At 43.2% G+C, this 72,089-nt stretch overlaps 1 protein-coding gene across 1 annotated transcript; it reads right to left on the bottom strand.

Annotated features, from left to right (window-relative positions):
• Positions 1-11,919: 11,919 nt before the first annotated feature.
• On the bottom strand, positions 11,920-49,935 carry LOC126334899 (uncharacterized). Its single transcript, XM_049997608.1, has 3 exons — positions 49,838-49,935; positions 28,755-28,874; positions 11,920-12,857 (listed from the first exon to the last, which is right to left on the bottom strand). Exons 1-3 carry the CDS (start codon positions 49,862-49,864, stop codon positions 12,726-12,728), a joined length of 279 nt encoding a protein of 92 aa, XP_049853565.1. The 5' UTR covers positions 49,865-49,935; the 3' UTR covers positions 11,920-12,725.
• Positions 49,936-72,089: the final 22,154 nt, after the last annotated feature.

Genomic DNA, 72,089 nt, shown 5'->3' with positions numbered 1-72,089 from the left:
TCTTGGTCGACAGATACATTTTCCTTTTTGTCTTACAGGAAATCTTTATTCCTTGTGTAATCTATGGTTTTATTATAGACTTCTGTTTAATTTGAGTAACTTTTAGAGGAAAATAGTTTTCAAACATGGTACTGACATTGTTCCTGAATGTGTTATATTTTTCATTCATGTCATGAGCACTATAAACGTCTTTCCAGTCCATATCTTTCAGCAGTTTTCTAAAACACTCAATTTTTGGTTGATTGACTACTCTCCTGTACTCAGATTTAGCAGTCTTGATAATCTGCTTAGAATTTACATCTAAAATAAGGAGCTTCATGTCATGATCTGATAGTCCATCTATAACACGTTTTATGATATGATTTTTTTCCTTTGATTTGTCTATAAAAATGTTATCAATAGCTGTCCTTGAGGATTTAATGATCCTAGTTGGAAAGTTTACAGTGTGAGTTAGTTTGAAAGACAACATTACTAACTGCAGTAAATGTTTACTGGAAGATTGCATTAGAAAATCTGTATTAAATTCACCAGCAATTAAAATTTCTTTGTTTCTTCCTGTTAAATAGCCCAAATAGCTTCCAGATGATTTATGAATAGATTATAATTTCCTGCAGGTGCTTGATAAATAGTTACTATTATATATGATCTGTGATGGAACTCTACTTCTGTTGCACATGCTTCTAGATGCTGCTCTAAACATAATTTATTAATGCCAATGTTCTTGAATTTATGACAGGTTTTAATAAATGTGGCAACTCCTCCTCCATCCATATCTACTCTGCAGAAGTAGGAAGCTAGCTTAAATCCTGAAATGTCTAACATATCTATACCAATGGTCACTTGATGTTGAGAGAGGCAGATTATGTAAATTTGGTTAGATGAATTCATTTCATGGATACAAATGAGTAGTTCATCAACTTTCTTTCTGAGTCCCGGAATGTTCTGGTGTAATAAAGTTAACTGATACTGGATACTTATGGGATTATAACTGCTTTGGTGAAGATGAACTGGCAGTTTCTGATTACTTTCTGTTAAAAATTGTTTAAATGGAGGCTGTATGCTAAAATCTGACTCCTGTTCATTTGTTTTCTCAAACTGAGTGTGTCTGCCAATCTCTCTTAAAATTCGTTTTCTCTCCCCCTTCCCTATCCTAAAAAAAGGCATGCCTCTGACACCTGTGACCACTGGTATTTTACCACTTCTGACACTGTCCCGCCCCTTAAGTTTTCTGCAATCACCCCGAACAGTTTTCCCTTCCCTTTCCTATTGAGGTGAAGGCCATGTGTAGTGTAGTCCCACCTATCGATAGCATCCACAGGAATCAAAACAATATGGGACCCTACATTTGTCCTAAGCAGCCACTCCAACTCCAAGTTCACCCTCCCTACGGAAGAGTTCAAATGAGGCCGATCATGGCGTCTCAACACAGACACAAATCCCACACTCGTATGCTTTGTTGCTGATGCTATCTTCACCAGGGCACTCTTTATGGAATATTCAGAGCCTCTGTCAGTGCTATTTCCTGCACCACCCACTATAACCACGGCATCCTCTTTTGCAAAATCCTTGCATAAAGATCCTACATCCTCTGTTACCTGACCCAGATCTGCACTAGGCTTGAAAAAGTTTGTGACCTGGTACTCTAGACCTAGATATTCCTTCAGTAGTTGGCCAACACCTCTACCATGGGAACTATCAAACAACAGAACTTTCCTTCTCTTTACAAATTTCCCTACCTTTTTAAGTCCTTGAAAGCTTGTTGTGCCCTTTCTACAGCTTCATCTACATGAGGGTCATCCGATTCTGACTGAGGCAACAAGTTAAATCTGTTTTCAAGATTTATGACAAATCTGTCTGATGCTCTCCTTTGCCTGTTCCCCCTATTACCTGTTGCCAATTCCCACCTGTCCATATCCTCCCTTGCCTTGTCTAGGTCAACTTGAAGAACTGCAATTTTCCCTTCCTATTCCAGTATTTTCCTATCTCTACTGCAGATCCTACAATACCACTGGTGAGCCATTTCCCGTGCCACTACATTTGCCCCAATGAAAGAAACTACAGCACCCATCACACCATACCCCAGAACTAATGATCCTACGGCATGTCACACATTTCTCACTCAAATTGACCCTAGGATTAAAGATGTCACAATGAAAACATTGAGAAAAAGAAAAAAGCTAGTGAACAAACAACAACAGAAGAAACTTGCAAGGAATAGTGGACTTGAATTTACTACAAAAGAAGGTACAGTGACCCAGGCGAGAAATTTAGTTGGTATTTCCTGTAAATCATCTAAAAAGTGGTTTGAACGGATTGGGGAGAAGCTTATGCAGTGTATAAACAAGTCATTCTGGAAAATGGGGACTTTGATAGAGAAAATGCTTATTTCTTTGGTTCCAAGCAGCTAGAACCCATAAAAATAAAATATACAGGCAATGAAATTAGCAGGCATAACAACACTGTACAATACAGAAGATGGCAAAAGCACTGATGTCTGTAATCTATTAAAAAAAAAAAAAAAAAAAGCATCAGTGGTTTGCAGCACAAAAGAGGTAGAGTAGAAAACACATCAATCCAAAATGTGAGCAGGGGCTATTATTCCACCAGAAGATAGAAGAGTCAAACACAAGAATAGACCACATGCCTATTCAGAGGAAGACATGCAATTGGTCAAAAAACATATAGAAGGTATTCCAAAATATAAAAGTCACTATAGCAGAAAAGACAATAGTGAAAAATTCTGTGTGTCTATGGAATATTCCATGCAAAGTTGCTACAACCATTATAAAGATAAATACCGGTACTGTGCTGATATCAAAGCAAAGTCTATATCTTTTAATAAGTATCATCGCATTTTCATTCAATATTTCATTCAAACTGTCAAAATCGTATACTTGCCCAACATGTGATTCAAATGAAATTCAACTGTTGGAAGCAAAAAACGACCTGGAAAAATTAAGAGAAATTAATATACAGAAGGAATAACATCTCAGAATATCCCAGGCATGCCAAGATAATATAAATGTGCAAACAGAGAAGGAAGTGTTTGATAAAGACTTTCATGTTATAACTTTCGACCTACAACAGGCATTTTCCACTCCTAAACTCTCTACAGGTCCAATGTTCTATAAGAGGAAACTGTGGACATATAACTTCAGCATTCATCCCTGTAATTCATCACCAGGTCATTTCTTTGTTTGGGACGAAATGGTAGCATCAAGGGGTTCAGAGGAACCAGGTAGCTGTTTACTGAAGTACTTTGAAGATCACAATATATAAGGGAATAAGTTGATTGCAATTTCAGACAACTGCTCTGGGCAGTATTAAAACTGGAACATTCTATTTGTTTGGATGCTGCTCATAGCAAAAGGAAGATTTTCCACCATTGAGCACTACTTCCCACTCCCTGGACATTCCATATTGCCAAGCGATCGAGATTTTGCTGTTGTGGAGCAGTATGTTCGCTGACATGTGCAGTTTGTATATGTCTCTCAAAACTGGGTGGACATGTTGAAGAAGTGTGGCCAAAAGTGACTATTTTGGGTCCATGTTAAGCGATCAGAAGATTTTGTATGCATCGGTGACATGAGATCTACATTTAGTCATTAGGATATCTCAGTAGAAGGGCACAAGGTGTTATCTGAGATGCTGTACGGCTCCTCCTCGATGCAGATGGAACATGAATCTTGTTTATATCAAATACATTTCATGGGGAAGACTGGCTGAAAGTCAGTTTACACAAAGGAGGTTGCCTCTCTCAAGTCTTCAAAAGAAGTATTCTGGGTCAGTTCCACTTGACTCAAAGAAGAAACAATATATCTGCACTGAACTGGATACCACCTATTTATAACAAATTCTACAAAGCCATAAAAACTATTTAGACATCTACAAATGAGGATGAATGTGTAGATTCATCTGCAGACAAAGTGTGAGAATTTTCAGCTGTCCTGTGTTGCAGGGAAACAATGGTATGCCACATAATATGTTTGCCACAGCTAGGAAACTATAGAGATTTGGACATTATTAACTCAAAGTTTGTATTTTTTCCATTGATCTGTGTGCTTACGGTGTTGTACAGTGACTACCAGTTGCATAAATAATAAAATATTAATAACTTATGAATGAATATAATAGGGGGAAACATTCCACGTGGGAAAAATATATCTAAAAGCAAAGATGATGTGACTGACCAAACGAAAGCGCTGGCAGGTTGATAGACACACAAACAAACACAAACATACACACAAAATTCAAGCTTTCGCAACCAACGATTGCTTCACCAGGAAAGAGGGAAGAAGAGGGAAAGATGAAAGGATGTGTGTTTTAAGGGAGAGGGTAAGGAGTCATTCCAATCCCGGGAGCGGAAAGACTTACCTTAGGGGGAAAAAAGGCCCCAAACCGCCTTCCCTACCCTCTGGCTCCTACCCTTGTAACCACCCCCTGTGTAAAACCTGTCCCACGCACCCTCTCACCACCACCTACTCCAGTCCTGTAACTCGGAAGGTGTACACAATCAAAGGCAGAGCCATGTGTGAAAGCACCCACGTCATTTATCAACTGACCTGCCTACACTGTGAATGTGGGAATGACCAGCAAAAAACTGTCCATTCACATGAATGGACACAGGCAGACAGTGTTTGTTGGTAATGAGGATCACCCTGTGGCTAAACATGCCTTGGTGCACGGCCAGCACATCTTGGCACAGTGTTACACAGTCCAGGTTATCTGGATACTTCCCACTAACACCAACCTATCCGAACTCCGGAGATAGGAACTTGCCCTTCAATATATCCTCTCTTCTCGTTATCCACCAGGCCTCAACCTACGGTAATTTCAAGTTGCTGCCGCTCATACCTCACCTGTCTTTCAACAACATCTTTGCCTCTGTACTTCCGTCTCGACTGACATCTCTGCCCAAACTCTTTGCCTTTACAAATGTCTGCTTGTGTCTGTGTATGTGCAGATGGATATGTGTGTGTGTGCGAGTGTATACCTGTCCTTTTTTCCCCCCTAAGGTAAGTCTTTCCGCTCCTGGGATTGGAATGACTCCTTACCCTCTCCCTTAAAACCCACATCCTTTCGTCTTTCCCTCTCCTTCCCTCTTTCCTGATGAAGCAACCATTGGTTGTGAAAGCTTGAATTTTGTGTGTATGTTTGTGTTTGTTTGTGTGTCTATCAACCTGCCATAACTTATGAATGAAATATTTTTTAAAGTTTTCCAATTGAATATCTCCACTCATGGCCAATGTGGGTTACCATTATATTTCCCCATGCCCTTCAAATAATATAGTACACAGTACCAGATTTCATAATTAATAATAGAAATTTTAAGTGTGGCAGTAATCCATAATTTCAAATGTTTCTAAAAAACAAGAAGTTAACTGTACATTCAAAACTAGTACTTCATAAATTCTAGCTTGAAATATAACATACTGTGCATAAAATCATATGAAAGTTTTCAGAAAAGCAACTGAGATACTATTGACCTGTCCGGAATTCGAAAATGATATTAATGGTATTGACAACTGCTGTTGATGAAAAGTAATTCTAGAGGAGGATGTCCCGTTACAAGGTGCTCCCATGTAATTGCATCCCAGGTTGAGTTTTACCACTGTAGGAAGCAACCACATTAGTCCTATTGAGCATGGGTAACTGAACCATATTGGTTAAGTTGTTGTCGTCATTTTGTGTCTGATGTGCATAAAGAGCTGTATGCTTATTAAATGGTGAGACATAATATCATCTGTTTAGCTCCAGATTGTGTGGGGGAACAGGCCCTCCAGTGTGAAAATCCATCTCTCTCTGAGGTTTTTAGCTATTGAACAGTCATCTGAGGTGTTGTGAGCTGCAGGTAACCAAATTGCGTCATGATGTGAGGTATCATCAATCCAGCCAACTCCTCTGCACAGAGCCTCAGATAGTTTGTAGGGCATAGACATGGTCATGGCAGTCCGCACACAATCACAGCATCAAGGTGACCGGCCTCACTCACAGCAGCAGCCACACTAACAAAGTAAACAGGTCAGTAAACAGCAATATAAGCATCCATGCTCCTGTCTTGTCCTTATTGTTTCATTAACCAGGTGTGCCCAGGCTGCCCAAAACACTGGGCTGCCCGCCATAACTGCAACAAAAAGGGTCACATTACTTATGTTTGTAATTCTGACCTTGGTGTGGACATGGACGTAAACGTTTTATCAGCTGTTTCTGTTGCATCAAAGAAGCTTCTCATTGATGTTATGATTTTTCATAAAGTTCTGCACATGCAAGTGGATACAGGAGCTGTGGTAACCTTGTTAAACTCACAACCTTATATGAACTTGAGCTCCCCTGTGCTTCTCCCTGTGTCATAAAAGTTAGTAAATTACAACAAAAGAGTATTCATATTCTCAACTAATTCTCTGCCCCACTAACCTATAAGTCAGTAGTTTAGTCATTTAAATTTTTTGCTGTAGAAACACATGAATGGGGAATCTTTTTGGATTAGCTGCTTTTATGTTGTTTGATTTTACCATTCCAGATGAAGCGAATTTAGTGCCTGAACAAGTTCCATATGCTCAGTTAGAGGCATTTTGTTCTGAGTTTTCCTCTTTGTTTTCTCCTGGATTGGGTTGTGCCAACAATTTTCAAGTGCACATTACCATTAAACCTTCTGCTTGGCCTCATCCTCATTATTTCTGGGCCCTTCCAGTTCCAAAACCACTCATGGAACAAATCAAAGATAAACTAGATCATCTCATGGAATCTGGTGTTGTTCAGCCTATTGCATCAAGTGAAGGGTCTACCCCATTAGTTACAGTAAAGAAACCATCAGGCTGGTTACACCTCTGCGGCGATTTTAAGGTTTCTGTGGATGCACAATCTATAGTGGACACATACCTGATACCATGCCCTGATGAACACTTTGCAAAGTTATCAGGTGATCAATCTCTCTCAAAAATTGACTTGTCAGATGCCTATTTACAACTTGCATTAGATACCGTCACAGCATATGTTAGTTGTAAATACGCCTTTTGGACTTTACCAATACTTGTGGTTGCCTTTTGGAGTCACCAGTACTCCTACTATTTTTCAACATTTTTTGGAACAGCTTACAGTGTCTGTGCTGGGTTATACAAACTACTTGGATGACATGGTAGTTTGTAGTGCCTCCACTGAGGAATATTTTCAAAATCTCCTTACAATTTTTTATGTCCTGCAAGCAGCTGTATTCAGAGTGTAATATAACAAAATGTAAGTGTTTTCAACCTTCTTTAATTTATATTGGGTTTGAAGTTTCTCGCGAGGGTCTCAAACCCCTGCATTAACATGTTTCTGCTATTGTGTTGCTTCCGCTTCAGGTTTTACCAGGCAAAATCATCTACTACCATAAATTTTTGCCTGGGTCAGCAACAATCACGTAGCCATTACATACACTGCTGTGCGAAAGGACTCAGTTTCAATGGTTGCCAGCATGTGAAACTGTGTTTTCCACCCTTAAGAGTATGTTGCAGCCTGCACCCTGCTTTGTGACGTACCAACCAGGCCTCCACTTGGCCGTTATGATGTACACTTCACAGTGTGGGTTAGGGCGGTACTAGCTCTTAGATATCTCAATGGCTGTGAGTGGCCTACTGTTTATGTCTCCAAAATGCTGACTCATGCTCAAGCTAGGTACTCTCAGATAGAAAAAGAAGCTTCGAGCATTGTATAAGCTGTGAAGAAATTCCATGTGTTTCTGTATGGTACCAAATTCCACCTGGTCACAGTTCGCAAATCATTGGTTTCCTTATTCAGTCCTTCTGCCTTGTTATCAGATAAAGTGTCACATTGCATTCAACAATGGGTCCTATTCTTTTCACATTACAACTACAGGATTCATTCTGGCCCTACAAATCAACATGCTTTGTCCCACCTGCCAGCCGGTCCAGACCCAGGATTTGATCAGGAGGAATTGCTCTGTTTCCACACTGATGTCATTGAGCAGCAGACAGTTGACCATTTTCCTGTAACTAACAGATGGATCACAAAGACTGTAGTTTTGGATCTCGTTTTGGGAAAGGTCATAACATTCGTACAACATGGCTGGCCAGATTCACCACCTTTTTTTTTAAATTTTGACATCAATTCTCAATTGAGCTGCTTGGGGGAACAAAATGGTAAGCACCAAAATCACAGTTTTATGATACGGCGCATCTAAAGTTTCAATTGATCTGCAAATCTGAATAATTTCTTTTGAACAGTTCCTTTATTTTGTAGTGATTCTAACATCTATCTTCTACTATACAAACATAAATGAAACTCAGAAGTGACTAAAACAAATGAAATATACAAAAATTATTACATTACCATACACCATTAACAACACAGAGTGATAGGACATTGCATATTAAATTTTACAGTAAGTCTTCAATACTTTACTGAAACTGCAAAATCATTCATCACTCTCATTACTAATGTCTTTTTCATTCAAAACTGTTGGCTTTAGTGACAGGATAAATCCATGGTGGACAGGAGGTATGTAATTTAGGAGCGACAGGACGTCAGCAACTTTCTTCTTTTCAATAAGCCTTGTTCCATTGTATTTAAGTCAAAGCATAGGAACTGGTCCTTGCCTTCCACTTTTCCTGAAGCTTATTTCATGCCAAATGTCATGACAAAATGTCTTGCTGATGAATAAAGATGATGGATATTCGGAGGTCACCTTCCACTTACATACTTTCCTTAGGTTGACATCTCGACCATGAACTGTCTTCTTTCTGAAGACAAACGCTTTTTTAGAGTATCGTATTTGATAGAAATCCTCTCTTTTCATATTATATACGAGCAATGGATTCTTCTTAGCCGACTTCTTGATGATCTCGCACCACTGATCTGGACTGTACACATCTTGTACTTGTCGGCGAATGTAAAAACAATTGTCGCGAAATCTCTATCGGATGGCAACAGCGTGTGCCCTACCACGGGGAAGTGGTGTTCAATCACACGAAATCTACCAATTTGCAAAACAGTACCATGTTCCAGTTCTTATTTTGGCCACAGCAGCACCTTTTCCGAGATGACCTCTATCTGTTCCTGAATGGTTTCTGCAGGAGCGATACACTGTTCGTTGTTTTGGGCAATATGATCTGATTCGCTATTAACCTGTATAACAATGAAAACTACTATTACCATTACCATTATTATTATTACATGTAACAATATGAATGAGAAATGTGCATTCATACACCACTTAGCCAAAAAAAAAAAAAAATAACCTCAAAATTAACATACTTCAGGAACATAATGGTATGTACATGCACTTACCATTATGTTCGTGAAACATACTAAAGACAGTATATTTACAAAATAACATACCTATGAGTCATCTGAATCATTAGGAATGTATTCTGGATCCCTCTCGAAGATATTAGTATCATTGGAAGTATATTTCTCGTCTTCTGCCATGTTCACTGTTGCCATAATCTCAGAGATGTTTTTACTTGCTGCCATTCTCTCTGTCACTTACCATTATGTTTCCGCAACAGACGGACATTGGCACTTACCATTAAGCTCGGCCCTGACATCTGTTGAGTGAATTTGGAACTACTAGTAAGTTTACTGCATTGTGCATCCCACAGTTGGTGTCATTAGCCATCTACCGCAAAATACACGGCGATGGCGCTTACCATTGTGTTCCCCCGAGCAGCTCAATTGTGGATGGTGTTTTACTTTTACACATGAATCACACAGCCCCTCATGTAGTGATCCCCTCAGTGCTTTCTTCAGAGCTTCCCCACTTATTACATGCAGATCATTGGGGTGTATCACACACAACAATGTTGTCCCATGAACATGTGTTTTGTCCCAGCTTGGACAGTGACATTACCCTCCTGGTTGTGTCTTGTTCACAATGTATGATGCCCCAAACAGCTCCCTGGGAACTGTTGTCTCTTTGGATGATGCAATCACTTGCATGAGAACATATATAGATATGGGTTTCACTGGCATCTTTCTCAACACTTATTGGCTGTTGGTCATTGACATGTATTCTCATTTTTTGTGTGTTGGTCATTGTGTTTCCACATCCACACTGCCACGGTTGCATCCTTGTCCAAAATTTTTTCACTTGAAGGCTTGCCCATGATATTAGCATCTGATAAAAGTCCATAATTTTTATTGCAAGAAATTTCAGCATTTTGTGACTCCATAGTATCCATCACTCCTTGCCCCCACTGTTCCATGCCTAGTGCAAATGTTCAGAAAAGTATGTTGGTACAGTTTCACATCATTTGGCAAGAAGAGCCTGGTGGAGCTATTCCACAGGTGTCAAGGTGCCAAGGACACAGGTGCCAAGGACACTGTTACACCTCCTGCATCCTCCACCTGGACATCAACCTGTGCAATCACCGCACCTTTTCCAGCTGAGTGTGCAATTTTGGAAGTCACCCTAAATGGATTCCAACGGTGATCACCAGATGCTGGGGACAGCATCTCTGTGATATCTGCACAGAGGACAACCTCTGCTCGAGGCACTATGATCAGCTTCACCTTCACATGGATGGCCAGATGCCCCCTGATGCCACAACATCACCTCCAAGTTCATCCACAGTGGCTGTCACATCACCTGCTGCTGCCGGTTCTCCACTCCCACATGGGTGAGGGCATCTGTTCTCTGTGGCTGAACCAGTAGTTCCTCTATTGCTTCTGACACCATCATCAGAGATTCTGTCACCTGTTCCTGAGCAACTGCTGATATCAGTATCATCAGAACCATGAGCACTGTCACCAGAGCAAATGCTGGAGGTCAACATGGAAACAATCCTGGTGTTGCTGTATAGTTTGACATTTGAAGGTGAGTGCAGACTGTATCCATGCCCGAAGCACTTCAGACCATATGCCACCTCAGCCAGAGCCCAGCGGACAAGGAGGACAGCATGGACATCTTAAGAATCTGTGATCTACCCAAGAGACGAGGAATGCAGTGATGCATGCACACACTTTCAAAAGGCCACACTTGTGGCAGTGCTATGAGAGAGAGAGAGTGAGCGAGAGAGAGAGAGAGAGAGAGAGAGAGAGAGAGAGAGAGAGAGAGAGAGAGATAATTTGGAGATAGTTGTCCCCAGGTGGAAAAAATATTTTAATAATAATTTTAATTGTAAAACTGCCTAAACTATCTAAATTATTAATTTGAAGAGTTTCCGTAAATATACTCATCAGTAGAGTCAAAGGAGTTGACTAACATTAAGTTCATAGATTCAATGATGCTTATGAAAATCAGAGATTTGGAGTTAAATAATGTCCAGCTCACAGTTTGATACTATCAAATGAGTAAGGTTTCTTAATAATTTTGTTTTCAAATGAAATTTAATGATGTATTTTTAAGGTAATTTGGTGGTAAAGATGTGTGAGACTTTCTGGTAAGACATGTGGCACTGCAGTTTCTAACATTTAAGAAGCATGATTCCTGAACATTTATCAAACTACAGTGTCAGCAAGGTACAGTGTATATATGTATGTCTTCAAAATTAAAAATATACTACTTTGTTTGGAAGATGTTCATATAGGACTCATATAATTGCAACAGATTTTGGAATTATTAACATCTGACCACCAAGGAGTGTATAGAAAAAGACAGATATTCTTAAAGAGAGGTTGCATGTCCAAAAACAATTACTAGACATGTGTTTCATTAATATCAGTTTAACATCAGTGCTTGTAATGTATGAAATACTATGTTTACAGTAACTGTGTCCCTATTTTTGTTTGTATAGCACTGTAATAAGTGAAAGTGTTGATTTTAAGAAGAACCCATTGGCATCTTTTAGGTTAGATGATCTGGATGTACTAAATTATCAGTAGTTCTCAATGTTTTGTAATTATCAATTCATCTAAAAATAGCAGCAGGGTGACTGTGAAAACATTGATATGACTTTTAATAAAAATACTAATTCAACAACATTAGGTAAATATTATTATTTATTTTTTAATTATCACAGTTGTTTTCATATAAATAATATAAAAATATAAATAAATAACATTATAACATGATACCTAATATAAATATTTTTGTATTATTTATGATTTTTAAAACATCATTTGCCAGTAAATAATCTTGATTGGCAATACATATTACATTTTGTAAACAGCATTTAATTAAACAAGTAAGTCATAATTCTTTTACATGCTTGTGCTTTTGTAGCATGTAACTCCTCTACAAAGGCTTCATAAATAATTGTCACTACATATTTTCATATAATTTGTGTACTATAGCATTCTTTCATGGAAAGTACATTTTTTAGTGACAGACAATGGCTTTCTTTTTAAAATAAATATTTTAATAGCTTATCACATATTTTGCGCATTCATGGAGCAATTTCATTGCAAAACTTGGAGCGTATAAATAGATACAGGGACAAAATAAATAAAGTGGGAGTATCAAATTCACAGCCTTTATGGTTTTAAGTACCTCAGAATTAAAAATAATGCATGAATAGCACTTTCCCTGAAGTCTTGTGTTCTGTTTCTTCTTCAACTGTATTAAAACTACAGTTTTTGTAATGTTAATCTGCCTTACAAAAGCCTCCAGTACCTAATATAATAGTTTGTATTACAGTCTTCAAAAAACCCATTGAAAACTGTAACTGATGGCAGCACTTAGTATTATAGATCTGATCGACCATTGTCTTTGCTGTCAATGTTTGTGAGTGCATTGTCCAAAAATAATTTAGTGGCACTGGTGGATCGGAAGGCTACTGAGGTACTCTTCACTGGATGCCAAAACTGAGATACCGAATGCACCACACCTGCACATCCTCCATGTCATTGCAGCACATTGGATACACCATGGGGGACTTGGTTGAGGCTGCACAGAGCTGGCATAACCGCTCCACATTGGGCTGAAACATGAAAAAATAATGATGTAGACAAGGTTTACATGCTGAGACTTACATTTACTGCTCCTTTCATCCGCTGTAGTTTCGTTTCGGTGTTATATTGAATTATGTCATTATTATAGTTGCTATGACTACAGGTAGCATATCAGTTCTATAGGTAAAGAACTGAAGTGTCGCAAAGTCTAGTCACTCAAATGCACTTCCAAATCACCCATGTAGAATTGCAAGTGTTTCACTGTAAATCTTTTTGCCTTTAGAGACATATACAAAATTTTCCTGAGGAATTCTGCTGTTTTTCCATAGCAGGCATTGCTATATGATAGTGTGAAATGTGAAAGTAACATTAAGTTTTAAGAGTAAACCATAAAGCAAGTAGTAATTTGTCACCAACAGAAAAACTGATCTCCTGAAATTCCTTAACTGGCTGTTTTATGTGCAAGTGTGTCATAAGATTGTCTGTCAGTAGACTTCATTTGTACCTCATTTTTTATCCACATTTATTACTAAGTTACTCTGTCAACAGATTATCTATCATAGTTTAAGATATCATTAATTTTTAAATGAAACAAAGAAAGGTAGTGTAAGCTTTCCCAGTTTTTGGAAGCATTAGATACCATTAGATGACAGTGTTTGTTATTAGTGATGATGAAATCCCTGTTGAACTTGCTTAAATGATCCCATTAGAATTGTAGGAATAAAGATGTTGTCCTCTTATCTTCAATTTGATAGTGATGTGTCATGACCTTGTAAATTAGACATTTCATATTATTATAAGAGCTTTTGCTTTTGTCTTAATTACAGTACATTTTGCTGTGCATCAATTATTTAATAAAGAAATCTCTTAGAATATGCTGGCATTAAGAAAGATTGGAGTTTCATGTTCCCTCAACTTCAAAGTTTTATAAGTTAAAATTTGGTTATGGGTTTGTTGAAGAAACCTTCCTCTAGTAACAATTGAGAGAGAGAGAGTGAGAGAGAGAGATAATGTTTTTCACAAAATCACACCATTAAAAACCACTTTGTGTGTTCATGAATGCAACACTCATTCCAGAACTCATCTCCTATCATAGGCTGTAGGTAAGCAGTCATAGTACTGAAAGTCTTTGTGAAACAATTCCACTAGAGCAACAAGAAACCCAAGCCTTTTCCAAAAGAGATGGGGCACATCTTATCTTACAAATGCATCTGTAGAAATTAAACATACCAAACATTTTTTACATTCATTGAGACACCATAGTGGCCACTATATTTGTCACTGCACTATACGTTTTTGGCCCTGTGACATATATACCACACACAACTGGTTGCTTATAGCATTTGCCAGTCTCAAGTGAGGCTTATCAGTAGCCTCTTGGCAGCAGAAATAAAGGTCAGATTCATTGTGCTGAACACTGGTATGAATTACTCTCAATGCTCAAATCTGTATGGGGATGGAGGATCTTAGAACATTACACCATATTTCCGTTTCACTTTGAAATGACATTCAGCTGTTCTACAAAAGCTTACAAGAACCATAACACCTTACACTTTTTGCACAGTGTAGTACAAACAACTGGAAATGAAAAGGAAAGGGGAGGTGAACCTGGCAGCCAGCTAGATCATGTATCTCAAGCAGAGCAGTGGTGCTACTGATCTTGACATTATCATAGATTGTACACTTCATCAACAACAGTGCCACTTACACCCAGTCAACGAGCCACTGCAGACAGATTTGAGACTCGAGTCTGGACATTGTTACACAGTTTGGGATCAGGAATCGTATGTCACTACCTTTCCAACCATTACCATTCTGGCAACTGAAAATGTGAGTCGACTCTGGATTCTAAAATCTTCCAGCAGTATTTTACTATCAGTTAGTGATGTTTTTCCTTGTGTTACCAACCAAAGTCAAAATATATCAAAAATCTGAACAGAAAGTATTTACATGTCGATATTTGAAAATTATGTGGCTGACAGTAAAATTATGAGTACATATCTCATATAAACTATTCTCTCTCCCTTAAGTATAATGAAGAACCTAAGAAGTGGTAGCTTTAATATGTGTGGTGATTAATAAATACCGTTACCAATAGTTTTGAATTTTAATTTTGTAAGAAATTGCGATGTGTTTCCTCCAAACCCCCTGAAACTAGTATGAGCTGCATGCCCCCCCCCCCCCCTGCCCCCCCTCCCCCTCTTCTAACTCTGACCCTGGGTATGATCTTGACAGGGATAAATATAAAAACATGTCTTTTTGCAATATTGTATGTACAACAATACAGAAAAACATACACACTGTCAAAACACCAATGGTAAACTGTCAAGAGGACAAGCACTAAGAAAACATGGTGTATTGATCACATGTATCAGCAATGTCTTTTGTTGATGATTTGATGTTGAGTGGGAACAACAAGGAGAAAATACTGGACCGAGTAGGTATTTGAGAAGAAATTGTGTAAGAGTATGTACTAAAATTTAAAGCAATGAAATATGAGCTGGTGGTCAGAACAAGATAAAAAGGATAGACATATAGTAAACATGACAGTGGGTGTAGAACAGTTGAAAATGGAGGAGAACTGGGTACATAATATAGGAATTGGAAGAATGACAGGAGACAAGTGAATGTGCAAGGCAAGGTAATAACTTTATAAGTGAGAGAGGAATAATGTGCTACAGAACAGTGTCCCCCAGAAAAGTAAGTAGGTGATATACCAAATGTATTATACACCAGTTTTGTTGTATACACTGAAACCTTGGTCATGAAGGAGAGAAAAAAAAAATGTGAGCAAGTGAAACAAAGTTTTTGATAAGTTGGATAGCTGGAACAAAAATGGGAAAGATGAGAAATGAATGTATTTAGGAGATAACACTTAAGGAATCCTTACATGAGAAGATTGTTAAAAGGAAGATTTAAAGGTATGGGCATGAGAAGAGAATGGGTGTGACAAGGATGCCTAGGGTGATGCAGAAGATGTAGACCAAAGGTTAGATACTAAGAGGAAGATCAAGGAACAAGTTGCTAATAGCAGTGGAAGAAAGCATTCAGAAGAGACTGGATAAACATATACAAAGAAGGAGACATGAGTGGTCAGAGGTTTGTTTGAATTACAGGAGAGAATAATGAAAATTTTGAAGAAGCAAAATTTTGAAGCAGATGTTTAAGATAGGAGCAAATTATCTCATGCTTACAAAATTTCAAGAACCAATGTTAAACAAAGAATCTAGAGATATTTGCAAGTCACAAAATATTACAAAGACTAACTACAGCACGCACCTCCACACATAGATGCTTAAGCAGTCATTCTTCATGTATTCCGTTCAAGACTGGAGCAGAAGAAAGTCTAACACATGGCACATATGCTCTACTAAGCATCTTGCAGTGGTTTGCAGCGTATGTATAGGCCTATACAGATGTACAGGGATGGTCACAAATATGGAAACACCAGAAACACAAAACATTACTATGCCTAATATGGTGTAGGTTTCAAAATAGCTTCCAGTCATTTCATAGTGGATAAATAAGAGTCCTGTAAGGTTTTTAAGCAAACCAGCAAAATAGTGCAAATTACTGATAATGATCTACATCTACACTTATACTCCGCAAGCCACCCAACAGTGTGTGGCGGAGGGCACTTTACGTGCCACTGTCATTACCTCTCTTTCCTGTTCCAGTCTCGTATGGTTTGCGGGAAGAACGACTGTCTGAAAGCCTCCGTGCGCGCTCTAATCTCTCTAATTTTACATTCGTGATCTCCTCGGGAGGTATAAGTAGGGGGAAGCAATATATTCGATACCTCATCCAGAAACGCACCCTTTCGAAACCTGGCGAGCAAGCTACACTGCAATGCAGAGTGCCTCTCTTGCAGAGTTTGCCACTTGAGTTTGTTAAACATCTCCGTAACGCTATCACGGTTACCAAATAACCCTGTGACGAAACACGCCGCTCTTCTTTGGATCTTCTCTATCTCCTCCATCAACCCGATCTGGTACGGATCCCATACTGATGAGCAGTACTCAAGTATAGGTTGAACGAGTGTTTTGTAAGCCACCTCCTTTGTTGATGGACTACTCCACTTCAAATCGTTCCGCACGCATACTCCCAGATATTTTACAGAAGTAACTGCTACCAGTGTTTGTTCCGCTATCATATAATCATACAATAAAGGATCCTTCTTTCTATGTATTTGCAATACATTACATTTGTCTATGTTAAGGGTCAGTTGCCACTCCCTGCACTATGTGCCTATCCGCTGCAGATCTTCCTGCATTTCACTACAATTTTCTAATGCTGAAACTTCTCTGTATACTACAGCATCATCCGCGAAAAGCCGCATAGAACTTCCGACACTATCTACTAGGTCATTTATATATATTGTGAAAAGCAATGGTCCCATAACACTCCCCTGTGGCGCACCAGAGGTTACTTTAACGTGTGTAGACGTCTCTCCATTGATAACAACATGCTGTGCTCTGTTGGCTAAAAACTCTTCAATCCAGCCACACAGCTGGTCTGATACTCCGTAGGATCTTACTTTGTTTATCAGGCGACAGTGCAGAACTGTAACAATCGCCTTCCGGAAGTCAAGAAAAAAACATCTACCTGGGAGCCTGTATCTAATATTTTCTGGGTCTCATGAACAAATAAAGCGAGTTGGGTCTCACATGATCGCTGTTTCCGGAATCCATGTTGATTCCTACAGAGTAGATTCTGGGTTTCCAAAAACGAAATGATACTCGAGCAAAAAATATGTTCTAAAATTCTACAACAGATCGACGTCAGAGATATAGGTCTATAGTTTTTCGCATCTGCTCGAAGACCCTTCTTGAAGACTGGGACTACCTGTGCTCTTTTCCAATCATTTGGAACCTTCCGTTCCTCGAGTTAGAAGTGGGGCAAGTTCTTTCGCGTACTCTGTGTAGAATCGAATTGGTATCCCGTCAGGTCCAGTGGACTTTCCTCTGTTGAGTGATTCCAGTTGCTTTTCTATTCCTTGGACACTTATTTCGATGTCAGCCATTTTTCCGTTTGTGCGAGGATTTAGAGAAGGAACTGCCATGCGGTCTTCCTCTGTGAAACAGCTTTGGAAAAAGGAGTTTAGTATTTCAGCTTTACGCGTGTCATCCTCTGTTTCAATGCCATCATCATCCCGGAGTGTCTGGATATGCTGTTTCGAGCCACTTACTGATTTAACGTAAGACCAGAACTTCCTAGGATTTTCTGTCAAGTCGGTACATAGAATTTCACTGAACGCTTCACGCATAGCCATCGTTACGCTAACTTTGACATCGTTTAGCTTCTGTTTGTCTGAGAGGTTTTGGCTGCATTTAAACTTGGAGTGAAGCTCTCTTTGCTTTCGCAGTAGTTTCCTAACTTTGTTGTTGTACCACGGTGGGTTTTTCCCGTCCCTCACAGTTTTACTGGGCACGTACCTGTCTAAAACGCATTTTACGATTGCCTTGAACTTTTTCCATAAACACTCAACATTGTCTGTGTCGGAACAGAAATTTTCGTTTTGATCTGTTAGGTAGTCTGAAATCTGCCTTCTATTACTCTTGCTAAACAGATAAACCTTCCTCCCTTTTTTTATATTCCTATAAACTTCCATATTCAGGGATGCTGCAACGGCCTTACGATCACTGATTCCCTGTTCTGCACATACAGAGTCGAAAAGTTCGGGTCTGTTTGTTATCAGTAGGTCCAAGATGTTATCTCCACGAGTCGGTTCTCTGTTTAATTGCTCGAGGTAATTTTCGGATAGAGCACTCAGTATAATGTCACTCGATGCTCTGTTCCTACCACCCGTCCGAAACATCTGAGTGTCCCAGTCTATATCTGGTAAATTGATATCTCCACCTAAGACTATAACATGCTGAGAAAATTTATGTGAAATGTATTCCAAATTTTCTCTCAGTTGTTCTGCCACTAATGCTGCTGAGTCGGGAGGTCGGTAAAAGGAGCCAATTATTAACCTAGTTCGGTTGTTGAGTGTAACCTCCACCCATAATAATTCACAGGAACTATCCACTTCTACTTCACTACAGGATAAACTACTACTAACAGCGACGAACACTCCACCACCGGTTGTATGCAATCTATCCTTTCTAAACACTGTCTGTACCTTTGTAAAAATTTCGGCAGAATTTATCTCTGGCTTCAGCCAGCTTTCTGTACCTATAACGATTTCAGCTTCGGTGCTTTCTATCAGCGCTTGAAGTTTCGGTACTTTACCAACGCAGCTTCGACAGTTTACAATTACAATACCGATTGCTGCTTGGTCCCCGCATGTCCTGACTTTGCCCCGCACCCGTTGAGGCTGTTGCCCTTTCTGTACTTGTCCGAGGCCATCTAACCTAAAAAAACCGCCCAGCCCACGCCACACAACCCCTGCTACCCGTGTAGCCGCTTGTTGCGTGTAGTGGACTCCTGACCTATCCAGCGGAACCCGAAACCCCACCACCCTATGGCGCAAGTCGAGGAATCTGCAGCCCACATGGTCGCAGAACCGTCGCAGCCTCTGATTCAGACCCTCCACTCGGCTCTGTACCAAAGGTCTGCAGTCAGTCCTGTCGACGATGCTGCAGATGGTGAGCTCTGCTTTCATCCCGCTAGCGAGACTGGCAGTCTTCACCAAATCAGATAGCCGCAGGAAGCCAGAGAGGATTTCCTCCGATCTATAGCTACACACATCATTGGTGCTGACATGAGCGACCACCTGCAGATCGGTGCACCCTGATGATACAGGTGAATAGCAATCATGTACCCTAGTCTCCAAAGTAGACCAGAAAGGCTCAATGATATTTAGATCAGCTGTTTGTGATGGTCAGGGGAGGTGTGACACTTCATCCTCCTACACACAAAACCAGTTCTGGATCTTGCGAGCTGTGTGAACAGTTGACCTATAGTCTTGGAACACAGTACCGCCATTTGGGAGCAAACATTGTACGATGAAGTGGGCATGATCTGTCAAAATAGCAACATAACCCTTGGTCATAATGCAACCTTGCAGAGTAAGCACGGGAACCGTGGAATACCATAATATGGCTGTCTAAATCATCACCCAACCACTGCCATGTTTCACTCTTGGGACGTAAATGCGACCAGAAGTTGTAAAACGTGTCAAACAAGGCTTATTTGAGCAAATGACATTCTTTCATTGCTCCATGATTTTTGCTTAGGCACCACGTTTTCCTGTTACAGGCATTTGCATCAATGGTTAGTGATTTTGCAATTCCAGATCGGTCTGCGATTCCAAGTCACTTAACTCCTACATAACGCGCTGACAACTGCAGAGAATACTGTTCTGACCAGATGCCATTCATGGTCAAATACGAGAGCGCATCCTGCAGGCTCAGGTAACATCTGTATTTATGTACGAGCACACATTTCTCGTGGTGTTTCCATATTTTTGTACAACTCCTGTAGATTAAAAGAGAAGAGAGCAGCGACTTGAGAATACGGGAGAAGATGGAGAGAGGCTTGTGTTCCACGCACACCATGCTAGGGGTAGAAAACTGTACAAGATAATCACATGGAAGTCCTGGCAAAAGTATGTCTTGAAAGAGATAAATGAAGACAGTGAGAAATTAGGAATTACGTTACTACACTCTGAAATGTGTAACCGTGATTTCTATACCAGCAAGAACTCCGGTTATTTACTGGAATTAAAAATATTACTTCCAGGTGCCCTGTGTCCAGTCTGAAGAAGATACTAGACAGAATAGTAAACCATGACAATGACGGGTTTACGTACATTGCGTGACAGGTGCTAAGGAACAAATGACACTTGCTAACGAACAGCTACCAACTGCTGTGGAACAACTGACCAGAAAATGTAGGGGGTGGCATGTGTTAACTTCAGCGAAGCCTGTGCATGAACACTCTATGCATTCGATAGTTCATGCAGTATAGTATGTAACTAAGGCTGTTGTGGAACCAATTAGAGCGACATCCTGAGTAGTATGGTAACATATCTGCAAGGTATCATTTGAGTGCTTACTATCATGGACGAGCAGTTACACGGCTCAAAGCTTGTCGAAGTGTCACTACTGTGGTCCAAAAGTGTCATCTTCCGATTAAAAAATGGGCCACTGATGGTAGAAATGCAACGCAAAAACATGCCGTTTTTATTAGATGGGCCACAGGATGATCGATATATAACCACCTGGTGAAAAGGGACAGACAAATACTCACTCCTAGGTAGATCACCAACAGACCTTGTAACTGCTACTGGCGCATGAGATCCTGCCAAAACCATTTCGCCACACTCGTTTGTGTGACGAGCATGTGGGTTGCGGTCAGGAATAGTGATCCGGAGTGATGTTCCCCGACAAATCCCGCTTCATTGTGGCAAGTGATTCTGACTACCAGTTACTGTGGAGAGAGATGGGAGCATGATACCACAGAGCGTTCACGAACGTCATCGGTATGGCCTAGGCATTATGGTGTGGGCAGACGTTATGCACAATGGCCAAACATCCCTGCATATCTTTGAGCGAGGTACCGTTGCAGCATAGAGGTATTGCAGAGAGGTGGATCATGTCCGTCATGTCCGTCTGTTTAGGGGTCCGGGTCCTGACTTTCTGTTAATGGACGGCAATTCCCTTCCACACAGGGCCGCTGAGGTGCCAGACACACTGGAAAGTGAAAATATGGAACGTGTGGAACGGCCTGTGTATTCCTCAGACCTGAACCCTATAGTGCATGCCTGGGATGCTGTTTGCAGACGTGTTTCTCAATTAACACCCCCTCCATGAACCGTGAAAGAATTGAACCGCCTTGAGAGAGGAGTGAGGCAATATCTCGCAAGGACTCCTCAACAGTTTAGCCAGCACAGAGAAGAGCTGCAAAGTGTGCATTAGTACCTGAGGAGGGAGTATACCTTACTGAGAGTCCAAACTCGACCTTTATGTTTGTAGACTGACCCTTGTCAAACATGAACATTTTTTATGTCTGTTGTCCTCCTTTCTAATGTGGTGGAATCTATGAGATTTTTCACTGTATTTTACCACTCCCTCTCTATTACATATGTACTGTGTTACATGCCGACCATCATTGGTGTGAGTAATCCTGTCCTATAATGTCTCTGTGCCTTAGCAACTGTGAATCAGTGTACACTGAGATAACAAAAGTCAAGGAATAACGCTAATATTGTGTCGGACCTCCTTTTGCCCGGCATACTGCAACAACTCGACGTAGCAAGGACTCAACAAGTCGTTGGAAATCCCCTACGAAAATAGTGAGCCGTGCTGCCTGCATAGCCTTGGATAATTGCGAAAGTGTTGCCAGTGCAGGATTTTATGCGTGAACTGACCTCTCTACTATTTCCCATAAGTGTTCGACAGGATTGATGTCAGCAATCTGTGTGGCCAAATCATTTGCTCGAATTGTCTAGAATGTTATCCAAACCACTCGCGAGCAATTGTGGCGCATTGACATAGTGCATTGTCATCCATAAAAATTCCATAGTTGTTTAGGAACATTAAGTCCATGAATGGCTGAAAATGTTCTCCAAGAAGCCGAATATAACCATTTCGAGACAATGATCGATTCACGTGGAACAGAGGACACAGTCCATTCAAAGTAAACACAGCCCATACCATATGGAAGCACCACCAGCTTGCACAGTGCCTTGTTGACAACTTGGGCCCGTTGCTTCGAGAGTGTGCATCACACTCTAACCCAACCATCAGTTCTTACCAACTGAAATCGGGACTCACTGACAAGGCCACACTTTTCCAGTGATCAAGGGTCCAACTGATTTGGTCACGAGCTCAGGAGAGATGCTGCAGGCGATGTGGTGATGTTAGCAAAGGCACTCGTGCCGGTCGTCTGCTGCCATAGCCCGTTAATGCCAGATTCTGCTACACTGTCCTAACGGATACATTCGTCGTACACACCACATTGATTTCTGCGGTTATTTCATACAGTGTTGCTTGTCTGTTAGCACTGTCACCGCTGTTCTCATCGTTAAGTGAAGGCCCACGGCCAGTGCCTGAAATTTGGCATTCTCAGCACTCTCTTGACACTGCATCTCGGAATACTGAATTACCTTAGGATTTCCGAAATAGAATGTCCCATGCGTGTAGCTCGAACTACCATTCTGCGTTCAAAGTCTGTTAATTCCCGTCGTACGACCATTATCACGTCGGAAACCTTTTTTACACGAATCACCTGATTACAAAGGACACCGGCAATGCACTGCCCCTCTATACTTTGTGTACGCGATACTACAACCATCTGTATACGTGCAGATCGCTATCCCATAGCTTTTGTCACCAGAGAGTATTAGTGCAAGAAAGTAACTGGTGACTTGCAGCACTGTACGAAAGCTGGGAAGGACTATGAAAGCTGGGTGCAGCACAGCCATCAGGTGGCTGTCAGACGAGCAGTTGGTTTGTGCCGCTGCGGGCTGCAGCGTCTGCCGGCCGGCGCGACCCATATTCGCTGAAACCGGATCCGTCGATCCGTCCCGGCGACTAGAGCACGTGATGGCAGTCTCGGTGGCGTCCGCAAATAGGCGTCCTCCGCCAGCGAGAGGGCAGATAGCGCGCGGACTTTGGCGGAGTCGCGAACCGCCCCCTCTGACGTCGCCGGCGCCGGCAGGCTCGCGCTGAGGTCGCCGTATCTCGGCCTGTTGACAAGTCTCCCTCTTGGAAATTCCTCCGCGCGAGAAAAAAGAACCGCATCTGCGGAGTGACCACTGTTCTAACCTCAGCCGTCGCAGTGCGACATTCGTAAAAACAGTAACTGAAGGGAATTTTAATGATGTATATATTCACCGAGACTGAGACTCTCGTGATGTTTTCTGTCCAAGCTTTTAAATTGTAGTACGTTATTCATACAGAGGGGTCCAAAAAATGTATCCACTGCTTAAAAGTCCATCACTGGCAAACTAATTGGCGGACCTGTCTCATCTGTGGGTAGTGTAATAGTTTGTAGTTCCAGCAATCGCCACACTAGCGTTGTATTGCGATGTTTTGTTTTGTCAGATGACAGTCGCCAGATAGTCATTGTTTCGTTCTTAGTTGCACCTAGTTACTCGAGTAAAAATGGCTGGCGCAAGGCTTACGTTCGATGAAAGGAAGTCAGTTTTGAAGTGGTTTTTTTATGTACGAAAACATTAATGAGGTTCAGCGGCAATGGCGAAATGAGTGCCAAACAGAGCCACCGACACGTTTGACGATTCGTCGCATTCCAGACAAATTTCTGGGCTCGATTGGGCCATTCTTCTTTGACGGCACAATACCGGTGAGGTGTACCTTCAGAAGCTTGAGACATCCATTTTACCTGCCGTCCGAGACTTGTATGGAGACGGAACAGCTTACTTTCAACAAGATGGTGCCCCAGCCCACTACCAAAATCGTGTTAGGGCGTATCTCGACGAAAATCTACCAAGAAGACGGATAGGATGTAGAGGTGCTCTGGAGTATCCACCATGTTCCCCCAGACCTAACTCCTCTGGACTGTTGCCTGTGTGGAACACTAAAGGACGTCGATTATCGACGAAAGCCACGCACATTGGATCAACTTCGAGAATCTACCGTACATTCATGTGCAAATATCCAACTGAACACGTTGCAGTTAGTATTCGTGCTGCAGTTCGGGGACATCGTTTGTGTGTGGACGTTAAATGGTGACCATTTTGAACACCTACAGTGATATCTTTAAGTTAGACTTCAAGCTACACTTTCACCAAAAATGAGACAATTCCGTCAATTATTTTGCAAGATATGGACTTTTAAACAGTGGATACATTTTTTTGGACCCCTCTCTATTTAGAATGTGTCTACTGTCACGACCTTTATTTTATTTTTACGCCGAGAAGGAGGAGGAGATTAGCGTGTAACGCCGGTCGACAACGAGGTTATTAGAGACGGAGCGAAAGCTGGGATTAGCGAAGGATGGAGAAGGAAAGCGGCCGTTCCCTTTCAAAGGGACTGTCCCGGCATTTGGCTGGAGCGATTTAGGGAAACTACGGAAGGGGAGGATGGCCGGACGCGAGTTTGAACCGTCGTTCTCCCGAATGCGAGTTGAGTGTGCTAACCATTGCGCTGCCTCGCTCGGTAAGACGCCGAGGCGTTGCGCTAGGTGCGCCACACCCGAGTGATCCATTTAGTCCGAGTCCGTTTGGACTGAGTCTGCTCGAGCCAAGTTAGGGGAACACGCACGAACGAGCTGCACCGCCATTTTGCAATCCTCTGTGACGGTGAAATGTGAAGCGTTTTCGATAAACGACGAAGGCTGTGAACTAAGAAGAATTCTTTAACTGCCGCTGCCCTTATACAGGGTTTCACAGGAGGAGTGGTCAATATTCGGAGATACGACAGAAACGATCATTCGAAGCAGAGAAGTTCAGCAAACGTGGGCTCTAAAATGAATGCCTTAAGGGCTACGACAATTTCTTAGTCTTCGATACTACGAAACCAAAGTCTCCTAATGCAACCTCTTTGCTTTCCATATTTTGGGAGGAGGTAATATGGAGCAAAACAAGAAAAAAATTGTCTAGAAAACATGGCCTCTAAAATGATCGGTAGAAGAGATGTGTTTCACAGAAGCGAAGAATAACAGGTGTTCATAGATCTTAAGGTATGTCCTTTAGGGCACATGTTTACTCGACATTTCTTCTTATTTTGGGCCGTACCACTAACTCACAGAATACGGAAAGCAAAGAGCTTGCAGTAGAAGAGATTTTTGTCGGTATCGTTGACTAAGAAGTTCTGTCAGCTCTTACGGTATGCATTTTTGGGCCCGTGTTTACTAGGCTTTTTTGCTTCGAACGATCATTCATGTCATATTTCTGAATATTTGCCATCCCTTCAAATATACCCTGTATAGAAGAAATAAAAGAGGAAAAGAAATGGCAGAAAAGATGACTTTAGACTAGAAGACAAAGTGACAAGGAGAGAGCCCAGGATCGTGGATGGGAATCGGGGAACGGACTGAGTGGTGAGTTAAGGTGTCAGATATCTCACCCTTAAAACTATTCACACTCGAGGTCCTTACTTCATCCTTTGAAACAGAATCGCTACTGGAAACAATAATAGCCGCCATGGCAATAGAGCTTGCAGTTTATAGAGTTGTGCTAACACGAAAACCATCGCAAACAACAATATTGTTTGCAGATGGTGCAGTGTTCTGTAAGAAGAAAGTAACGTCAGAAAACTGTAGCGAACTGCAGGAGGAGATGCAGAGGATTGGTGAATGGTACAGGGACAGGCAGTTGACCCTGAACGCCAATAAATGAACATACTGCGATTATGTAGGAGAAGAAAGCCACTAATGTATTTTACAGTACTGGTGACAAATCGATGGAAACATTAAGTGCTGTAAAATATGAAGGAGTATCTATCCGGAGTGACGTAAAGTGGAATGAACACATAAAACAATTAGATTGAGGTTCATAGGAAGAACAACAGCCTTGCCGCAGTGGATACACCGGTTCCCGTGAGATCACCGAAGTTAAGCGCTGTCGGGCGTGGTTGGCAAATCGATGGGTGACCATCCAGGTCGACATGCGCTGTTGCTATTTTTCGTGGTGCACTCAGTCTCGTAATGCCAATTGAGGAACTAGTCGAGTGAATAGTAGCGGCTTTGGTCAAGACTACCATCATAACGACCGGGAGAGCGGTGTGCTGACCACACGCCCCTCCTATCCGTGTTCTCCACTAAGGATGACACGGCGGTCGGATGGCCCCAGTAGGCCACTCGTGGCCTGAAGACGGAGTGCTTTTCTTCATAGGAAGAACCTTAAGAAAATGTAGTTCATCCACTGAAAACGTGTCTTATGAGGCGCTTGTTCGGTCGATTCTTGAGCGTTACTCATCAGTTTGGGATACTTACCAGGTTTGAATAATAGAAGACGTAGACAAAACCGAACCAAGAGCGGCATGTTCCGTCACAGGGTCCTTTATTTGGCGCGAGAGCGTTACTCAGATGCTCAACAAACTCTAGTGGGAAACGCTACAAGAGGGGTTATGTGCATCACGGAGAGGTTTACTTTTGAAATTCCGAAGGAGTACGTTCTGGGAAGAGTCGGACAATATATTACTTTCTTCCAAATACGTCTCGCGAAATGACCAGAACGAGAAAATTGTAGAAATTAGAGCTAATACGAATGCTTATAGACACCCATTCCTCCCACGCGCCATTCGCGAATGGAACAGGGAATGTTGGACTAGACATTGGTACCGGCAGTACTGTCCGCCATAGACAGTCGGGTGGCTTGCGGAGTACACAGGGTGATTTTTTCCACCACGTGCAAACTCAAGGGACTGATCGATGAGAGGATACGGAACAAAAAAGGTCTAACCAACTTATGTCCGGCAATGCATGGTTTCCATGCTAGAAACCATTTATTCAATCGCAAATTGTTACAGTATGAACTGAAAATGGTTTCCATCTGCCTCAACGCATGCGTGTACTCACCCTAGCAATTTCTGTCTTACACGTTCACATCGGCCAGGCTGCATCTGAACCGTGTCAAAGGCAGCACGAATACGCTGTTCCACTCACTCCACATCTGGAGTGGGCTGTGCATGGGCGGTACTTTTGAGGTGGCCCCATAACCAGAAATCGCACAGATGAGATGCGGTGAACGAGCACCCCATGCAACTGGACCCCTCGTGCGAGCCGTCGATGAGGGAAGACAGGGGTGAGATGCGACCGGACGTTAGCTGCGAGGTGGGCTGGAGCACCGTCACGTAGCCACCACATAACCCTTCGAATCATCAATGGCACTTCTTACAGCAGGGGAGGCGATGTCACCCGCAAGAAACGCCGATGGTTTTGGCCTGTTAGGCGACTTGGAAGAAAGATTGGTCCCAAAATACGATCGCCAATTGTCCTGGCCCCCATATTCCGGCTGCACCGAAGCTGATGATTTGCTGTCACCATGCCATGAGGTTTCTGCATGCTATTCCACAGATGACTGTTATGAAAGTTGAAGACACCGCCCCGCGTAAAAGTGGCCTCATCCGTGAATAGAAAGGATGTCACAAATCCCGGAATCGTGATTGTCTGGTGAAGAAACCAGTAACAAAACTGCCCCCGATGTGAAAAGACTGCCGCTAGTAAACCCTGCACACGCTGTAAGTGATAAGGATAGCAACAACTGTCATAGAGAATATTCCATTCGGTCGTCTGGCATACCCTGTACTGGAGGGCCAACTGCCTGGTAATGACACGCCGGTCGCTTCGGTAGTGTTGATCACATTTTCCTCCATATCTGGTGTCCCAACATTTCTGGTACGTCCTTCACGATTTCCTGCTTAGTGAAACGACCCTGTCTCAGAAAAACGGCGAAACACTGTTGCAAGCATTGAATGCTGTTGTTGTTGTCTACGGGGATAGGTCTCCTGATACAACCTTGCTGCCCGATGACCGTTGCGATTTGCCTTTCCGCAAGTAAATAGCATGTTCGTAAGCTCTTGATTCGAATACGGAACCAGTGTGCATAACGCTGTGTCACATCCACTAGAAAGTGAGTCAGCAAGAGTAGTGAATCGCACACAAAATTACCAATTACTATGGCAGGAGAGGGCGCTAGGGCGTGAAGTATGAGGAACAGTACCACCCTCTAGGAGGAAACCATAACTGTGGCAGCATGGTACAGCGTGTTGGAACGCAGTCTCTGTAGCAAAATATGATTGAATAAGCGGTCTCTAGCATGGAAACCATACGTTTCGGAACGTAGGTTCATTTTACATTTTTTACCGTGTCCTCCCACTGATCAATCCTTAGAGTTTGTACACGGTGGAAAAAATCACCCTGTGGATGTAGGTGTAGACAGAGTTTTATGGTAACCAAAATACCACACTACCCACAAGTAGAAGTTTTTCCCTACGAGCGCCGTCATTGTGCTTAATCAGACTGCAGTAGCGCTAGTGAAGGGCAGGAAGGCGAGCAGGGTGGGGGCTACTCACCTTTCCGTTGCAACCGTTGTCCGTGGGGCTGTAGGGCACGCTGGCGGGCCACAGCGCCCTCTTGGGCGCCGCCTCCACCGCCGCCACCAGCAGCAGCACCACGCACGCTACCAGCGCCGCCTGCAACATCACACGTTTCCACAAATTACACAAAACTGGTATAGGAGCTAACAGTATTGCTATAATAATAGCGTGAAATAAAACGAACAGCGCTGCAATCTCCATATGTGACATAGGCCGCACAGACGATAGTGCTAATTTCAGGCTTCAGTAGGTATTCAATGCTACAAGAGTAAGACAAGACTGACGTCGACGTGCCGTACTGACGCAAATGGCGAACTGCAATGGGCGACACTACACTACTGGCCATTAAAATTGCTACACCACGAAGATGACGTGCTACAGACGCGAAATTTAACCGACAGGAAGAAGATGTTGTGACACCCAAATGATTAGCTTTTCAGAGCATTCACACAAGGTTGGCGACGGTGGCGACACGTACAACGTGCTGACACGAGGGAAGTTTTCAACCGATTTCTCATACACAAACAGCAGTTGATCGGCGTTGCCAGGTGAAACGTTGTTGTGATGCCTCGTGTAAGGAGGAGAAATGCGTGCCATCACGTTTCCGACTTTGATAAACGTCGAATGGTAGCCTATCGCGATCGCGGTTTATCGTATCGCGACATTGCTGCTCGTGTTGGTCGAGATCCAATGACTGTTAGCAGAATATGGAATCGGTGGGTCCAGGAGGGTAATACGGAACGCCGTGCTGGATCCCAATGGCGTCGTATCACTAGCAGTCGAGATGACAGGCATCTTATCCACATGACTGTAACGGATCGTGCAGCCACGTCTCGATCCCTGAGTCAACAGATGGGGACGTTTGCAAGGAAGCAACCATCTGCACGAACAGTTCGACGACCTTTACAGCAGCATGGACTATTAGCTCGGAGACCATGGCTGCGGTTACCCTTGACGCTGCATCACAGACAGGAGCGCTTGCGATGGTGTACTTAACTACGAACCTGGGTGCACTTATGGCAAAACGTAATTTTTTCGGATGAATCCAAGTTTTGTTTACGGCATCATGATGGTCGTATCCGTGTTTGGCGACATCGCGGTGAACGCACATTGGAAGCAGGTATTCGTTATCGTCATACTGGCGTATCACCCGGCATGATGGTTTAGGGCGCCATTGGTTACACGTCTCGGTCACCTCTTGTTCGCATTGACGGCACTTTGAACAGTGGACGTTACAGTTCAGATGTGTTACGGGCCGTGGCTCTACCCTCCATTCCATCCCAGCGAAACCCTACATTTCAGCAGGATAATGCATGAACGCATGTTGCAGGTCCTGTACGGGCCTTTCTGGATGCAGAAAATGTTCGACTGCTGCCCTGGCCAGCACTTTCTCCAGATCTCTCACCAACTGAAAACGTCTGGTCAGTTGTGGCCGAGCAACTGGCTCGTAACAATACGCCAGTCACTAATCTTGATGAACTGTGGTATCGTGTTGAGCTGGACAGGCAGTTGTACCTGTACACGCCATCCAAGCTCTGTTACACTCAATACCCAGGTGTATCAAGGCGGTTATTACGGCCAGAGGTGGTTGTTCTGAGTACTGATTTCTCAGGATCTATGCACCCAAATTGCATGAAAATGTAATCACATGTCAGTTCTAGTATAATATATTTGTCCAATGAATACCCGTTTATCATCTGTTTTTTTTCCTTGGTGTAGCAATTTTAATAGCCAGTAGTGTATGTTCCCTAGAAAAGAATGGTGACAGTTAGCCCTCTGTCAGGTCTACATCTGCAGTCTGTTGGGCGATACTATAGTATCGGTCAAAAGTATTTTGTAATTGAAACAGTTCGCTCGAAGAATTATTTATTAATACGCGGAATCAAAACAAACCAGCTGTTCATGCAGAAGACTACTTAACCTCACCTCGGTTACATGTATTGATTGCTGAATACAGGTAAATGAAATGAAATGATCGTGTTGCACTGACTGCCAGGAGGGCCCATCCAGGGAAATTCCGAAGCTGGCTTGCAAGTCTTATTTCAGGCGACGCCAACACTGGGCGACTTGCAAGTCGGTGTTGAGGAATTGATGATAATGACAGGACAACACCCACTCCACTAGCGGGGAAAAATCTCCAACCTGGCTGGCAATCGAACCCGGGCTCGTTGCACAATAGGCACACACGTTACCACTCAGCTAAGCAGAGAAATGAGCACAGTTAAACATGGACTTAAGCCGTAAACAGTGTTGCCAAGGGGCTACTTAGTATTTCGTAGAATGCAACTGCAAACAAACCAAACTACAAAAAGCTAATTTAATTCTAATATTTTTATTTACTTCCTGCAACCCTTAAAACTAAAGAGTATTCAGCAGAATTGAGACAAGTTGTCTCAACAGTCAAACTCCGTCCTTCGTTACGAAGGTGTTTGGCATCTCACAACTGCTTGTGAGTCTCCAGGTCCGCCTCCAGAGAGAAAGCGGGAGGATAGAACACAATGTACAAATTAATAGGCTCAAAAAAAAAACCACCCAAAAAAAGATAAGATCATCAGAATGCAATGGACGGCTGATCTCAAAAAACCATGACAGGCAATACGTGATGATCTACAGGCAAAACATAGGGTGAAGGTCCATGTTTCGCTGAGCAGCCGTAGGTCTGAATAACAGGCGAACTTCACGAAAACCTACGGTAAGTGCGAAAAATAGGAAGGTCACACCACGGTTTGCTAAGAAGTAGAAGTTATGGACCACTGAAGACTGGTCAAAAATTTTATGGAGAAATGGAAGAAAGTTTAATCTCTTCTCGTCAGGCGGGATACAGCACATTCGACGGTCCAAAAACAAGAGGAATGACAGAAGGTGCCAAGTATCCATCATGAAGCACGAAGGAGGGAGCGCTATGTTGTGGGGCTGCTTCTCACGAAGTGGTGTAGGTCCTTTCGTCGAAATTATAGGGTTAATGGATAGTTGAAAGTGCGATGAAATATTAACAGGCCATATAATACCACCACGGAAGACGAAATATACCTCGTAATTGGCAACTGCAGCATGGCAACGATCCGAAGAACACTTCTTGTCACATGAAGACATTTCTGATGCAGCACAAAGTCCAGACTTAAATCCCACAGAACATCTTTCGGACGAGCCGGATAGGCGCATTTGCCAGCAAAACTGCACCGATATCGAGGCTTTCCACCAAGAATTGTACGAGCAGTGGAAGAAGATTCCTCAGTAGCGATGTAATTTATTCACTTTGTGTTTTACTATTGGTGCAAAGATTAGAACCGTATAATATGCTTAAGAAAATAAAGTACATACTATAAAGATTTCATAATTAAGTTCTTTCATCTAAATTTTACCTAATTTTTTTCGAATTTATTAACTCCATTCCAAAAACCTCGTCTTATTCAAAACTCAGCAGTCGTTGATGTGTGTTTACAGCTTTCTTCCGCTATTTACATCGTCATATTGAATTAGATGAGTGTTTCTGCTTCCTCTAATTTCGTTTGGACTGTATATTATTACATATTGAAAGAGAATTGAGTTTCTAAGTGCTTTAGACATGGATGCGGGGGATGGTGGGGGGGGGGGGGGGGTTGAACAATCAACGTATTATGTAGGCGTAACAAGCTAAGCAATTTAAAAATTATAGATTTCAGAGTACTGAATATTTAACACAAACAAAGTTCAGTAAACATTTAGATCGGCAGTCTGTCTGTAGGCGGGACACTGAAAGAAACAACTGACGATGTTTCTGAGGAGGATGTGCCCGTCTTCAGCCTGAGTCCGCCGCCTGGCAAGCTTGCGAGTGCTAAGGCTAATCTATCTGTCAGGCGCCCACGTTTAAGTTGAACCAACCATTACGCGTGTCTCCGTAATATACTGCCAGATAAATAGAAGTGAAGCGCCCAGGAGACGTGATCAGTTGTCATTGTAACTTTTTACACACACGCATCATCAGCGGGTATGTAAATGATTAGACGGAAATAACCGGGGACCAGAACGCATTAGTGTTGTTTGTGATTCTTGAAATTTTCCCGGCGTAAAGAGTATTCCATGAACTTTGGGACTGCAGTCAGATGACATCGACTAACTGCCACAACGTTTCGGCTGACAACCATTTAGTCATCTTCAGGTTATTGTTTTGCACTGAGGTTGTTAGTTCAAGCCGATCGCACAAAGACAGCCGTTACATGAGCGACCTCTGTCGAGTTACATGCCCTTGTCGAATATTGCTCCATGCATGGCGCGCAGGAGCAGGGTAATGAGATACTACATGCACGCTCTCTGTCAGAATGCACATTCTCAGAGTTAAAATTCAGATGTCAAAATGAATAAAAATAAATGTCGCTAGAAGAGGTAAATGTTATAAAATGTTTTACAGGAGAAATTACAGATATCACCTGGTCCCACACCTTATCCATTTGAAGGCTGCTATCGCGATTAATAAGATATTACCCTAAGCGTATTTCCACCGATTCCTTAAAACTGAATCCAAGAAGGATCTCGTCGAGGTCAAGATTTCCCTGGAAGGGTAATACATGGAATGTCCTGTGGAGATACAATGCTCGGCTATGGCTGACTTGCTGGGCTGCGAAGGCGAGTGTGGCGGTCAAGTTCAAAGCATCCTTCACGCACTTTGCGCGTCGTCTGACCATTGTGGGTTTTGCTACGCTGACATGGTATTGTATAGATTCCTACCTTCCGCAATCCCAGATTTCCCTTTGCCAAACAGAGAAGAGCACAAGTCTTTGCAGGTAGACGAACTATTATTTGGACATGTTGTTTCCTTCAGATTCTGCCGAATTTCGACGAAATATTGCCGACATACGGGAGGGACGCCCTGGACCTCTCCTTCTCCTCTTGCTCTTGTGGGTGGTCACGTTTCTTCTTTCTTAAAGTCATGTGATCTGAACACTGATTGTAGGTGTTCCAGCTCATTTGCAAGGTTGTCTCTATCAGATACGGCATATACCTGGTGCACCAACGTTCGAAGGACGCCCAAACTTTGTGTTGGGCAGAGACAGATAGAAGCCAGCAAATATAGGTCTGCAAATGTGGGCTTACGATGGACGGAATATCCCAATGACCCATCCACTTTCCGTCTTTAACTTCTTTTTTATTCAACAGTGAATATTTTGAGCAAATTGGCGGTGTTGCCATGGGTTGCCCTCTCTCCCCTCTGATAGCAAAAATGTTATGTAAGACTTTGAGGGGAGACTAGAACTTAAATCAAAAGACTTCTGGCGACATGTGGGTGATACTTTTGTAGTGTGGCCACACAGTGAAGAAGATCTGTCACGCTTGTTGCAGCATCTCAATTCTATCCATGAGAATATCAAATTTACGATGGAAGTGGAGAAGGGTGGCTGTCTGCCATTTCTGGACGTTTTGGTCAGACGGAAAATGGATGGATCATTGGGGTATTCCCTCCACCATAGGCCCACACATACAGACCTGTATTTGCAGGCGTCTGGCTGTCTTCACCTATCAAAAAGTATGGGCGTACTTCGAACGTTGGTGCATATCGGGTATTGGTATCGGCTCTGTGGAGATACCACGTACCCATGTGAGACGGAATTACCAGAACCCGGTGGAGTCTGAAAGGTGCCTCCGTTTGACCAGTTGGGATTTCTTGGTAAGACACATCCTAAGGCATCAAGGAACTAATTCGCTACGGTCGCAGGTTCGAATCCTGCCTCGGGCATGGATGTGTGTGATGTCCTTAGTTTATTTAGGTTTAATTAGCTCTAAGTTCTAGGCGACAGATGACCTCAGAAGTTAAATCGCATAGTGCTCAGAGCCATTTGAACCATTGAACTACCAATTTAGTAACGAAGGGAAGTGTAGAGCGTAAAAATTGTATAGGGAGACCAAGACTTCACTAAAATGGGCATGTATGTCGCAGAAGTTATGCAAAGATGAAGAGATTTGTCAAGAATAGAGTAGTGTGGATCGTTACAAGAAATCGATCTTCGGACTAAAGTTCGCAGCAACTATAGTAATAACCAGTCTCGCCGTACTGATTTTTCTCGTAACATTATTATTGTTATGTGTATCGTCAGTGTTTTCGCTGCCTATCGATGATTTGGTAAATTCATCTGCCTCGAACAAGATAAATCGTGACCAGTTAGCAAACCTATTTCTATGCTGTGATAATGGCGTGTATATTCTCGCATAAAATTAGAGTTAACTCAGGTGGCAGGAACAAAAAATATAATTTTATGTTAAAAAATTGTTGTTTTTATGAATGGTAGGCAGATCAATACAATTCAATGTCCAAGAGGTGTTATCGGTTTTCATACCATCGAGAAACACAGCCGTTATTCTGAATAATAATAACTGCGGCTACGCTGAAACTAATTCATTTTTGCTATAAAGACTCAACGTTCATTTTCAACAGTCTCGACTGCAGAAATAAAAATGTGAACCATATACTTATACAGGGTGAGAAAAATACAGGTGACCAGGAAAATATTTATAACAATAATGCGGTATTGACACTTGTTAATGAATAGGAGAACTCCTCACCATACAAAATGCCGGCAACCATGCTTTCGATACCCCAATCGGTTGTTTGACATGTCTGCACATGCGCATCTCCCGCATCATGGTCATTATAGACCGAAACCGGTAATCTGTTAACAAAAAGTTTGTGACTATAGTCGTAAATTCAAGGAAATGTATCTTAGAACATGATCCACTATTCATCAGAAAATCCCCGTCAGTACTTTGAAGATCCATAGCGTAATGGCATCGTAGGTATTTGGTGCGCAATATCTAGTATCCGCTTCGTAAGACGATTCTTTCACCAAATTGTTCACACTAGCGCTGTAACCAGAAACGGCTTAACATATATATCGTCCAACACACAGCACGCCAGAAGAACAGCACACATCGCATTGACAACCTCATCATGACTGCATGAGGTTTTCGGTGAGGAGAGAACAATCAGAAGAAGTAGTCCAGTCTCGTCACCTCGACTATCTCATCTCTCTCCCTGACATTTTTACCTGTGGTGCCAACTGACGGGTCAGATGTACTCAAATAATCCTCACACACATCAGGGCGCTGGAAACTCTATTGCTGCTGACCCGCAGACAGAGCTGCTACGCTTGTCCCACAGTTTAATAAGTCGAGTTAAACGCTGCATCGTCTTCAACTGCAGTGAAGTTCATTAAGAAGGGTCAATCCCACGCCAGTCCTATAGTAAATACACTACCGGCCATTGAAATTTCTAACCACGAAGATGACGTGCTACAGACGAGAAATTTAACCGACAGGAAGAAGATGCTGTGATATGCAAATGATTAGCTTTTCAGAGCATTCACACAAGGTGGACGCCGGTGGTGACACCTACAACGTGCTGACATGAGGGAAGTTTTCAACCGATTTCTCATACACAAACAGCAGTTTACCGGCGTTGCCAGGTGAAACGTTATTGTGATGCTACGTGTAAGGAGAAGAAATGCGTGCCATCACGTTTCCGACTTTGATAAGGGTCGGATTGTAGCCTATCGCGATTGCGGTTTATCGTATCGCGACATTGCTGCTCGCGTTGGTCGAGATCCAATGACTGTTAGCACAATATGGAATCGGTGGGTTCAGGAGGGTAATACGGAACGCAGTGCTGGATCCCAACGGCCTCGTATCACTAGCAATCGAGATGACAGGCATCTTATCCGCATGACTGTAACGTATCGTGCAGCCACGTCTCGATCCCTGAGTCAACAGATGGGGACGTTTGCAAAGACAACAACCATCAGCACGAACAGTTCGACGACGTTCGCAGCAGCATGGACTATCAGCTCGGAGACTATGGCTGCGGTTACCCTTGACGCTGCATCACAGACAGGAGCGCCTGCGATGGTGTACATAACTACGAACCTGGGTGCACTTATGGCAAAACGCCATTTTTACGGATGAATCCAGGTTCTGTTTACAGCATCATGATGGTCGCATCCGTGTTTGGCGACATCGCGGTGAACGCACATTGGAAGCGTGTATTCGTCTTCCCCATACTGGCGCATCACCCGGCTTGATGGTATGGGGTGCCATTGGTTACATGTCTCGGTCACCTCTTGTTCGCATTGACGGCACTTCGAACAGTGGACGTTACATTTCAGATGTGTTACGACCCGTGGCTCTACCCTTCATTCTATCCCTGGGAAAACCTACATTTCAGCAGGATAATGCACCATCGCATGTTGCGTGTCCTGTACGGGCCTTTCTGGATACAGAAAATGTTCGACTGCTGCCCTGGCCAGCACGTTCTCCAGATCTCTCACCAATTGAAAACGTCTGGTCAATGGTGGCCAAGAAACTGGCTCGTCACAATACGCCAGTCACTACTCTTGATGAACTGTGGTATCGTGTTGAAGCTGTACGCGCCATCCAAGCTCTGCCTCAATCCCCAGACGTATGAAGGCTGTTATAACGTTATAACGACTAGAGGTGGTTTTTTGGGTACTGATTCCTCAGGATCTATGTACCCAAATTTCGTGAAAATGTAATCACTTGTCAGTTCTAGTATAATGTATCTGTCCAATGAATACCCGGTTATCATCTGCATTTCTTCTTGGTGTAGCAACTTTAATGGCCAGTAGTGTATTTTTCGGGCCAGTTTCATTTTGTCCACCCAGTATTACATCGGTGTGTCAATTATACTGATGAGCCCACATCTCGTGGTCGTGCGGTAGCGTTCTCGCTTCCCACGCCCGGGTTTCTGGGTTCGATTCCCAGCGGAGTCAGGAATTTTCTCTGCCTCGTGACGGCTGGGTGTTGTGTGATGTCCTTAGGTTAGTTAAGTTTAAGTAGTTCTAAGTTCTAGGGTCCCATAGTGCTCAGAGCCATTTGAACCAATTATAATGATATATACCATGATACAGGATGTTAAAAAAACAATGTCGAATTCTTTGAGGGGTGGTAGTGCTCATCGAAACAAGAATAAGAAGTACAGTAAATATGGGTCCGAAAACGCATACTTTCGGATATAAACACATGTTTATAGAAATGGCTGCGCGAATCTTGGAAGCAGATATTAGCACAGTCGTTGCATTGGCGCTCCGTCAATATGTCGGCAGAGTATTATGATGTCTTACACACAGTACTCTATCATTAGGTTGTGTGGTTCGAATCGTGTTGTAGGCTACTATAGTTTTCGTCGTGTTTGTGCGCCTTATTGTACAGTACTGTCAACCCTGGGTACATACGATAGTGTTTTCCCTTTTTCCAAACGCGGATTTATTTATGTGCTTACTGTTATTGCGCTGTATAAATGACGTAGTACATTTACATTTTCTCTCTTACACCACTTGTTAGCAATGGAAGCCTACTACTCGACAAGTAAAATGACGGATACGATATTCTGCTAATGTTTAATAAACGGACGTAACCTGCGAGCCCCTGCTCTCTACGCTCAAAAATATCCACAGTGCGGAGTGACCTCTGATAAGCTGTTCGGCAGACTTTTCCAGCGTCTGAGAGACAAAGAATGGTTCAAAAGGCTCTGAGCACTACGGGACCTAATTTCTGAGGTCATCAGTCCCCTAAAACTTAGAACTACTTAAACCTAACTAACCTAAGGACATCACATACATCCATGCCCGAGGCAGGATTCGAGCCTGTGACTGTAGCGGTCGCGCGGTTCCAGACTGTAGCGCGTAGAACCGCTCGGTCACCCCGGCCGGCGTCTGAGGGACACAGGAACCCTCGCACCTCGGAAGTCTGACAGTGGAATGCACCGCACAGTCTACACGCCTGACATGGAGGAGCGTGGACTTATCTCAGAAAGTAACCATTTCCGGACCCACGTTTATTGGATTCATTTTTCCTGTTTCGATGAGTACTACCGCCTCTTAAATTATTCGACACTTTTTTTGAACACCCTGTATATGATCTCTTATGCACCAGCGTATAAATAAAGAGAATGGGGTTGAACATCCTAGACACAGAGACCATATAAATTGATGAGTCAAAACATCACGAACGTCGCCTGATCGCATCGCGGTCACGTGGCGCTAAGAAAAGCATCCAAGCGGAGCAGTGACTGATGGGATGTCATACTAGCCACGATACGGGCCGCACATGGGAAAACCTACCGACGTAAGCGACTTTAGCAAAGAGGAGATTGTTATGCCCCGACACCTGGGGACGAGGATTTCGGAAAAGGCGAAGCTGACAGCGGCATCGGCAATTGCGATTGCTGTGGGCGTTGCATCATCGAGACTAGATGGTGGATCGGAGAAAACATGTCTCATGGTCGGACGAATCACATTTCTTGTTGCTCCAGGTCGATGGTCGTGTCGGAATACCGCGTCGCCGAGGCGCAAGGCTTCCCAATATGCACCACGCCGCCGGCTATTGTGGCCGAGGGGTTCTAGGCGCTTCAGTCTGGAACTGCGCGACCGCTACGGTTGCAGGTTCGAATCCTGCCTCGGTCATGGATTTGTGTGATGTCCTTAGGTTACCTTAGGTTAGTTAGGTTTAAGTAGCTCTAAGTTCTAGGGGACTGATGACCTCAGATGTTAAGTCCCATAGTGCTCAGAGCCATTTGAACCATTTTTTTTTTCAACGCGCCCAAAAACAGACCAGACGCCGGCAGTGTTACGCTGTGGGGAACATTCACCCCGGCTTCCATGGGATCTGTGGTAATCGAAGGAATCATGACAACTGTGTACCAGGTCAACATCTCGTTCCAAAAAGACAACGTGCAAATGACGAGAGCAAATCTTAGTAGAAATTTGTGCAGTTGTAAGAAGATCCATGCATGAAGCACACAACAACCACTACCGTCATACATTAGCAAAATATCTTGCAGAGAATCTGGTAAATTATGGTCCCATTTAAAATTGCCAAGTGGGACGAGGACTTCTATTCAGTCACTCATTCATCAGTCTGGTGTGGCGATAGAAGACAGCAAATGGAAAGCTGAAGTTTTAATTTTTACGTTTAGAAAATGTTTCATGCAGGAGGAGCGTACAAACATAGTGTTGTGTCTTGAGTTCCGTACTTAAAACCCATCCAACGGCACCTATCCAGGTAGGTGGCGCCACGTGAAAGTGTGGATCAGATGGGGAGCGTGCTGATGTAGTCCGCGCATTTGAGATAAACAGCATGGCGGGGTAGCGCAGTGGTTAACGCCACTATCTAGTAAGAAGGAGAACCTGGGTTCAAGTCCTTTTCCGGCACACATTTTCACTCGGTGCCGCTGATTCCGCACAAAGGCCCGATGTAGCTAATAACATTAGTTGTTTTCCTTTCCTTTTTCTATCCTCCACCTTCAGTTTACATAATATGCATCATAGCCGAGTAGATTATGACATTTTAAATTAGGCCAATATTTATATGAAATGTCAAAATCAAATTTTTAGTGTCCTGAAAGCTGTCAGTTAGGCATCTTGCAACTGGCATTGAGTACCGTTCACTGGGATAATCATTTAGTAATATAGATCCTAGCTTACATCTGTAAGATGCATATGGAATGTGTAAGGTGTCAGGCAAATCCAACACATTCCATGAAAACCCTGACATGATAGCAAATCCGGCAATATGTCACATAGCTCCGAATAAATCCTGACATTAAATTAACCAAAGTAATACGATCAACGAGTGAGCAAATGGAATACCACAGACTAACACAAGAACGTCTAAATGCATGTCATACCTTCCTACCGTGAAACAGACGCAGTTCCGAGGTGAGAAACGAGAACAGAAGCCGAGAGCAGAGGCGTGTAGGCTATAAGGCCCTACAATAAGAGCGGGACAATGGGACACCCACGTCTCCGGCCGACCGCCAAGAGCTCCATCCCCCGGCCCATGTTAAAAGATAGAGCCCTCCAGAAGAACAGTATAGATCTTACGATAACACTAAATGGCCCACACCAGATGCAAGCTTTAGCGTGAGACTATACATTGCCCCACCACGAAAAGTACAACGTTTCTCATTGGATAGACAGAATTTTTGTAGGCGGAGCTTAAGGTTAACATTGAGATGCTGATTGGTCAGTTGAAACCACAGCCAGATACCTTTTTCTTAAAACCAGCTTCGGTAAACAGTAGTAAGGAGAAGTTCGGGAGAGTTGCTACCGAGACGGCGAGGTGTGTGGAGCTGCGTCGCCAGCTGCCCCTGAAGCTGCCTAACCACCGACAAGGTAATGAATGCACACGATGCCGCATAAGAGCGCATAAGGCTTCACTCAGAACTGCAGAAGTCTCATCTTCTACATCCCCTTTTTTACGTAATACGTCAATAAGCTTCGTGATATTCACATTTGCTACTTGAAGTTAAAATCTGAAACGCGATGATTTTTCTGTTATATGATTATTGAGAAGCCACATCAGCCACTGTAATTTACGACAACTTAAATAAGTAATTAAAGATAATTGAGGGTCACTGTAGAGCATTTTTGATAGTTTTCTCTTTTATGAAACTTAATTTAAACCTAGATTATAGATGTGATATGGCATAGGTCATCCTTCGATCCATTATAGAACTTGGAAATCCATTCAGGGAATATTCGTTCACATTTTTGTTGAACACAGTTGGTTTTTATCATCCTGTATTAAAATATTTCCTTTTTATCAATAGTACAATTTATAAACAATGTTTTGTGAGTAGAATAAAAATTCCTATGGTAAACTTAACTGCTTTTTCGGAGTTATTTTACCAGCTAACTAAAAATAGGAAAGCCTTGGACCCCTTCCACTAAATTTAGTTAGTATTAAGATTCCTTTACAGGGAGTGCAGTGGAGCTGACGCTGAGATCATTAAGTGTTTGGTTATATCATCGCTAGTCTCACTGAACTCTTCTGAATTCTACATGTCATGTGTGGTCTGGCTTCTCCTTACCAGCAACAGGTCCCAGGTTCAAACTAGTCAATTCCCCAAAAAACACGCTCAGAGCTTCGTTGCCCGAAAGTGGTAGGAAGACACGATATAGAACAAACAGACACCACCCAGAATGTTAGAAATGTAGAGGGAATACCATTTAACATTGTGGCACAATGAAAATGTCCGTCATGAACTTGACACTGATTTGCAGAATCTACACTCCTATCCGAAGCCAAGAGCGATTTTTTCCTTAGATTACCCTACGTCATCGTGACGTTAGGCTGTTAAAACAGCTGCCGACCGGTTAAAAATACTCGCTCGCCGCCTCCAGCTGATGAACCGTTAATCTCCGAACGGCTGGGGGTTATCCGGACGCGCTGCGTGGAGAGCGGAACGCACTTCCTAGACACTAATCGGCGCTGTGTCATTTTTACGTAACTGCCCGTTTCTCCGAACTGTCGTGAGATTATGTAAAGAAACTGGCTATCTCCCTGCAGCACCAGAATTATGTAACTTTGGTTGCCTTAGTTATATAGCCAGTCAGTGTTTTAGCGCGGACTGGCAACGGCTGAATGACGCAATTACGAACATAGTTTACACGGATGTCAGCGAAATACACGCAGGTCTATTAATTTGTCACAATGGGAGTCTTAAAGCAAACTGATTTCACAATATCTCTTGTCTTCCTTCTCAAGTGGTAATCGAAGGAATGCATTTTCACCTGAGTCTATCTTTCCTAATTAGTACATTACAACTGTAAGGGGCAGTGAAATGAAAATGAGCCAAATGGAAAAGTAGCTAAACTGTTTATTATTTCAAAAGTAATCCCCATATAACTGTTAATACATTTAACCCACTGTGAGATAATATGGTCGGTGCCGCGGTTCTAAGCGGTACAGTCTGGAACCGCGCGACGGCTACGGTCACAGGTTCGAATCCTGCCTCGAGCATGGATGTGTGTGATGTCCTTAGGTTAGTTATGTTTAAGTAGTTCTAAGTTCTGGGGAACTGATGACCTCAGAAGTTAAGTCCCATAGTGCTCAGAGCCATTTGAACCATTTTTTTTGGTCAGTGCCTTCACGGACAAATATTTGTTGTTGAGTGCGGAACTCTGATTACATCCAGGCGTATACCTCTTCGTCTGAAGCAAACCGATGACCATGGATGTCTTCCTTCGGGACTCTAAAAATATGGAAATCGCATGGAGAGAGATCGGGACTGTATGAAGGAAGTGTAAGCGAAACTTCTACAGCCACTCGAAATAACCATGGCAACCAGAGGGACCCAAAGAAAGACTTTTGTGACCGTCTACTTTCTTCAGATGAAGAAGGTGCAATCATGGTTCCATAGGTAACAACAAGCATTTTTTCATGAAGTCACTGACAGTATTGTTTCACAGTGGGATAAATGTATTAACAGTTATGTGGCGATTATTTTTGACTGCCGCTTATGTCACGCCAGTCTATTTATTCATGCAACAGCTTAGAATATGCTACAAAAATTCGTCAAGTAGTTATGGAGATTAGGGCGTTCAAACAGATAGATAGACAGACGCGATGGTTTTACAAAAATGTTCAAATGTATGTTAAATCTTATGGGACTTAACTGCTAAGTTCATCAGTCCCTAAGCTTACACACTACTTAACCTAAATTATCCTAAGGACAAACACACACACCCATGCCCGAGGGAGGACTCGAACCTCCGCCGGGACTAGCCGCACAGTCCACAACTGGAGCGCCTTAGACCGTTTTTTTTTTTTTAATCCCATTTCCATTTTGTTCACTTTTGTTCGTTGCATCTGCTCGGGGCGGACGTCGTAAGACATCCGTTTAAGTTCGTTGTTGATCGATTAACTCAGTTTTTTATTACAGAGGACACCTAACCCACTGATCGAAAACGCCGAGCTACCGTGCCGACAATGACCGCTCAGCTGATCCGGCGCGGCGATGGTTTATCCGTTTAGTTAGATTATCTGAGGATACCTTTTCTGTGTAAATCCTCCTTCGAGCGATTCTTGTGTATTGTTCGTCAGTCTGGGATCCATACAAGGTGAGATTAACGGAGTAGATATGTGAGATAACAAAGAAGGATGGCGCCTTTCGCCTGTAGTTCGTTTTGTGAGTGCGAGAGCCTCGAAAGGTCACTCATGGCACTCATAAGGCAGACGCACATTCCAAGACGAATCAGACAAAATATTACTTTCTCCCACATGCATCTAATGAAATGACCACGGCGATAAAATTAGAGACATTGACATTCAGACCAACTGTCATTTCTTATGCGCAACACTCACGGAAGGGAGGAAATGGTGGTGCTACACGATGCATCCTCCAGCACAAACCTTAAGATGGCTTATAGGATATAAGTGTAGATGATATAGTTGTGCTTCTGATCGCGGCTGCCGAATTACAAACCATTTTGCTTTTCATTACCATTTTAAATGGAACTTTGTAACAGCCTTTCCTTGGCGCTTATTTTTCATTACATGGATCGCCATACAATTGTGTCAGGCGAGTCATACTTTGTATTCCTGATCATCACGTTTATCTGTTTTGAATTGGAAGATGTTACATTTCGTGAGATCCGACTCAGTAAATATGTCTTAACTGAATTCCTTTCCTTGTTTTGCTATCTTTCAAATACGAGAGGCGTTCAGGAAATAATGTAACAGGTTTTCTTCCTGAAAGCAGGTTAGTTTTATTCGGGATTCCAGTATCCGATATTATTCCCCAATCTTTTGGCTACAAAACCTTGATTTTCATCATAATCTCCGTTCAAAGCTGTGGCCTTACGCTTCCTTACTGGGAGGGCTTGCATGCTTGTATGGAGCCAACGTCTTGCGGTATCAATAACCTCCCCATCATTCACATACTGCTCCTCACGGACTGCATCCTTCACTGGTCCACACAGATCGAAGTCGGGAGGTGCTCTTTATGGTCTTCGGCTAGGTGGCGAGGAACCCAGGGGGCACACTCCCTTGAGTAAACTAACTGGTGGACGAGTGTGTCAGCACTATCAACAGGGACGCCCAGTCGTGCAACGAGGCGACTGGTTGTGACCCGTAGATCACCTCGAATGAGAGTGTCCGCACGTTCCAACACTGCAGAAGGCACAGCTGCCTGCGGCCGGCCGGCACGCAGGAGATGGGACAGGTTTGTGCGACCTTGTTTCGTTGAAGACAGACGCTTCGCCCAACGACTCACCGTGCTTTTGTTCACTGCCAGGTCTCCGTAGACATTCTGCAAGCGCCAATCAATATCTGCGATGCTATGATTTTCCGCCAAAAGAAACTGTGCTTGGAACGCACCGACGTTACAAGCGCTGTTTTGAAATCTACGTAGCACCGTTACCTATTGGATCTTCATGAAACTATAGGGACTGAAGCGGAAATATTCCACGATGTCCTACAGCAAATTCCCAATTTTTCAACCGAAACTGGCCCAGAAAGAAATGAGTTGTATTACTTATTGAATGTCCCTCGTACACCTACATTTGACTGCCCAGATATTTTTTTTTTTTTTTTTTTTTGTATCCTGGCGATATCTGCCCTTTTCATCTGAAAATTTAAGTCAGGGGTTAGTCACGTAGGTCAACGAATGCCAAAGTTGTTGCTTGCATTTAAATGATAAAGGTTAATCGGTCTTTTAGCAGCTTTGTAAGTAACAAAATTTATCAAGTTACCTGTAAATCTTAACCTTTGGTCGGTTGAGGTTTGAGTCTTTTCAGTTTGTTTCAGGTTTTACTTTATTTTTTATTTAAAGTGTTGTGATCCTTAAGTCTTATATCCTGGCTGTGGAGGCGCACATCTTTTATGAGACTACTGCGCAAACGATAGTTAGTTGATGGGCTGACATTGGTCCTAAGTTGCGAGTAGTTTCAGTTGGATTTTCATACCATGAGTTTCATTTTATAGTTCTATGTTCCTCACTAATTCTGGGTATCAAACAATTTTAGAAACTATTTAAATATGATATTATACATTCTCTTTCAGGTTATAAAAATACGTTAATTAGTTTACGTTACGCTAAAACTTAGTACAGCAGATAAATGTACGGCTTACAAATGAAAGGCCCCTGTGTCAAAATGCGTTGCTATTTATTCAAGTTTCGAAAAATATTAGGACCGAACATTACGCAAAAAGTAAGTAAATGATTTCCTTACAAAACGAACGGCATTTTGACAACTATGATGTTTCATCTTGTGTAGTATTAACTTTACGTATCTTCTGTATCGATGACTGCAGTCCTTCAAACTGCATTCGAGGTCAGAATTCCCATTTACCGTATCTCAACGGACGCTACATTTCCCGAATCATAGGTATAACTACGCCCTATGTCTAAAACATATGCATTAGACCGTCAAGTACTCTCGTAAGTAGAGTCGTACAGCATTATTCGCTGGACGGCCCTAATAGTGAAATTTTTTATTCTTCAAGCAACTTGCAGATTTGTACCCCGAAACGCGAGTGTTGTGTGTTAAGTGTATGTAATGAACAAGTGGAACGTATCGTTGAGGATAGTGAGACGGAGGGAGGGAGGAGAGATTCCCAGTACCGCTACGTACGTAGACTCCTCTCTTGGGATATCATTGAAGGGGTCTGCCGACCTTGATGTCCATAGCCGACAGAAGGATCACTGTCAGAAGTGACATATGTCACTTTTCCACTCTGTGTGACACGCCACCTGCATTATATTTACAAAGTCGGCTTCGTTGTTGTCTAAAATTGGATGAATTCTGCACTCGCACAGTATGTCTGAAAAATTTGTGTCATGAAAGCTGTTTCATTATTTCAATCAATCAATTCATGTTACACACTCGTAGAGGTTGTAGAAGGGACTTGTAGATCAAGTTTACCCTTCGGAAACCACTGGAAAGGAACAGTTCGAATGTTGCGAAAATCGTTCTGATACCTCTGTCAGTGGATACATGTACTGGTATTGTTCTTGCTAAGATTATAGGGTAAACGAACTTCAGAGATGGTAGCATGGACAAAAACATAGGGAAAATATGTCCAGTAAACATGAGCTCTAAACAGTATACCTAAGGAGCTATAATCACTTGTACATCTTCTGTACTCTGAAATAAATCTCCTCTTTTCAACAAGCTCTTAAGGTAGAGTTTACTAGACTTTTTTCTGTTTTGGACCTTACTACCACATCTGAAAGTTGTCTATCCTAAAATCGGTCATTCCACAACCCTTATCTCAAACTGATGCATTTATCCTTTTCCATCATCCTAGAAACTCTGTAACATCACCGTGGAATCACCCTGTATATACATACATTTACAGGTGCCTCTACCTATAACTTTGACAATCTGTTGCGTCGTTGGATGACGTTTCGGGATATGGGTTCCCATGCAAAATTTGATCTAAAAGTCTCCTCTACAACCTCTAAAAATGTATAACATGGATTGTGAGACACGCGCGCGCGCTCGTACACACACACACACACACACACACACACACACACACACACACACACACACACACACATAACCAAAGCGAGTGTGCCGCAAATTTACTCCATCGCGTGGAATCGAAATGACTACTCGTTAGATCAGCATCGCCGTAATATGATGCGTGTTATCAACCTCGGTATCGATAGTTGGTACACAGTGAGCCAAATACTCGCAAAAACTGGCATATTCTGTTTTGTTGGCGATTTTTTTGTCCGTCTATATTGACATATTTCTAATTTCATGGCCAGTTATGGTTCCACAGAACCATCTTCAGATAAGTAGAGACAACATCTCAAACCTGAAGGTGGTTCGAAGAAACCGAATCGGTCAAAACTTTAGAAAAAAATGCAATCCAGTCCATTCGTATGTTCCGTATGCGTAAATAATTTTAGGTGACGTCGTCAGTCTCATTCGCCCCATCTTATGGAACATTCTTTTTTGTAGAATCAGCAGTTACTTAGAGACAGTGCTATTATTATATTTTTACGAACATTTATAGTTCTTAAAATTTATTATTTGTCTTTCTGTTATTTAATCGTTTTTAGGTTCTCTACGCCTAAGCAAATTGTATATCGGTGGGTTAAAACTGAATCTTGATCTTTTGATCTGTAGGAACTAAAAATGTACAAGCTCCACAAAATTGATAGTCACTTTTAAGTAGATTTCTTTCACATTAATTTGCAAGATCTATCTGGATGAATAACCTTCTTCGCTAGTTTTTCATTGGTTTCTACAAATATACACGATAATGTATTAAAATAGATATTCCAAATATTTTAAACAACCGATAAGGCGTTCAGCATCGCTACAACAATTAGACGCTTTCTGTCTCTGGCAGTCATTTCACGAAACTTCTGCCTCAGTTGAAGAAGCTTCGTAACCAACAGCAGGCTTGCCCATTCAGGGTCCTTTTTGACCCTTACGGCATATGCAGTCTTCATGTCGAAGATCACTTTTTCAACAGATGCATTTTCTTCCCTCGTCTTCATTCTGCTGCCTAAATCCTTAAATTCTGAAAATCAGTATCTGACGCTCCCCAGAACTACTGTGTATTATGTGGAATTATTCGTGTACACAGCACAGAAAAAAGTTCGGCATGCTTGCAAACATATAGTACTTGTATTTCACGTGCTGCCACCACCACTGCAGAGAAAAAAATGTAGTCTCTTAACTGTCAACAAATTGTTAAGAAAATATTACTCGTTTACTTACTGATGAGCAAGGAGACACACAGGTATCTGTGATTCTTTCGAGATCATGATGACTGACATAATTCTTTTAGATCCGTTTCACAACTTTATCGTTGATGCTAATTCATGTGCTATGTTTATTCAGAAATTTATATTTAGAAATTTTCGGATAATATTTATGATTAAGCTTAGCTCAGAAATCCTTTGCACATCAAAGAAAACTGACGGAATGGAATTCACGAAATACCAGAATACTAGATCGTGAAACCAGTGATAGATGAAAGCTCTGTGAGGCGCACAACATCATCTGAATAAATATTTGCATATGCATACGCAATATTTGGTGATTACCGATTTTGATTGGTTTAACATGGCATCCTGAAATGTATGCAGAAATAGAAATAATAAAATGAAATTATTTTTCACCGATTTTTAGCCTCTAAACATGTTTTTTTTTTAAATAAACTGAAACCAGTAACAATAAGCATTTTTATAATTCAGATCAGGCACATAATAAATACCGGGTGATGAAAAAGTCAGTATAAATTTGAAAACTGAATATATCACCGAATAATGTAGATAGAGAGGTACAAATTTACACACATGCTTGGAATGACATGGGGCTTTAGTAGAACAAAAAATAAAAATAAATAAATAAATAAAAGATTAAAAAATACAAACGTTCAGAAAATGTCCGACAGATGGCGCTTCATCTGATCAGAATAGCGATAATTAGCATAACAAAGTAAGACAAAGCAAAGATGATGTTCTTTACAGGAAATGCTCAATATATCCACCATCATTCCTCAACAATAGCTGTAGTTGAGGAATAATGTTGTGAACAGCACTGGAAAGCATGTCCAGAGTTATGGTGAGGCATTGGCGTCGGACGTTGTCTTTCAGCATCCCTAGAGATGTCGGTCGATCACGATACACTTGAGACTTCAGGTAACCCCAAAGCCAATAATCGCAAGGACTGATGTCTGGGGACCTGGGAGGCCAAGTATGACGAAAGTGGCGGCTGAGCACACAATCATCACCAAACGACGCGCGCAAGAGATCTTTCACGCATCTAGCAATATGGGGTGAGGTTTTTTTTTTGGTTCTAGTAAAACCCCATGTCATTCCAAGCATGTGTGTAAATTTTTACCTCTCTATCTACATTATGCCGTGGTTTTAAAGTTTTCAAATTTATGCTGACTTTTTGATCACCCGGTATTTTGTTGCAACAGAGGATGACCACAGTGCTTTCCTAAGCTCAATGTCTTTTCCATCAAAACATATGTTTTTCTGTGACGAACAGATCCCATAAACTGCCCATCAGGCTTATACTTCGGTTCATATAAATCTTAACTGTCCATATCATTTCAAACGCTGTGCATTGCTTGCTTCCATCCCACTGTGCATATAGAAACACATTTGCTGTGAACTCATATACTAGCGAAAGTAGTGTGCAGAAGTTTTAACGCAGATGTGAAAGACTCTTACAGCATTTGCGTCTATCCCCACAGCACTGTGTTAGCACGTGAAGACGCTGCGGTCACGACCGAGGCTAAGAAGCGCCGGTGCCTACCTGCACGTATCGCGTCGCTCGCTCCATCGTGTGCGATGTGGCTGCGGTGGTTTCTGCGCCGCGTGCGGCGTCGTCCTCGGGATTGAACGGCGTGCGGCCGCGGGAGGCCGCGTTTTATCGGCGCCGGCAGCCCGGCCGCGGGCCAATCTCGATGCGCGAGTCCCCACCACGGCGGTCAGAAGCACGTGCTCGGGGGCGCACACCTCGGACCGAGGCAGAGGCGGTCACCCTGAGACCCTGCTCTGCTCGGTGCCTTCCGTCACGTACTCCGCAGCTGCGCTACATAACGCGGGCAACACTTCTGGAAGGCTGGGCGACCCGAAACGTACAGAATTACTAGGCCTCTCACTCCAGTCACCACACATCCCTAAGAAGCATTGTTCAAATCTTACCAGGGGAACTCTCCATAAGTCGCTCTCTGACACAGACGAAACTTCACTGGATGAAAGTAGGAATAAAATAAAGGAACACCTACACTACACCAAGAAGATGACGTGCTACAGACGCGAAATTTAACGGACAGGAAGAAGATGCTGTGATATACAAATGATTAGCTTTTCAGAGCATTCACACAAGATTGGCGCCGGTGGCGACACCTACAACGTGCTGACATGAGGAAAGTTTCCAACCGATTTCTCATACACAAACAGCAGTTGACCGGCGTTGCCTGGTGAGACGTTGTTGTGATGCCTCGTGTAAGGAGGAGAAATGCGTACCATCTCGTTTCCGACTTTGATAAGGGTCGGATTGTAGCCTATCGCGATTGCGGTTTATCGTATCGCGACATTGCTGCTCCTGTTGGTCGAGATCCGATGACTGTTGGCAGAATATGGAATCGGTGGGTTCAGGAGGGTAATGCGGAACGCCGTGCTGGATCCCAATGGCGTCGTATCACTAGTAGTCGAGATGACAGGCATCTTATCCGCATGGGTGTCACGGATCGTGCAGCCACGTCTCGATCCCTGAGTCAACAGATGGGGACATCTGCAAGACAACAACCATCTGCACGAACAGTTCGACGACGTTTGCAGCAGTATGGACTATCAGCTCTGAGACCGTGGCTGCGGTTACCCTAGATGCTGCATCACAGACAGGAGCGCCTGCGAAGGTGTACTTAACTACGAACCTGGGTGCACGAGTGGCAAAACGTCATTTTTTCGGATGAATCCAGGTTCTGTTTACAGCATCGAGATGGTCGCGTCCGTGTTTGGCGATATCGCAGAGAACTCACATTGGAAGCGTGTATTCGTCATCGCCATACAGGAGTATCACCCAGCGTGATGGTATAGGATGCCATTTGTTACACGTCTGGTCACCTCTTGTTCGCATTGACGGCACTTTGAACAGTGGACGTTACATTTCTGATGTGTTACGACCTATAGCTCTATCCTTCATTCGATCCCTGCGAAACCCTACATTTCAGGAGGACAATGCACGACTGCATGTTGCAGGTCCTGTATGGGCCTTTCTGGATATAGAAAATTTTCGACTGCTGCCATCGCCAGCACATTCTCCAGTTCTCTCACCAACTGAAAACGTGTGGTCAATGGTGGCCGAGCAACTGGCTCGTCACAATACGCCAGTCACTACTCTTGATGAACTGTGGTATCGTGTTGAAGCTGCATAGTCAGCTGTACCTGTACACGCCATCCAAGCTCTGTTTGACTCAATGCCCAGGCGCATCAAGGCCCTTATTCCGTGAAAATGTAATCACATGTCAGTTCTAGTATAATATATTTGTCCAATGAATACCCGTTTATCATCTGCATTTCTTCTTGGTGCAGCAATTTTAATGGCCAGTAGTGTACTTTGGCGTCGTTACCAACGCTCAACAGTTTCAGAGAAAATGATATTTAAAATTTCGACGCCAATTTATCAGCTTCGTCGCAGATTCTTCAAGCAACCGACTCAGTAGCTACTGAGACCATAATTACGAATTTCTGGGCCACGTATTCAAATCAATTCTTATGTCTTTTTTTCCTTTGTCTTCGGTTGCTATGAAGAATGCGACATCAATAGTTACTGTGACATGACAAAACACAATTGTGTTCCTGACGATGAAGTAACTATTAAAATAGTTTTTATCATCAGAAACCTTATATAACTTTATATTATCAACAGTAAATGCAAGCGAAAAACATAAAAATTCTACTATTATTCCCATACACGGTGCAAATGTTTCTGGCTGCCTCCGTTGCTGTCACCCCTCCACTGAAAAACAGAAGAATCCTTCGGGAATGTCCCGATTTCTCCATTTTCTAGCGTCGACAGTTCCACTCACTATCACCAGATGACAAAATGAAAATATCTAAACTCATATCGCAACAGTGCGCTACAAATAAAAAATGGCTATCAGTAAATAAACCAATAGCAACAGGAATACCAACATGCAAACCAAAACGCTACGAACTTTTGCACCAACCTAAAAATTCCGCCAAATGGTGTGCCGATCTGTCGACCCTGCAACGTTTTCTTTTGCCGACATATGAAGAATTACAGAAGTGCTCTGTGCCCAGCAAAAGGAAATCGCAAGTGGAAACGATCCAATTAAAATAGAATGCTTGATCCATGAGCTGGAGGCTGCAGCTTTCAAGGAAATTCCTTGATATGTGTACTGGTCGGTCGTCAACTTATCACCAGATCGCGAGATTTTTTAGCAACATTAACGAAGTTGCTTTTCCTAATAACATTCACATTAAAAAGTGTGGCATATGTGCTTTCGGACGTTGTTCGTAGCGCACCGAATTTTTGTGCTTAGAACGTTTTGTGGCAGATATCGCCATGGAATGCGTTCTAATTCTTTTGAGGTATAAAAGGAAAAAAGAGAAAAATTGGAAAACTAGAATTTATATATTTTTCATTTTTAATTACTGTGAACGATATAAGATGACATAAGTTCCCTCATAATTCAATCTATTTTTAATAACCGCTGAAGAACTTATTTTGTCAAGAATTCCACAATGTCACAAAAAATATAGATGTCACATATTTCCGCAACAAGAAAAAATACACAAAGATGGACATAAGATAGGATTTGAACAAATGGTATAAACATGTGAAACTTTGATTTACCATGACCAGATGTTTTCAGTGAAAAAACTGGAGATTTTGTTGACCAGGCTGTCAGTTGAACACCGTTTACTTCAAAGTAGGTGAGGGCACCATGGACAACAAAGGGTCTTCTGCTATGGTTTTGAAAGTTAATATCATGAGGAACTCTAATATACAGTACAAGTACAGCATTAATAAGTCAGAAACGTAGCGACTATTACTCTAATTACAGGCTATTAGAACCGCAGGTGATCGTGTTGTTTCACCAGTATCACATCAGAAGTTGTGCCTGTATATCAGTAATGTGCCGTTGTGCCTGTATAACAATGATGTGTCTGGCAGTGCTCGTTCTCCCCTGAGCTTCTGCACATGGGTTCGTCCAACGCGATGCTGCATGCAAAACTGGAATCAGCTGAAAAGACACCTGTGTCAAGTTTTTGTATTCCATCCTCGTGATTGGAGGTCTAGGGCACTTCGGCCGTTCACTTATGCAAGAAAATGAAACATCTACATCCATCTTTATGATGTCATTTGTTGTATGTTTACCAGTTTCGGTGCTTCAGTGCACCATCTTCAGGCCTTAGCTGATGTTGAGAGGATTAACACCATACACGATGTATCAGAGGCCAATCTTTAACTGGTTTCCTCAGATTACCTGTAACCACAATGTTGTCTCTCCAACCATCAACAACTTATATGGCCATATATATGTATTATTTCCGTCAAAATGACTCTGTGTTTCAAGAATACAAAATTATACACCAGTTACAGAACCACTAACAATGTACAACGATTATTGAGATACATACAATGTAAATCAGAACCGTTTTTGCAATTAGGAATCTGAAAATTAACTGTGAAGAATGCCCAAAATCTTATATTGGATAACAGGAAGAAACGTTAGTAGACGATTTAAAGGATACACGACAATATGCGGCAATAACCCATTCACATTTGCTGCACACTTAAAAGACAGCATCCATCAAGTACCTGATATAGATGGATCACTTCAAATATTACATAAGTTAGAGAAAACAAAAATCATGGAATGGAAGAAACTGAAATTGACATCCATCCAAAAGGTCAGTCAGGCAAAGTTTTAGATGAGCAAAAAGACCTGTGACATGGGAAATTCCTAAACAACTTTTTAGCAGCTATAAGACGAAGCATTACGGAACCATAGAAGGTAAAATGATCTCTACACTCGTTAATTAATATAACTGTAATGCGAAAAATCACGCAACCATAAAACAGTTGTTTCTCGACTCTCTTAGTTCTCAGTACTGTTTTATTAGAGTACTGATAGATTTTATATGTAGGATCTTGGTACCAACTATTCAAAAATAAGGTGCTCCCACAATAAAAGAACAAATATTTACAAGTTATTTTAAAGAAATTACGTAGAGTCATATTTACAGCAATGATGAACGATAATTAAATGGTTTAAATGGCTCTGAGCACTATGGGACTCAACTGCTGTAGTCATTAGTCCCCTAGAACTTAAAACTACTTAAACCTAACTAACCTAGGGACATCACACACATCCATGCCCGAGGCAGGATTCGAACCTGCGGCCGTAGCAGCACACGGTTCCGGACTGCGCGCCTAGAACCGCGAGACCACCGCGGCCGGCGAACGATAATTAAATATAGTTTAGAACAAAAGCATATGCAGGCTAATTAACAAATTTATATGAAATAATTATAATCATCCTAGTGTTAAAACACGGGTTTTATATATTAGGGCCTTGCAACAACCTCTCGAAAGTAACGTGCCCCTAAAATAGCGTATAACATCTCTGATTTATTTTACCAGCATAACAGGGAGTCATAGGAGCAACAACATACATGGCATAATTTACTACTAAAAATCATCCATAAAGTAAGTTATAATGTTCCTAGTATCTCTACAGATATGAGTTGCTCCTACATCAAAATCGCAAGTGTCACTAACGTATTCAATGTACCTAACGCTTCCGTTTAGGATACTTGAAAAAGGCGTTAAGCTGAAATTGTACAATACTACATGAAATAAAGACAATGAATGGACAGTTGAGGACCTCACGAACTCTTTCAAAAAGTTCATAGTAGCTCCAGACTGTATCACACTGAAAATTATAGCTTCGAGAAATTGTTAGTTTATCGTTGGAGACACAACATTGCGGTTACAGGTAATCTGCGAAAACTAGTTATAGATATTCGCCTCTGATACAGCGTGTGTACGGATGGTGTCAACCCTCTTAGCATCAGTTAAGGCCTGAAAATGGTCCACTGAAGCACCGAAACGGTAGCCATACAGTAAGTGACATCGTAAGGACGGCTGTAGGTGTTTCATTTTCTTACATCCTGTGTCAAGTGTTGCTACTGCACGCACCACTGTCGGCGCTTCTCTCTCTGCAGCAGCGTCAGCGTCAGCGTCGATGGAATCCACAACTCTGGCCGCCGTTCCGACTGTCTGTGGTGCTCCAGGCGTCGTCGGACTGCCCGTGTTGGTACCGGTGTCGCTGCAAACGAGCCCACATCGTGACTGAATGTACGTGACACTGCTGCACTGTCCTGTGTGCCCATCCCAACAATATGCCTGTCCTCTAGGACGACAGTCGCGTGGCGCTGCTGAGATGCTGTATAGAGCGCAGTCCTCCTGAACCCATCAAAAAAAGTTTTGCATCACCCCGGTCCCCAGAACTAATGAACATAGATTTTGACTATGGTCCAAATGGTTCAAATGGCTCTAAACTCTATGGGACTTAACATCTGAGGTCATCAGTCCCCTAAGCTTAGAACTACTTCAACCTAACTAACCCAAGGACATCACACACATCCACGCCCGACGCAGGATTCGAACCTGCGACCGCAGCAGCAGTGCGGTTCCTGACTGACGAGCCTAGGACCGTTCGGCCACAGCGGTCGAGGTTGACTCTGGACATTATATCACAGGCAGAGTCCCTTTCACTGTTCAGAGATGTCACTAAACCCGCCTAAAGATGTAAACAACCATGCATGAGCAGTGTTTATTAGACGTAGGGGGTCTGACAGCCGATCAGTTCCAATCATTCCACCAGGAAGGAGCTACACGACTGGTGTTGTTTGTAGTTCAACCATGACTAGACGATCAGTACCGTGATTCGATCGCGCCCGCATTGTTACTTTGTGCCAAGGAGGGCTCTCAACCAGGGAAGTGTCCTTGCGTCTCGGAATGAATCAAAGCGATGTTGTTCGGACATGTAGGAGATATAGAGAGACAGGAACTATCGATGACATGCCTCGCTTAGGCCGCCCAAGGGCTACTGCTGCGACTGATGACCTAAGATTTTAAGTCCCATAATGCTTAGAGCCATTTGAACGAGAGCTACTGCTGCAGAGGATGACCGCTGCCTACGGATTGTAGCTCGGAGGAACCCTGACAGCGACGCCACCGTGTTGAATAATGCTTTTAGTGCAGCCACGGGACGTCGTGTTACAACTCAAACTGTGCGCAACAGGCTGCATGATGAGCAACATCTCTCCCAACGTCCATGGCGAGGTCCATCTTTGCAACCACGACACCATGCAGCGCGGTACAGATGAGCCTAACAACATGCCGAATGGACCTCTCAGGATTGGCATCACGTTCTCTTCACCGATGAGTGTCGCATATGCATTCAACCAGATAATGGTCGGAGACGTGGTTGGAGGCAACCTGGTCAGGCCGAACGCCTTAGACACACTGTCCAGCGAGTGCAGCAAGGTGGAGCTTCCCTGCTCTTTTGGGGTGGCATTGAGGCCGTCGTACGCCGCTGGTGGTCATGGAAGGCGTCGTAACGGCTGTACAATACGTGAATGCCATCCTCTGACCGATAGTGCAACGATATCGGCAGCATATTGGCGAGGCATTCGTCTTCATGGACGACAATTAGCGCCCTCATCGTGCACATCTTGTGAATGACTTCCTTCAGGATAACGACATCGCTCGACTAGAGTGGGCAGCATGTTCCAGACATAAACCCTATCAACGTGCGTGGGATAAATTGAAAAGGGCTTTTTATGGACGATGTGACGCACCAACCACTATGAGGGATCTACGCCGAATCGCCGTTGAGCAGTGGGACAATCTGGACCAACAGTGCTTTGATGAACTTGTGGATAGTATGCCACGACGAATACAGCCATGCATCAATGCAAGAGGACGTGCTACCTCTGTAGGTTTTGCTGTATGGTGGCACAACATGCAATGTGTAGTTTTTATGAGCAATAAAAATGGCGGAAATGCTGTTTATGTTGATCTCTATTCCAATTTTCTGTGCATGTTCCCGAACTCTCGGAACCGAGGTGATGCAAAATTTTTTCATGTGTGTATATGCGTATGACAGTCGTCAGATCCCGACCATCGTGAGTAGCATTATTGTGAAACGATAACTCCCAGTCTCGAAAGGCCATGACACGTCTTACCCTTCTTCTGTGAGGCATAAAAAGGAGCGTATCACAAACGACTAACGCTGACATGTGATTTTTGAATGAGAAACCAGCTACGTGATACAATGACGAAAAAATAAATCGCGATAGCAAGAAGGAGTTGTGCGATGTATACCAAAGTCGGTAGGCGTGTGTCTACGTCTGAAACATGGTGTCTATTCAAATTTCACACCAGTCGCATAAAAATGGAGCTAGTGGTGCCACTATGAGGATGTACATCAAGACTGCTTTAAATATGCCCTGACACGGTCGTGAGCAACAGTTACCTTCGAGACTGAACGTGGAGAGTTGATGTTAGTCAAGAATGGTTTTAAGGCGACAAATACTCCATTATCAGCACCTCACTGAGTTTGAACGAGATCGTGTAATAGGGCTACAAGAAGCTGGATGTTCCTTTTGTAGTACTGCAGAAGTACTATACATGACTACTGCCGTCGGTGGTCGCGAGAATCTACTGACGTAAGAAGATCGGGCCGTGGACAGCCACGTGGCACTACCGAGAGAGAAGACCATCTCGTTCGGCGAGCGGCTCTGGCGCATCGTACTGCATCTGCAGCAGCAATTTGAGCAGCCGTTAGCATCACACACACAACGGGCCCTTACAAGTCGGTTACTTCAAGGGCAGCTCTGAGCCAGACGCAATGTGGCGTGCATTCCACTGACTGCAACCACCGCATTTGCAACTTCAGTGGTGGCAAGCGGGAGGAGCAGGGCAGGGTGGAGCTCTGTTGTGTTTTATGATAACAATTGTTTCTGCCTCCGTGCTGGTGGTGGTCCTGTGTTGGTTAGAAGGAGGCCAGTTTGGTGCCTGCAACCAACCTGTCTGCGTGTTAGACACACTAGATATATACCTGGGGCTGTGGTCTGGGGTGCGATTTCGCATTACAGCAGGAGCTCCATGAATGCAAACTTGCACTTCACTCTGTTGTGTTGCCATTCGTAAACAGCATTCCAGGGGGTGTTTTAAACAGGATAACGCTCGCCAACATACCGTTGTTGTTACCCATCATGCTCTACAGATTGTCAACATGTTGCCTTGGCCAACTCAATTACGAGGTCTGTCTCCAACCGAGCACATATGGGACATCATCGGACGACAATTCCAGCGTCATCCGCAAACAGCATTAACTGTCCCTGTATTGACCGACCAAGTGCAACAGGCATGGAGCTCCATCCCACAAACTGACATCCGGCACCTGTGCAGCACAATGCCTGCACATTTGCATGCTTGTATTCAACATTCTGGCGATTACACCGGTTATTAGCGTACCTGCATTTCATATTTCCAGTGGCTTATTCTACCTTAATTATTTTTCCCGTCACTATAGTTCCTTATATAGAGAATGTAGACGGCGGTACTCCTCTTGGCTAGTTGCGATTCCACTGCAAACTCTTATCGTTTGCAAAGCCACGCACACCGTACACGTCATGTCAGTTTGCCGGTTGCTGCATGCCGCCTTCATGATGTTGCAACTGTAGAAGTCAGCTGTCTACTTGACTGGTATACCTCGGAGAGCACATTGCATTCAGCTCCCCTGTCCCCTGGGTAATGAGTATAAAAGGTAACATGTAAGCACACTTAGTCGGGACTCTGAAATTTAGTGAGACAGAACGTCTGCATCTACGTCTACATACATACTTCGCAAGCCACCGTGAGCTGCATGACAGAGGGTACCATGTACCGCTATTAGTCACGTCTCTCTTATCCCACTTCCAGATACAGCGTGGAAAACTGACTGTCTAATAGCCACAGTACTAGCCCTAATTTCTCGCACCCTATGTTCGTTGTCCTTACGCGATATGCAGGTTGCCCGCAGTGGAATCGTTCTGCAGTCGACCACAAATTTCGGTTGTCTAAATTTCCGGAATACTGTCTCTTGAAAAAAGTGTCACCCCCCCTGCAAGGATTCCCATTTGAGTTCACTATGCATTTACGTGATAGTTAGGTCCTAATCGCATCTACAGGTAGAAAATGTAGCAGCACACCTATGAATTGCTTCTATGTGTTGCTTTAATGCGACCTGGTAGGTATCCCAAACACTCGAACAGTACTCAATAATGGGTCATACTAGCATTATATATGACCTTTAATGCGACCTGCTGGGTAACCCAAACACTAGAACACTACTCAAGAATGAGTCAGACTATGACCTTTAATGCGACCGTTAATGCGACCTCCTGGGTATCCCAAATACTATGACCTTTAATGCGACCGTTAATGCGACCGTTAATGCGACCTCCTGGGTATCCCAAATATTCGAACAGTACTCAAGAATGCGTCATACTAGCATTATATATGACCTTTAATGTGACCTGCTGGGTGTCCCAAACACTCGAACAGTAATCAAGTATGGGTCAGTCTAGCATTATATATGACCTTTTATGCGACCTGGTAGGTATCCCATACACTCGAACAGTACACAAGAATGGGTCATACTAGCATTATATATGACCTTTAATGTGACCTCTTGGGTATCCCAAATACTCGAACAGTACTCAAGAATGGGTCATACTAGCATTATATATGACATCTACTTTACAGATGAGCTGCAATTTCTCAGAATTCTTCTAATAAAACCAGATCGACCGCTCGCCTTCCTTACTGCCGTCCTTACGTGCTCATTCCATTTCATATGGCTTTGCAATGTTCCCCTGGATATTTAATCGAAGTGACTGTGTCAAATTTCACGTTACTAATGCTGTAATCGAACATTACAAGATTGTTTTTCCCACTCTTGACATTAACCTATATTTTTCGACATCCATCGCAAGCTCCCATACATCATACTAAGTGGAAATTTTGTCTAGGTCATCTTGTATCCTCCTACAGTCACTCAACAGCCGTAAATTGCTGTTCACTCTGTCCGCCGTATCATTTATGTATGTAGAGAATTATAGCGGTCCTATCACACTTCTGTGGGGCACTCCTGACATCTCTGTCTCTGATGAACACTCTCCATTGTGGACAATATACTGGGTAGTCGAGTTACTCACATACCTGCGAGCCTAATCCATATGCTCGAATCTTCGCCAACAGTCTGCGGGGGGAGGGGGGAGGGGGGGGGGGGCACCGTCCTACACGCTTTCTGGAAATCTGGGAATATGAAATCTGCGTATTGCCCTCCATCCACAGTTTGTAGGAAATTATGTGAAAAAAAGGGCAAGCTGAGTTTCGCACGACCGATGCTTTCTAAATGCGTGCTGATTTGTGGACAGAAGCTTTTCCGTCTCCAGGCAATTTGTTACATTCCCAGTATGAGTACGATAGAGATGCTGTGTATTAAGGCTGGGGCAGTATTTTGATGTTTCAGGCGTCTCACGAGTCACATCACAGGACTCAGTGGCTTCCAAAGGACCTTTCAAAGTTACGATAAGGAACCTGGATACGCTACACAGCTTTCACTTGTAAAATCCGCTGTGAACTATACAGTTGCATGAAAGAGGGTAACGAGCATAGAAAGAGTTTTTCAAAGTCTGTGCGCATACTTCTAAGGGTGACGGATGCTGTCACGAAGAAAAACGTTTTTGAGAGTAAAAATGTTTGGTGACACTTCTCAGCGACGTTACACTTGCTTTAGTGTTGGCCGGCCCTGCGATGACGAGATTTCACTCGAATGGCTCTGAGCACTATGGGACTTAACATCTGTGGTCATCAGTCCCCTAGAACCTAGAACTACTTAAACCTAACTAACCTAAGGACATCACACACATCCATGCCCGAGGCAGGATTCGAACCTGCGACCGTAGCGGTCGCGCGGTTCCGGACTGAGCGCCTAGAACCGCTAGGCCACGGCGGCCGGCGATTTCACTCGACCAGCAGAGTCTACTAACCAGGTGTGCAGCACACTAGCTACCCCAGTAAACTGATACAGTGATTTGCAACAAGAAAATCATAAGAATGAATATTTCTAAGCGAAGATGGATATTTAAAGAAGCGAATTAGGAACTTCAGTTTTGCACGACCTGCTGCCCTTCACGCGGAGGAAATAACTGGATGATAGGCAACCTACACTGCATACGAACGGCGCATAGTGCTACCGTGATGCTGCCTATCAGGGTGACAGCCAGTCTTAAACGACGCCTACAGTCCCCCAACATTGTGTCTCTAACGAAAGTTGTTCTCCATCACATTCTCTAACATTCCCAGACATATGTCGCAAAGGCTCTAAAACACCTTGTATAGGCAACATCCATGAGCAGAAGATGTAATGCGTAAAAATTGTCGGCTGTAAAGTGACAAGAGCGGAGAGAAAAAATATCGCCGTCTGTATTCATAACCAGAGTCATAAGTAAACTGTGGACACTGTTGTAATTCCCTAATTTTATCAGCGTTACTGAGAAGAACATAGGTAGGCTTGTTCTGGTGTTTGAAGATTAATAAAGTAAGTCAATGGAAACCGTATTTTATTACAAAGAATTCTTGTCATCAATAGTTATTATTTTTGTGTGGCAATAATTTACAGGAACGTCACTAGCAATAGGCACACGTTTTCATCATTTGCCAGTCGTGAATTGTTTGCCACTTCGAAAGATCCGACTCTCTTCAAATTAAACGAACTGTAGTACACTGAGGTGACCAAAGTCGCGGCATAGAGATAAGCACATGTATATAGATAGAGGTAGTATAGCGTGCACAGTGAATAAAAGGTCAGTGCATTGACGGAGCTGTCTTTTATACGCAGGTAATTCATTTGAAAAGGTTTCCGACGTGATTATGTCTGCACAATGGGAATTAACAAACTTACGCATGGGATATTTCATTTCGAAAAGCGTTAGGGAATTCAATATTCTTAGATTCACAGTGTCAAGAGAGTGCCGGGAGTACCAAGTTACAGGCATGGCCTCTCACCACGGACAACACAGCGGCTTCCGGCCTTCACATTGCATGATACTTGCTTTCCGCACCCTCGGCAGGTATCCTCAATTTTATAAATGGCACCTGTACTATAGAAGACGCCAGCGGCCATTTGCAGCAACAAGCATCAATACTCAAACTAAAGTTTTAATCGGTGGTTTTGATCAAGTTAGAAATTAGAATATTATTATAATGAAGTTTTAATACCACCTTACAGAGTTTATTAAATGAAATATGCCCATGAGTGGGACATAGACAGGTGATTAACTGAGATACGCATACCTAATATTCTGTGAAATGATAAGGGAACATGGTGTGGCTGGGAGAAGTCACTGTAACATATTTGTATAATAACACAATCACATTTATTGAATAAACATTACCATCTCAAATATTCCCTCTCACTTATCACGGAATGCTTGCGTGATACAAATAGTATAATATCTAAGTAAACTTAGTTAAACATCCGGTTAACATGTGCCGTGAATCGACAATAACTACCGCCTGCACATTTCTATCATCATTTAGCCACACATACACACACTAACATTCACTCTATTCGTTTTATCTAACGGATAAAAGAGGAAGGTTCCCATACACCAAGTGGGACAACATTGGGAGAGAGCACATGGTTCCAACTGTAACTTTAATTCGGGCAAGTCCCGTCTTCACGTTTAACTAACTCCGCGAGTTTTACTGGATATTCTGAAGGAACAATTAAATCACACGCGTGAATTTACGTAGAAGATCCAGCTCGATCACGAAATGTGATTACGTCGAGCTGAAGCCTCTTACCAAGAAATGCACGGGGTCTGCGGACCACGTGTTACCAATCTCTCCACAATCAGTAGTCAATAAAGACATTTAAATAAAATACACTTTGCAAATATACTTCACACTCACACTGAAATGCAAATTGAGCAATTCTGAGTATTACTCGGCAATGAGCGCCAGTTCACTCCCAAGTGCAGTGAACACAAATTCCCATTAAATTAATTGGCAAAAGAAATCATCTCCCTATGTCTCCTAGTCGAGATGATTCTAGGAAATACCATAGTGGATTTCCTCAGCAGGGAAGCTGCTTCCAAGTTCAAGTGAACATGGAATGCTAAATCTTCGCTAACTATCGGAGCGATAGAGCAGAGCGTGCTTACTCACCCAGGTCTTCCCAGCAACAACCCCGATACAGTCTCCCTCGTCCGGGTCCACACATCGTGGCCGCAAGGACTCAGAGATACCGCACACGGTTATTTGCCAACCTAACGAGCGCTAATGACGCGCGTGGAGCTTATGCCTCTCTGGTCCAGTGCAGTCGCGCTCTACTAGATTCGAGTTTGGCTACACTTCCATTATGCCTAAAGCACACCCACCGCCGACATCTCACGCATACCTCATCATACGTTCGCATTCACACTTTGCAGGCAATCTAATATTAAAATGATCGTCTGTATTTAACTAAACCTATCTTACTAATTATCATAAGGCTCTTCCCTGAGTGTCGGAAGGGCACTCAGGTGTCTTCAGTTGTGGGGTCGAGCCATGTAGCGGCTTACATGGAACCGTTACAACATAACGACCGAGAGCAACGATGCTAGCAGACAAATAACACTGCGTGAAATAACCGCAGAAATCAACGTGGGATGTACGACCAACTTATCCGTTAGGACAGTGCGGTGAAACCTGGCGTTAATGAACTATGGCAGCAGACGACAGACGCCAGTGCCCTTGGTAACAGCACGACGTCGCCTACGGTGGCTCTCCTGGGCATCACCATATCGGCTGGACCCTGGACGACTGGAAAACTGTAGTCTGGTCGGATGAGCCCCGATTTCCGTTGGTGAGAGCTTATAGTAGGGTTCGAGTGTGGCGCACACACCACGAAGCCATGGGCCCAAGTTGTCAACGAGGTACTATTTACATGGAACGGACTGGGTCCTCTGGTTCAACTGAACCGGTCGTTGACTGGAAATGGTGATGTTCCGCTTCTTGGAGACTATTTGCAGCCAGTCATGAACTTAATGTTACCAAATAACTATGGAATTTTTACAGATAATAATGCGCCAGGTCACCGGGCTGAAATTGTCCGTGATTGGTCGGCGAATGATTTGGCCAACTTTTTTCTTGTACACTCCTGGAAATGGAAAAAAGAACACATTGACACCGGTGTGTCAGACCCGCCATACTTGCTCCGGACACTGCGAGAGGGCTGTACAAGCAATGATTACACGCACGGCACAGCGGACACACCAGGAACCGCGGTGTTGGCCGTCGAATGGCGCTAGCTGCGCAGCATTTGTGCACCGCCGCCGTCAGTGTCAGCCAGTTTGCCGTGGCATACGGAGCTCCATCACAGTCTGTAACACTGGTAGCATGCCGCGACAGTGTGGATGTGAACCGTATGTGCACTTGACGGACTTTGAGCGAGGGCGTATAGTGGGCATGCGGGAGGCCGGGTGGACGTACCGCCGAATTGCTCAACACGTGGGGCGTGAGGTCTCCACAGTACATCGATGTTGTCGCCAGTGGTCGGCGGAAGGTGCACGTGCCCGTCGACCTGGGACCGTACCGCAGCGACGCACGGATGCACGCCAAGACCGTAGGATCCTACGCAGTGCCGTAGGGGACCGCACCGACACTTCCCAGAAAATTAGGGACACTGTTGCTCCTGCGGTATCGGCGAGGACCATTCGCAACCGTCTCCATGAAGCTGGGCTACGGTCCCGCACACCGTTAGGCCGTCTTCCGCTCACGCCCCAACATCGTGCAGCCCGCCTCCAGTGGTGTCGCGACAGGCGTGAATGGAGGGACTAATGGAGACGTGTCGTCTTCAGCGATGAGAGTCGCTTCTGCCTTGGTGCCAATGATGGTCGTATGCGTGTTTGGCGCCGTGCAGGTGAGCGCCACAATCAGGACTGCATACGACTGAGGCACTCAGGGCCAACACCCGGCATCATGGTGCGGGGAGCGATCTCCTACACTGGCCGTACACCTCTGGTGATCGTCGAGGGGACACTGAATAGTGCACGGTACATCCAAACCGTCATCGAACCCATCGTTCTACCATTCCTAGACCGGCAAGGGAACTTGCTGTTCCAACAGGACAATGCACGTCCGCATGTATCCCGTGCCACCCAATGTGCTCTAGAAGGTGTAAGTCAACTACCCTGGCCAGCAAGATCTCCGGATCTGTCCCCCATTGAGCATGTTTGGGACTGGATGAAGCGTCGTCTCACGCGGTCTGCACGTCCAGCACGAACGCTGGTCCAACTGAGGCGCCAGGTGGAAATGGCATGGCAAGGCGTTCCACAGGACTACATCCAGCATCTCTACGATTGTCTCCATGGGAGAATAGCAGCCTGCATTGCTGCGAAAGGTGGGTATACACTGTACTAGTGCCGATATTGTGCATGCTCTGTTGCCTGTGTCTATGTGCCTGTGGTTCTGTCAGTGTAATCATGTGATGTATCTGACCCCAGGAATGTGTCAATAAAGTTTCCCCTTCCTGGGACAATGAATTCACGGTGTTCTCATTTCAATTTCCAGGAGTGCAGTTTACTTATGGTAGTTAAGGAGTACGCGACATTCATAAAAATAAACTATATATATGTAGATGGAGCCTGTGAAATCGGTACACAAAATTTGTGGATACTCACTGCCTCAAAGAATAGCACTTGCAATTTATCTGCTACGCCAACATAACAATGCAGGCTGCCAGATTGTGATAACTAAGGTAGTAGCTAATGAGTATGCAGACAGCGATGAAGGACTGCTTGAAGTTGTCTCAACCGACAGCACTACTTTTGCCACTAAGCTTTTTCTTCAATTTTTTAAGTAGAGTTGGAGCCTCTCCACGCTCACACCGGCATGATGGCCAACTCAAAAGGTATACTGCCATCTCTGCATAAGGGTTGATTCTCACTTGAGGGAGGTGTTGCAGGATGTGTGTACTGCGATTAATATGCGCTCATCTGAAGACAGATTGAGTCGAAGTTGAACGAAGAGTAGCGGTTTGAAGGGCAGAGGAAATAAAGTGCCAAGGCAAGAGCCGAGGGGGAAAAAAAACCTCTGCGATAGATAGAGCAGTAGCGGATGTCTTGCTGACTGCGATAGGTCATGCAGGGGTAGGCTTTGTTAGTAGTGGGTATCATGCATGTCGATACCTTTGACGGTGTTGCGGTGCTGTTGCTCGGCGGCTGCCGCTGGGTGCCGGTGTTGAACTCTCTGTCAGCGTCAGCAACCTGCAACACTTAGGTTTATCATCGTTTTTGTGTCCGATAGGTCATACAGCGGATTCACAGTGTAGGGTGATGTTGGCGATTTGTTTGTGCTTCAGTGGGCGAGCTCGTCGGATTCCCTGCTGTGGCCTGATGGTCGGCTCTAATAGCAGCTAGTAATTTCCAGTCACCGTTGCTGATATGCACGAGCTTGTCGACGTTTGTCGCTTGTTGGTGTGTGTTAGATTGCCATAGGTGGCTATGCCCTAGCTAGTAGTGTCTTTGGCCGCTTATGCTTTCACCTATGGTTGTGATTGTAGTTTCCCAGAATAAGGATGAAAGGATTGTTCGAGTGTCTCGAGTTCCTGTATAGGCGTGTTTTTCGATTACTTCCTTGAGGGTTTCAAGGTGGTATTCTTGGTGAAGGTACACGGTGCGTGTTCAGCGTGGAACGTTGCTAATGATTCGTAGCACTTGTTTCTGTATGATCTACAGGCGGCGCAGTCGTGTAGGAGCTGCATATCACCAGACGGGAGCTGCGTACGCCATCAGAGCTCTAATCAGTGTCATGTATATGGACCTCGACACCCTCCTAGTCAGTGTACTTCCCCTGTTGAGCATTGGGTAGAGTTGTTTGTGCCTCGAGTGCGCTCTGTTGGCAACGTATTCGATGTGGTCTCCCCATGTAAGTTTCCGGTCCAGCCAGACACCAAGATATCTGACTTTCTCTCGGAAACGTATTGGCTGTGTATGTAGTGTTGTCTTTCTACTGTGTTGATATTTGCGCAGTAGTTTCGGTGTGCATGTAAACAGAACAGCTTCGCACTTGCCGACGTTAACTTTAACACGCCATCGTTCCAACCAAGGCTCGGCAGTTATGAGTGCCGTCTGTATTCGTGAATTAATGTGCGACGGTTTCCAATCTTGCGCAAGGATTCCTGTGTCATCCGCGTGTGTTTTGTGTTGCTGGGAAGTCGTTAATGTCCAGGGTGAACAAGATGGACCCTAGGATGCTTCCCTGAGGTACTCCAGCTTGGATACCATGTTGTGTTGATTGTTTGCCCTGCACGTCAGTGTTGAAACATGTGTTCGTGAGATATATTGCCACTAAGCGCGCCAATGAGGCTTCTGTAGCTTCTGGACAATGGAAACCGACGCAACAGCACGCGGGTCACCGTTTCAGCCAGCAGGAGAAGGCAGACAGGTCCTCGTTCGTTACAGTGCTGTAGCGCCGAGCCAACGGTGCGGGTGAAGCTGTGTGACCATGTGGAGAAGAAGTACATTTACATCTATGTACACGACCCGCAAGCCACCGCACGCTGCATGGTGGAAAGTACCTTGCATTACTACTAGTCTTTTGCTTCCCTGTTTCACCCGCAAACAGAGTGAGCGAAAAATCGACTACTACATGAATCCGCACGAACTCCAATTCATCTTGCGTTGTCGGTCTCTAATCGAAATGTACGTTGGCGGCAGTAGAATCGTTCTGCAAACTGCTTCAGTTGCCAGTTCTCTAAATTTTCTCAACGGTGTTCCGTGGAAAGAACGTCGTCTACCAAGGATTCCCATTTGAGTTCATGAAACATACCCGTAACACTTGCGTGTTGCTCCTACCTACTAGTAACAAATCTAGCAGCATGCCTCTGAATTGCTTGCATTTCTTACTTTAATTCGAGGCGGTGGAGTTCCAAACACTCGAGCAGTTCTCAAGAGTGGGTCGCAAAAGTCTTCTGTTCGCTGTCTCCTTTATAGATGAGCTATACTTTCGTAAAATTCTCCCATTAAACCTATATCGACCATTCGTCTTCCCTATTACCGACCTCACCCGCTCCTTCCATTTTACATTGCTTTGCAACGTTACACCTAGATATCTAATCAACGTCAAGCACTACGCCACTAATGTTGTACTCGAACACTGCAGGATTGTTCTTCCTACTCAAGTACATTAATATATATCTTTCTACATTTAGAGGTAGCTGCTCTTCATCATACGAAATAGAAATTCTGTCTAAGTCATACACTCCCTTTCAGGTCATGAGAAAAAAATGGCGATAATCTTGTGCTTAAGCAGACCCAAAGCGTTGTTCAAACTATGCTCCGACTGGTGATATACACTAACATCATCAAACACTCATCTATGGCTGTCCGCTGGTTCTACATCGCATTGCTGTTGTGGCAGCGCACAGTGGAACAGAATCGTGGAAACCTGGCCGTAATTTCTTAACTGGTCCAGTCTGGCCACAAATGGATGTAATGTTGTTTCTGGTCCTTCTCATGAAGATTTTGATATAAAAAATGAGAAATTCAAAATGGCGAAGCCTTTATAGCGAAAAGAATCTGGAAAAAATGAAGTAGACAAAAATATATTGGTAACTAAACTTTAATGTTTCAAAATTATTCTTTATGTTCTTCATTTTGTGCTTCGTGTTCTTCATCTCCATTTCCTTCTCCATCATCTTACTCATTGAAATTTATCTCCTCTTCATCATCCGCAGCATTTGATTTCTAAAATTGGAAGTTTTAAAATTCTTCTTAATCTCCCTCATTTTGTGCTTGGCGTTCTTCGTCTTTTCCTTCTTCTTCATCATCTTCCTGACTGATATTTGTGGTTCGATTCCCGCCCGGGTTGAGGATTTTCTCTGTCCGGGGACTGAGTGTTTGTGCTGTCTCATCGTTTCATCATCATCATCATTCGTGACAGTGGCTAGATTGTACTGCGAAAAAAATTGGACTGTGTAACAATTGGAACTTCGTACGGGCTGATTACCGCGCAGTTAAGCGCCCCATAAATCAAACATCATCATCACCGATATTTGCATTCCTCTTCATCAACCATAGCATCTGATTCTTTGCAATTCTCTCCAACAGGTAACGAGAAGACAACAGTTTTCAACGACAAAATTTTCACTTTACTAGCAGATGGTTTCTGCAAAGAAGGAATAAGTATCGGTTGTTGTCAGAATTATCCGGAAAACATCCTACATACGTTTCGCGCGAGAAGACTTTCGGGCTTCGGTTATGCGATATTGCCTAATCTGTTAGTAAAAATGTAGAAGCAATGCGATATTGCCTAATCTGTTAGTAAAAGTGTAGAAGCAATAACGTACGGTCTGTGGATCAACAGAATATGGATTCAAATAGGCACATTGTACTATAACTACTCTTTGATATAATGCTTGGCTGTTGCAATGGCTCAACTTTGGAATTTTTTACCTCAATTTCCATTTTATCAGTGTAAATAAAGGCATTTTGCAAGTGCCGCTTAAAAATGGCTCATAGGCGGAGCTGTGACTAGTAGCCGGGCTTTAAGACTTATTAGTGAAGACAATAGTAAATGATAAAGAATCTAATAAAACTTATATCTTTTTTCTCTCACGGTTTATAATTTTACTGCTTCCATTCCTGTGATAAGTAAATTAAGAAAATGCAGTTGTTAACTAATGATTAAATAATGACTTAAGTGTTCATAATTAAGTTCATACCTTCTGGAATAGCCTCCATTTAATAAATCTTTCTGATTTCGCTGAACAAAAATATTTCACTCGAACGACGCAATACTTTCCCAGCCCGGTTGACTAGGCGCGCGGCACACAAATGAGTGTCACGTTGGACCTCATATTTAACCTTCTGAAGAAATAACTGGTCACTTCAAAGACGGGGATTCAATAGCCTCATAACTATTCTAGCCAACCAATTAAAGGAAACTTCTTCACTCCGAACGTTTTTTATTTTTATCTATAGTCTCTTTTTCACTATTCTGACCCAATGTGCATCGTGCTCTATGTGAACCGAAATGTCACTGCAATACAGACTCATTTCCTAGAGGTCGCTTATGGTGTCCCGACATCATTCACACATATGCAGATGTTGCCTCAGTGTCAACAAAGAATACAGGTAATTGCATCCCCTCTTAAAAAAATAGATGATACACTATTTTACATATGCTCCAGGTTTGTGTTCGTTCGGACTGTTCATTCTATGTGTTGAAGTTTACACAAACGTTAGTGGATATAATCAGTCAGAGCTTGGTTTAGGTAAGGCATTAGATCTGTTTCAGTTTTTTTTCTAACTCAAAATTTCTATAATAGTTCCTCGTTGGATATGAGGGTACGATATTGCTAATAGGATGAGAGATGTTAGAGAAAGTTTGGCCTTCACTGATGTACCGATTTCTTTTGTTACTGGTATTGTCATTTTACACAGTGTGATTCTGTGATGATGTTACACAAACTTTCAGGGATGATGTAGAAGGATAAATGTATCAATGTGAGGCAAGGGACCCTAGTCCGGAAACGACTGAGTCGAAATGTACGAGTTGAATCATCTAAAACTTGCACCGCAAATATTTCGGAAATGGAAGGTACTATGATGTGCTGTTTTCACAGAATGGATTGGTAGTCAGGCGCTCTTATTGTTAATCAACATACACTTCAAAACGCACTTTTTGTGCAAACATACACTTTTTTAAATTTAACAATGCCTATTGACAAAGTACAAGAAGGGTAATTAGAATGTCAGTGGTGTTTGTTGCAGGATTCTAGTGCGAATCGTTGACGAGATAATGCATTTTGAAAAGCTCCCACACCGACACTTTCTTGTGCCATTTAAACATGAGTAGTTGCTGGTACGACGTTGCTACGTTTGCTTACAGTGTACTTGTGTGTTCCTAGAGTGCACTGTGACTTCCTAGTCACTTACCGTATGACAGTCCAAGCAGTAAGTTGTGAGTGGACTACGGAATTTACCAATGCAGAAAAAGCCAATACACTCGTGGTATGTGGAAAGTGTAGGAAGAATGCAGTTCGTTCTGTACGGTGTATGTGACAACATGTCCCAATAGACGCCAACCGTCTCAGCAATTATTTATCAACCTCTTTAACCAGTTACGTGAAAGTTGTAGCGTAACATCTAGACAACGTAACAGAAGGAAACAAGTGGCGACAAAAGAGAGGGAAATTAATGTTCTTACTGCTGTTGCAGTTGATCCATATGTTAACTCCTGCGCGATCGCAAAAGAAAGCGGCATGAGTCAGGCAAGTGCCCACGCATTCACCGTCGACGTAGGTTCCATTCCTATTGTATCTCTCTCCATTAAGAGCTGCATGGAATAGATTTGCCGCAGAATTTTTAGCTGATTCAATCCGTATAAGCGAAAATCTATTCAAGTTCAGCCTTAGCTTCCCACATCACTCAAACTATGGCGTCAACGTCTGAACACTGATCATGACGTACAGAATTCCTCCTGAATACTCTCCAGTACCTCCAGATAATTTCTCCTGTTGACGGACTAGTAGCTGCGCACGTAACTTGATACCAGAGAGAGGGAAAATTTCAAGTCTACGGTGAAGCAGTAATGAAATCCATTTACCTGCACAAGTTTCAAAAGCTGCTACATTTATAACAGTTGTTTAAAATGGCGTCTACCGGCGCTAAAGCAGGCATGGAATCGTTGCACAAAGTTCTGTCGCACCAGTTCTAATATCCCTGGTGCCGTCTGATAAGTGTAGCAGACATCGAGAATTCTTTCCAGGAGATCTCCTTCAGTCTTATCGGGCGTCTCGTACACAAGATTTTTCACATGGCCCCACAGAACGAAATCAAGTCGGGTGCGACCAAAATGGTTCAAATGGCTCTGAGCACTATGGGACTTAACATCTATGGCCATCAGTCCCCTAGAACTT

Source organism: Schistocerca gregaria, chromosome 2 (assembly GCF_023897955.1).
Source record: "Schistocerca gregaria isolate iqSchGreg1 chromosome 2, iqSchGreg1.2, whole genome shotgun sequence".
In the NCBI taxonomy this organism is placed as follows: domain Eukaryota; kingdom Metazoa; phylum Arthropoda; class Insecta; order Orthoptera; family Acrididae; genus Schistocerca; species Schistocerca gregaria.
The sequence above is the reverse complement of the archived record's forward strand: the minus strand, read 5'-3'. Positions and strand labels throughout refer to the sequence as shown.

Excerpts from the sequence above, each read along its gene's own strand:
- LOC126334899 (XM_049997608.1), bottom strand. The coding sequence starts at position 49,864 with ATGGAGCGAGCGACGCGATACGTGCAG. Across the intron at positions 28,875-49,837 it reads GAGCGACGCGATACGTGCAG|GCGGCGCTGGTAGCGTGCGT; the intron begins GTAGGCACCGGC and ends GTGATGTTGCAG. Across the intron at positions 12,858-28,754 it reads ACAACGGTTGCAACGGAAAG|CCCAATGTGGAGCGGTTATG; the intron begins GTGAGTAGCCCC and ends TTCATGTTTCAG.